Source organism: Bos taurus, chromosome 2 (genome assembly GCF_002263795.3).
Source record: "Bos taurus isolate L1 Dominette 01449 registration number 42190680 breed Hereford chromosome 2, ARS-UCD2.0, whole genome shotgun sequence".
Lineage (NCBI taxonomy): Eukaryota > Metazoa > Chordata > Mammalia > Artiodactyla > Bovidae > Bos > Bos taurus.
The window spans coordinates 5,544,979-5,617,067 of NC_037329.1; the positions used below are offsets into that span (position 1 = coordinate 5,544,979).

A 72,089-nucleotide genomic window follows, 5' to 3' on the forward strand; every position below is an offset into this window, starting at 1 on the left:
ATCACTTCATGGGAAATAGATGGGGAAACAGTGAAAACAGTGTCAGACTTTATTTTGGGGGGCTCCAAAATCACTGCAGATGGTGATTGCAGCCATGAAATTAAAAGACGCTTACTCCTTGGAAGGAAAGTTATGACCAACCTAGATAGCATATTGAAAAGCAGAGACATTACTTTGCCAACAAAGATTCGTCTAGTCAAGGCTATGGTTTTTCCAGTGGTCATGTATGGATGTGAGAGTTGGACTGTGAAGAAAACTGAGCGCTGAAGAATTGATGCTTTTGAACTGTGGCGTTGGAGAAGACTCTTGAGAGTCCCTTGGACTGCAAGGAGATCCAACCAGTCCATTCTAAAGGAGATCAGTCCTGGGTGTTCATTGGAAGGACTGATGCTGAGGCTGAAACTCCAATACTTTGGCCACCTGATGCAAAGAACTGACTAATTGGAAAAGACCCTGATGCTGGGAAAGATTGAAGGTGGGAGGAGAAGGGGACAACAGAAGATGGGATGGCTGGATGGCATCACTGACTCGATAGACATGAGTTTGAGTAAGCTCTGGGAGTTGGTGATGGACAGGGAAGCCTGGCGTGCTGCGATTCATGGGGTCGCAAAGAGTCAGACACAACTGAGCGACTGAACTGAACTGAACTGAACTGAAGTCTCTCGTCTCTGGAGTTATTCAAGTTTTCACTAGCTACATCAACTTGAGGTCAACTCTCAGAAGCAGATCCTGATATGAAGATCCAAATAAAGTAGCTTATCTGGCAGGTGATGTCAGGAAAGACTGTAAGAGAAGGGTAAGTAGAACGAGAAAGGATGCTGGAAATAAAAGGTACACTGTCACACAAGAGTCAACGGTCTTAAAGGGAACTCTAATCTCACTTGGAACTTCTGGTGGCCCGTGTAAAGTACTAACTTTAATTAATCCCCCAGCAAGCTGAGGTAGCTGGAATACTTATACTCAAATTTCCATCAGTGGTCATTGAAAGGGCATCAGTCTCTTGCCACTTCCTGCCTGCCTGGTGGGAGAAGGGCAAAGCCAGCATTAGGGCTTCAAGGAATCCTATAGCAATTAAATGCCATGCTGGCAATTGAAAGCCAGACTGGCACCTACTGAGCTGATAAGAGTGAAAGGGTGTAGGTCAGGGACTCAGGAGTATCCAGCATACGAGGCAAAAACTTGGGAAGGCTATTATAGAAGAGGTTGCAGTGTGACTACCCAAGGACTAAAGCAAGCCAAAATATATATACTTAATGTTTTTTCAAAGTGTTTGTTTTTCAAATTGAATTTGAATGGCCACGGGTACTACCAAACTCTCTCCGATTTGCCTCAGGCAAGTTGTCAGTGTCCCCTGGCTCGTTTCACACATTTACATCATTCATCTGTTCTTGGAGTTTGCCACCCCTGGAGGAAATTCAAATCTAAAATGATAGGCAGGTGTGGATAATCTTGAAAGTCATTGCCAAATGTGAAAATCTAGGATGCCCTAAAACCTTTTGCAGCAATAAAGTCTATGATTTAAGTATATGCGTACGTGCTAAGTCGCTTTAGTCATGTCAGACTCTTTGCAGCCCTGTGGACTATAGCCTGCTGGGCTCCTCTGTCCATGGGATTCTCCAGGCAAGAATACTAGGGTGGGTTGCTAGGCCCTCCTCCTCCTAGGGGATCTTCCCAACCCAGGATCGAATTTGTGTCTCTTATGTCTCCTGCATTGATGGGCAGGTTCTTTACCACTAGCACCACCTAGGAAGCCCTATTTAAGTATATGCTATCTTTTAAATTATTTTGCAAGGTCCTCAAGGGCAGTAGCATAGGCCTATAAATGCTCTTGATGATTAAAATGCAATTATGCATTTCTAAATGCTAATAAACAGAGATATACATGTATAAATTCACTATTCCACTATTAGTGTTTGCACAATAGAAGTGTAACTTGAGTCATCACATCAGAATAGATTACAAAGAGACACTGCTTTTGACTCAGCGGGTTTGATTTAGGGTCTACAGTTATATACTCCAGTGAATTTGTTAAGACAAGCATGAACACTGATCCTCACCCACTTAGCCTTGGTTCACAGGGAAAGATGACCTTGGCAGACAACAGTTTTTAAAAATTGGCCTTGCATGATGTTAAGTGCAAGAAGCCTGACACACAAGACTATATAGTGTATGAGTCGATTTACACGACATTCTGGAAAAGGCAAGATTATAGGGATAGAAACTGTCGGTAGTTTCCCAGGGGTGAGGGTGTTGACAACAAAAGGGCAGGGGCGGCTTTGCGGGGTGACGGGAGGGTCCTTTGCCTTTCTCAGGGAGTAGTTAGTGCTACTATATGTCATGGTCTGGGTGCGGGTTGGAAAAGAATTTCCAGACATGAGACAGAAGGAGAGGGAAATAAAGTCTATTAGAGTGGGAGACGCTGTTAGAAGAGCAGGCCAGCTCAAGGGAGAACCGAGTTGAACAGGAGTCCTTAGTCTACTTTTATACCCAGGGTACAAGGAGTGGGATAGGGGTCTTGCGGGTCATTTGCTGATTGGATGAGGCATGTATACTGGGTCAGGTGGTGGGGGGGGGGGGGTGGAGAATAAGGCAAATACCTTCTTCCTGTGGGGTAGGAGGGGAGACAGGTTATAGGTTCTACTGCTCAGGAGGGCCTGAAATCCATTAGTAGTTACAACATGGGGGAGGGAAGGACAATAAGAGTCTGGTTTTTCTGTTCCTGCATTCTAAGACCCTCCTGGGTTTTATCTGCTCTTTTGTCCTTGGGTCACCACACTATACACATTTGTCAAATCTCATCATCAAATTGTACACCTAAAAAGGGTGAATTTTACTGTATCCCACGTTTGAAAAGAGTGGGAAAAAACCTCCTAGGCCTCAGGCAAGCTCCCTACCTGATGCTACAAGGGGAGCTTCCCCAGCTTCCTGGGGAGACCAGGGGAGGCTGGGAAGGATGTCCTCTGAAGGAAGGACATGTAGCTTCTGCTCCCTAACTTACCTCTTTTTCTCTAGCATTCGAAACCCCTTTGCTCCTCAAATAGGAAAACACAGGTCAGTGGATGACATGAGATTGGATTCATTGCTGCCTTCAACTTCCTGCAACTGTCTCTGCCTTCGGTTCAGTTCAGTCTCTGCCTTAGGCTTTTTCATTTCCAGGGTTTTTCTCTAGTCCCTATTTCAGTATTTCCCATTTTATCATTGCGATGTATTTGTTCCTTGACTCATTTAAAGGAGATTTACAGAAGCTTTCTAATTTCCAAGTGAAATCCTAGGCTGTGAGAACCCTAAGTCACGAGGAGAGTTAATGTGCTCTGACGGAGCCTGAAGGCCCCTAGATTCTCCTTCAAAAAACTGAAGGGGTTGTCTCCTCTGTCAAATCCCTTTCTCTCTTCTTGGATTCCCTGTGCGCAGCACATTCCGGAAGTACCTTGACCTAGAGTCTTCCTTGGGAAAGCCGCTCTCTGCATGTGTTTACATCTGGGGCAGCTGCCGGAGCTGCCTGCATTTCCCTCAGCGATGCGAGAGCACTCGTCCTGGGAAAGGGAGTGGGGCGAGGCAGGACGCTCATCAGAGCCTGGGGCGGTACCTGGTGCTAGGTCTGTTTCTCTGTTGCTCACACATTCCTCAGCCTCACCTTACCGATTTTGGTGGTTGTCAATTATTTGACTGATTGACTTCCACTCTCTGTGCCAGGACTCCCCTCCTCTGCTATTCCTGAGTGACATGCTCTTCCTTCATAATTCTTTGCCTCATCCTAAAGCCTTGGATCCAGCTCCTCCCTCCTGACCAACCCTAAAGTCTACACTAGGTGTCTCTTCTTTGAGCTTCCCTAAGATCTTTTGTTTGGGCTTACCCCGAGGCTCGAGGCTTGTTGGTAAAGAATCCGCCTGCAGTGCAGGAGCAGCAGGAGATGCGGGTTTGATTCCTGGGTCGGGAAGATCCCCTGGAGGAGAGTATGGCAACCCACTCCAGTATTCTTGCCTGGAGAAGCCCATGGACAGAGGAGCCTGGTGGGCTATAGTCCATAGGGTCCACTAAGAGTTGGATATGACTGAAGACTCTTGAGAGTCCCTTGGACTGCAAGGAGATCCAACCAGTCCATTCTAAAGGAGATCAGCCCTGGGTGTTCTTTGGAAGGAATGATGCTAAGGCTGAAACTCCAGTACTTTGGCCACCTCATGCGAAGAGTTGACTCATTGGAAAAGACTGTGATGCTGGAAGGGACTGGGAGCAGGAGGAGAAGGGGACGACAGAGGATGAGATGGCTGGATGGCATCACCGACTCGATGGATGTGAGTTTGAGTGAACTCCGGGAGTTGGTGATGGACAGGGAGGCCTGGCGTGCTGCAATTCATGGGGTCGCAAAGAGTCGGACACGACTGAGCGACTGAACTGAACTGAACTGAAGTGACTTAGCATGCATGCAAGACCTTTTGCTTATACTTATCATAGCCTAGTCATTCTGTATTTTAATTGTATCCTGACTACCTTTCCTCACCTTTTCCCCCACCACCTCTCCCCCTACACTAGGCTACAAGCCTATAGAAGGCAAAATTTTTTTTAATTTCTGGTGCTTCTTTCTTTTACTATCTGTAACATTATAGATTCCTTATAAAAGTTTGCCAGTGAATAAATAATATACTCATGCTGGTTTTGGAAGTCTGTTTTATCAGTTGGAAATGATTTCGACTACAAGTAAAAGAAAAGCTTTCTAATTCGTATTGGCTTATATAAATAGACATTTCTTTTTCTGGTATAGAAGTTTTCTTGGAGAAAAGCAGCTGCTGATTGTGGCTTAGAGGTGCAAGAGGTCAGGGGCTCTGTGATTCACTTGGCTTTTCCTTTATGATCACAAGATGGTTTTCGTAAGTGCCCAGCTTTTGCGATTAAGTGGAAAGGGGTTGTTTCATTTTCTATTGCTTTATAACAAGGAGCTGCAAACATTGCAAGTTAACACAAGTTGATCCTGGAGCTCCGACGTGTCAGGAGTCTGGCCATGGTTCATTGAATTCTCTGCTTGAGAAGGCAGGCTGCTGCCAAGGTGTCAGCTGGGACTGCGCATCGTCTGAACCCTAGGGTCCCTTTCAAGCTCGCCAGCTGTTGGTAGAACGCAGTTGTTAGGGCTGAGCTCTTAGCGGCTTCTGGAGGCCGCCCCAAGGCAGTTTGCAACCGTTTGTTTTCCTGACAGGAAGCTGTGTCTCTTTTTAAAGGCTCATCTGATTATGTCAGGCCCACACAGAATAATCTCCCTTTGATTGACTCCAAGACAACTGATTAGTAACCTAATCGTGGGGGTGATAGCTCACGATTCTGCCCATACCCTAAGGCAGGAGATTATACAGGGCCATATATCATATATCAGGGGGCCATCTGAGAAGTCTGCCTGCCACAGGAGTCACGTCAGCTGTGCCTTTCTCTTCCATCTGGAAAGCAACGGCTTCCCAGAATTCCCTTTAGTAGAGTTCTGCTTCCATCTCATTGGTTAGAACTATATCACACGACCACTTCTAGCTGTAAGAAAAGCTGCCAAGAGGCTGTCTAGCTTTTCCAACTTCTATAGAGAAGGCAAGGAAAGGAAAAAGGCTGGCAACGGGTAGAATCAGTCTATCAGTAGGTGAAATCACCCCGTCAAATCCCCTAGAAAACTTAGTTATAGACTGTTAGATCTAGAGAACTAGAATCTTCAGAAGCTTAAGATCATTCAGTACAACTTTCTGTTTTCTAGATAGGGAAGCTGCTGCTGCTGCTAAGTCGCTTCAGTTGTGTCTGACTCTGTGCGACCCCATAGACGGCAGCCCACCAGGCTCCCCTGTCCCTGGGATTCTCCAGGCAAGAACACTGGAGTGGGCTGCCATTTCCTTCTCCAATGCATGAAAGTGAAAAGTGAAAGTGAAGTTGCTCAGTCATGTCCGACTCTTAGCGACCCCATGAACTGCAGCCTACCAGGCTCCTCCATCCATGGGATTTTCCAGGCAAGAGTACTGGAGTGGGGTGCCGTTGCCTTCTCCATAGGGAAGCTGAGGTCCCCAGAACTCATGTGACTTTTTAAAAGTTATGTAATATTTCCTTTGAAGCCCCAAACAGAATTTAGTAACCGTAGCATATTCAGCCGGAGAAGGCAATGGCACCCCACTCCAGTACTCTTGCCTGGAAAATCCCATGGATGGAGGAGCCTGGTGGGCTGCAGTCCATGGGGTCGCTAAGAGTCAGACACGACTGAGCGACTTCACTTTCACTTTTCACTTCCATGCATTGGAGAAGGAAATGGCAGCCCACTCCAGTGTTCTTGCCTGGAGAATCCCAGGGATGGGGGAGCCTGGTAGGCTGCCGTCTATGGGGTCACACAGAGTCAGACACGACTGAAGTGACTTAGCAGCAGCATATTCAGCTTCTTCAGGAATTGAGTTTATTAAATCTCCAGGGGAAAAAGGTACACAAATTAGCTGATGATAGAATAATCTCTCCTGAAGTTGATCATGGAGCCACTTTCCTATCACATAAAACTGGATTCCACCATCATTCTAATCATGATTTGTGAAGCAACTAGCTTGGGCAGGAGGGATGGCTGATAAAGCAGGGGTGAAGAGGGCAAATCTGATAAATTCAGGGAAAGAAGCCACACTCTTGGCCTGGGAAGTCAGGGAAAGCATCAGAGAGGACTGGCATTTGAGATGGGCCTTAAAGGACAGATACAGTATAGTATGAGGAGATGAGAGGAGGGAATTCCAGGAGGAGGGAAACCCAGAGACAGCAACAAATGTGTTACCGTACAAAGCGTGCAAGGAGGGCTTCGCTGGCGGCTCAGTGGCAGAGAATCCACATGCAGTGCAGGAGATGGGAGTTTGATCCCTGGGTCAAGAATATCCCCTGGAAAAGGAAATGGCAACCCACTCCAGTATCCTTGCCTGGGAAAATCCCACGGACAGAGGAGCCTGGTGGGATACAGCCCATGGGGTCACAAAAGAGTCGGACATGACTGAGCAACTGAACAACAACAACAGTTATAAAATGTGCGAGGAGAAAAGACATCAGCTCCGTTTGAACAGGCTGGCTTCAAACAAATCTCACAAAGCGCTGATTTATCAGTCTAGGAACGAGGCAATGCTGACTTGAACCTGGAGGGTGACAGTGTGAATGAAAAGTGGGATGGAAGGAAACCTGTGCAGGACTTTTCACTGAATCTGTAAGTTCAGTGTAGAGAGTGGGTCTTGTCAATGGCCTGTGCCCACACACACTAGGTACTCAGTGTTTTCAGTTAGATTTATGAATGATTTGGGAGAGAAGATAAAGGAAAGGATGGTATCAAGGATCATTTGACCTTGGTTTGGAGATTGGGAGGAGATGCAGACTTGAAAAGAGGTTGCGGAATTCAGCTTTAGACATGTTGAGCTCCAGGTGCCTCCTGAAACCCAGGCGTGACATCTAGGGAGGCACCCAAGAAGCAGATGTGCCTGGATGTGTGTATTTGTGGTTTGCAGCTATGAGTGCAGAAGGTAGTAGAGACCTTTGGTGGGATACCTCCACTGAAGAGGGAAGAGAACAACCCAGAACAAGAGAATGAATAGCTGTGGGACTGACCGGAGGAAAAAGACTGTGGCTCCAAGAAGACAAAGAATAAGGGTGTTTAAAGATGGTAGCCAACAGTTTCTGAAAATGACGTTTTCAGAGAGGATGAAGGGGGAAACAGCGAGAGCTTTGGGAATGAGTGGGAAGGAAAAGAGGCAGCTCGTGTAACATACTTCTAAGTTTGATAAGAGGAGAATCAGAGATTTAAACATTACTGCATGCCTCAGAGACCCCACTAGGGTAAATTCTGGAAAGCTACACGGCAAGGAAATCATTTGACTGTAAGAATCAGGGAAGGTGGTTTGGTTTATTTGCATTTTAGCATTCTAGAATGAGAGTGACTTACACAGAGCTTCTGTCTGGGGGAATTTGTCAGAAGGAAAGGGGAGGGTGAATTATAAAGAGGTCCTGCTAAGAGGGGAGTCATAGCATCTGGAGGGCGTTGCAGGCTGATTCAGAGAGGAGGCATTCGTTGTCTTTTCAAGCAGTAAGAAAAGAGGCGAGGGAAGGAAAGAAGGCTTTCTCCATTGGCCACTGTGTTACCTCCCTGAATCTCAGTCTTCTTGTCTGCAAAGCCAAGTCTTTGGCCTAGGTGGACACACAGTATGACAAATTCCTTCACTTTTTGCCCCAGATGCATTATTTGAGATTCTCTCCTCTCCCTCACTGCCCCCGACCAGTCAATTGCCAATAACAGTGATGGCAGCAATCACAGCCAGACACTGTTTACTGCATGCCTCAAAGATCAGACCCAGTGAGGATAAATTCTGAACAGCTACATAGTGAAGAAATCATTTGACTGTAACTTGGAGGATAACAGGCATATATATCAGTCAGTTCAGTTCAGTTGCTCAGTCGTGTCCTACTCTTTGTGAGAATCGCAGCATGCCAGGCCTCCCTGTCCATCACCAACTCCCGGAGTTCACTCAGACTCATGTCCATCGAGTCAGTGATGCCATCCAGCCATCTCATCCTCTGTCGGCCCCTTCTCCTCCTGCCCCCAATCCCTCCCAGCATCAGAGTCTTTTCCAATGAGTCAACTCTTCCCATGAGGTGGCCAAAGTACTGGAGTCTCAGCTTTAGCATCATTCCTTCCAAAGAAATCCCAGCACTGATCTCCTTCAGAATGGACTGGTTGGATCTCCTTGCAGTGCAAGGGACTCTCAAGAGTCTTCTCCAACACCACAGTTCAAAAGCATCAATTCTTCGGCGCTCAGCTTTCTTCACAGTCCAACTCTCACATCCATACATGACCACAGGAAAAACCATAGCCTGGACTAGACGAACCTTTGTTGGCAAAGTAATTTCTCTGCTTTTGAATATGCTATCTAGGTTGGTCATAACTTTCCTCCCAAGGAGTAAGAGTCTTTTAATTTCATGGCTGCAGTCACCATCTGCAATGATTTTGGAGCCCAGAAAAATAAAGTCTGACACTGTTTCCCCATCTATTTCCCAGGTATTTAAAATGTGGTAGTATGTATTACCTAAAATGTTACAGCCAATGCAGTACAATGTTTATTTTATTGTTTTTTTCTATTTTTTTTTCTGAATTCAATCAACTTTCATTTTATTTCTTCCTAGGTTTTTTTTTTTTTCCTTTCCGGTCCATTTCTCTACTTAGCTTTTAAATTTGTTATTCAAAGTGTTGAAGATATATGACTCAGTTTAGACAGTAGTGTTACTTAGTAGTGTTAGGGAGTTTTCTTCTACTTTGCCATTATTGGGGGTAGAAATTTTATTAATTGAATGGTTCTGGATTCTTTTCTGTTCTAGTTAATTGTGCTTAGATGGAGACGGGGCTGGAGAGGTAGGGGTTGCAGGATTCCTAGATCAAGAGCGCCCTCTTCTGTCAGTGTAGCCAAGTATGGCTTTGGAGGAAGAGAAGGTCTGGCAGATTTCAAAGTTCCCCCCAAGTTCCCCTTAACCCAGTCCCCACCCGCCTCCCCCGACTGAGTTTCAGAAGAACCCTCTGGACCCCTTTCCTTTGGACATTTTTCACTCAGAAGCTTTATCTTTCCAAGACCGCCTCCTCACCCCCTGCACACAGGTAAGTGCCTTCCATGTAGTAAGGGCTCCGCTTAGACGCAGGCGCAGACTTTATCTTTCTGGTAGTTTTAACTCAACCCTGAGTTCGCCATCATGGTTTTTCCCAAACTTTGTTTACCTGAAAGGCTTCATCCACAATGTGGGAGGCAGCTTTCTGGGATTTATAGTTTTCTATTTGCAGTTAATTTGAAATTTGGATTTCTGTTTTCTAGTTCTGGTGAGGACACGGGTTTTATGTAGTTTTACTTGATTTCTTGTTCTGTGTGTGTTTTACAGGGGAGGGCAGTATGTCAGGAAATTTAGATTTATGCCGCCACCATTATCTTGACTACCTAGAATCCTCCATAATGTTTAAGTTTCTCTAATTTGGCAACGAGATACAATAGGAGTCCACTGACTCAAATTATCTCATTCAGCTTTTTAAGCTCCAATATGAGTTAAGAATTAAATTGGGCTGCTAGTGAAGAGACCCAGAAAACAGTGGTTTAAACTGATCAGGGGTTTTTCTTGTGAAACAAGAGGTAGGTGGTAGTGGGCTGTGGTTGGGCAGCATGGTGATCTCAGTGTGGATATCTCTGTGACATCTTAACCTTTCCCTCATGGTTGCCATGGTTACGAGGGCTGCTACACCTTCATCATTACATCTAGAATCCAGCTGGGAAAAGGCAGAATGAGAAGGGCAAAAGGCATTTTTCAGCTATCAGTTCCATTTTAAAGATCTTTCCTGAAAACCCCATGCAAAAGCGTTATGCCTGATTGTCCAGAGCTAGGCTAATGACAACCTCTAGCTGCAAAGGAGAGTGAGAAATGCAGGGTGGTGGGTTTTGTTTTGTTTTTTTTTTACAATTTTTTTGTTTTGTTTTCCCTAAGTACATTCGTGCCCACAAGCAAATTGGAGGAGTTGGGAGAGTGAGGGGATATTGAGTAGGCAGTTCTCAATTCTCTTATTCAGCCTGCCAAATTCCAGAGTCAGAGAGTTGCTGATCTCTCACTGTTGACTCAGAGATGATTCCTAGACTGATGGTTCCTGGCCATCTTTGGGAGGCCCCGGGAGAAGCCTAGATCAGGAGAAAGAAGAGAATGGCCCGGGGACTGACCAGCTGTGGAACGGAGCCTGCATCAGGCAGCACTGAGCCTCTGTCCCGGCCGGCTGACCCTACTTCAGGAAAAAGCAAAACGTAAGAACAGCGAGTGATTGTTCTTGAAGCACACTACGGAATGTCTCAGCTTGTAAGCAAGGATACACTTCTGTTTTTCTCCACTCATTCTCTTAATGGAAGTAATTCTAAAATGAAACAAGTTCTTTAGGCAGTAAAGTCTAGTGAAGGGTCATCTGCTGTGAGTGAGGAAAGATCTGAAGGGCTAAATTTATTTCCACAATGACACTCAGCCATCTCATCTAACACAGATACACAGACACACACACACACTCCTAGAAACTTCCATTTATGATGCCCTCATAGATACATATCTCCAGATAGTCCATTTTAATAACCTTATTTGCTGAAGTATATACACTTTTGTGTTCACATTGGATACTTTTGTAAGTATACTAAATCTTTGTATAATCCTATGATTCATTTGAATCCTAAATGAACCCTAAGATTCATTTAAAAGTATAAGAAATCAGATTCTGAAAAAATTCCCACACCCAAAGAAAAGCATCCAAGTTTACAGACACATTCACTTATTCCAGCAGGCAGAATCTTGGCATATAATGACCACATTTTGATCCACAGAAAACTCTTAGTGATGTGAACTTCTGGTTCTGCTACTGGCTAAGTGCTGTTTGGAACAATTCACTTACCCAGTCTGAACACTCTCTTTGTTGTTGCTAAGTTGATGCTCTTGCAAGGCCATGGACTACAGCTTGCTAGACCTATCTGTCCACGGGACTTCCCAGACAAGAATACTGGCTGATGTTCCCTTCTCCAGGGGATCTTCCTGACCCAGGGATCAAACCCGCATCTCCTGTTGGCAAGTAGATTCCTTACCAGTGAACCACTAGGGAAGTCCCTGAACAACCTTACTTCATCCTTAGAAGAAAAGAATTGGTAGGAGTGTTTCCTCAAAGTTCTAAGATCCTATTATTTTGGAGATTCTTTTATTCAATTAGCATTTGTTCAGTGTCTGCTATGTGCCAAGCACTGTTCTGTGCACTATGGACACATTATTGTCTAGTAATTACAGTGGAAGGTTTCAAGTCAGTTAAAAAGAAAGGGTAAAAAAAAATACCTAGGAATAAATTTAACCAAAAAGATGAAAGACTTGTACACTGAAAGCTACAAAACATTGTTGAAAGAACTTAAAGACCTGAATAAGTGAAAAGACATGCCATGTTCGTGGGGAGTAAAACTTACCATTGTGAGCATGGTAATCATATCCAAAGCAATCTACAGATTCAACACAATCTCTAGCAAAACTCCAACATCCCTTTTTGCAGACCTGAAAAAGCCAATCTTAAATTTCATATAGGATTGCAAGGGGCTCTGAGTAGACAAAGCAGTCTTAAAAAGAAAACCAGAGAACCCACATGTCCTGATTTCAAAGCTTACGACAAGCCCATAGTAGTCAAAACAGCGTGGTTCATGCAAGTCAGCAAAATAAGATTGATAGTTCACAAACAAACAAACACTATGATCAGTGTTTGGCAAGGGTATTATGCTGGGCTTTGTCGCTCAGTTGTGTCTGACTCTTTGGTACCCTGTGGACTGTACCAGGCTTCTCTGTCCATGGGATTCTCCAGGCAAGAATACTGGAGTGGTTTGCCTCCTCCAGGGGATCTTCCCAACCTAGGAATTGAACCTGCGTCTCTTTCGTCTCCAGCATTGGCAGGTGGGTGCTTTACCACTAACACCACCTGGGAAGCATTTGACAAGGGTACCAAGTCCATTTAATTGGAAAAGAGCAGTCTCTTCTACAAATAGTTCTGGTAGAGGTGGGCCACTACCTCACACAATATACAACAATTAACTCAGAATGAGTCAGTAATCTAAATATAAGAGCTGAAATGATAAATATCTTGGGAGAAAACATAGTGGAAATCTTCATGACCTTAGATTTGGCAATAAATTCTTAGATATGACACCTAAAGCATGAGCAACAAAAGAAAAAATCGATAAATTGGATTTCATCGAAAGTAGAAACTTTTGTGCCTCAAAGGATATTATCAGGAAAGTGAGAAGTAAACCTACAGACTGGGAGAATATATTTGCAAATCATATATCTGATAAAGAATTGATGTCCAGAGTATATAAAGAATTCCAATGCAACAACAATGAGCAAACAACCCACTTAAAAACAGGGCAAGGACTTGAACAGACATTTCTCTAAAGATAGGTGGTGCTGGTGGTAAAGAACCCACCTGCCAATGCAGGAGACATGAGACTGGTTCGATCCCTGGGGTTGGGAAGATCCCCTGGAGGAGGGCATGGGGACCCACTCCAGTATTCTTGCCTGGAGAATCCCATGGACAGAGGAGCCTGGTGGGCTATGGTCCATAAGGTCTCAAAGAGTTGGACATGACTGAAGTGACTTAGCAGTAAAAGCAACAGGCACATTAAAAGATGCTTAACATCACTAATCATTAGAGAAATGCAAGTCAAAATCATTAGAGAAATGCAAGTCAAAATCACAGTTAGTTACCACTTCAAGCCCATTAGCAAGCTTATTATTTTTTAAAAAAGAAGAAAACAACAAATGCTGGCAAGGATGTAGAGAAATTGGAACCCTCATCCATTGCTCATGGTACTGGCCACTGCGGGAACAATCTGGAGGTTCCTCAAAAAGCTAGACATAAAATCACCGTATGACTCAGCCATTCATCTTGTAGGTATATACCCAAAAGGATTAAAAACAGGAACTTGAACAGGTACTCAGACGCATGTGCTAATTTCAGCATTATTCACAATGATGAAAAGGTAGAAACAATGCAAGTGTGTCCACAATGAATAAACAGAAATAAAATGTGGTGTATCCATGTAACAGAAGTTCCCATACATGCTCCAACAAGAATGAGCCTTGAAAACATTAGGCAAAATCATAGAGGTAGAGAGTAGATTAGAAGGTCCCAGGAGTTGAGAGAAGGGGAACTGGGAGTTACTGGTTACAGTTTCCTTTTGAGTGATGAAAAATCTGGGGACTGGACAGCGGTGACTGTGTGCCCAGCACTGTGAATGTGGTTAGTGCCACCGGATCATATACTCAAAATGGGTTAAAATGGTAAATTGTTTGTTACATATGTTTTACCACAGTAAAAATAAAGTTTAAAAAAAATCCAAGAGGATAGCTCTGCTAGATACTGAAATGTGGAAGCAAATGGCCATACTTTACAGGATGCTATTGACTGGGCCGTAAGACACGCATACAACTGTATACAGATGTGGACTCACACACACGTAAACACAGCACAGGTGCCTAAGCACAGGTACCCAGAGAGACGCAGGGGTTTATACCTCTCGGAACGTACAAATCTACAGACATGCAACGTGCACTTTATACGCACTGATGGTTGATTTAAACCGCCATCAGGATTTAAGCATCTGCTGATGGCTGAGATGCACACCCCTATGCATTATTATGTAACAGTACACAGGTTAACAGAGAACCTGTTCAACTAAGGAAAGTCGTGTTCTAGATGGGAAAGGAAGCAAAAGCCGACACATACAGAAGGGCATTCCACAGAGTTCCCTGGCGCCTGTGTAACAGTGAAAGGGTTCAAGGGCATGTAAATGGGTTCACTGCTGGGTCGGTGGGAGACGCAGGGTAGTCAAGTGTCGGAGGCTAAGTGTTATAAGGAAGGGAGGATGGCTGATACGTGTGAGTGGGAATTAGGAAAACATCACACAGCTTCTTTGTCAAAGAGATTTAACACAATACGCTTGAGTTGCCAAATTTTACTTTTTCTTATTATCTGATGCCTGGGTATCAGAGAACAAGCCACACACTTAGTTACCTTTATAATTTCACGGGTCCCTTCCACTGGTCCCAACACTATTTCAGGATAGTTCTCAGGTGAAGTAAGTGAGCTGCTTTATATTCTTCCTGCCCAATACAGTGAACCCTCCTCACACTGTCTGAGTTCAGCAGTGGAAAAGCGCCATGACCGCGTGGAGAGTGAGGAGGGATGACCCAGCCTGACTAAGGTCTTTTTAACAAGGCTCCAACTGAGGAGGTCAGAGGCTGGGAACAGTGTTCTCAGTCTCTGTCGTGACTGACGCTCTGCGACCCCATGTACTGTAGCCCGCCAGGCTCCTCTGTCCATGGGATTTCCCCAGCAAGAATACTGGCGTGGGTTGCCATTTCCTCCTCCAGGAGGGAATGGTGAGTCAGGAGCAAATGATCGGCATTTACGGCTGGTGCTCAATGGGAGTAGCCAATAAGGGAAGACAGACAAGGTCTCCAGAGGAGCAGTAACACTGAGGTATGAGTGTAAGTCCTCCTTCCAGAACACACCTTTTATGCTGGTTCATGTCCTTTGTGGTAGCAAAAGCTGTACCTTAGCAAGAGAGTTATTTATGGCAATTCTTAGCTGGATCCTTTCAGGAAATCTTGAAAGAGGCAAAGGGCCCTGCCAAAGTCTGTTTCCCTTGCCTTTTCAGCTCAGCACTGGCACTTTATTTCCTTACCCCTCAAGGACTAATTCCCTTCTTACTATTGTGCAGTTGCTAAGTCGTGTTCAACTTTTGTGACCTCATAGACTGTACAAGCCAGGTTCCTCTGTCCTCCATTATCTCCCGGAATTTGCTCAAACTCATGTCCATTGAGTCAATGATGCTATCCAACCTTCTCATCCTCTGTCATCCCCTTCTCCTCCTGCCCTCAATCTTTCCCAGCATCAAGGTCTTTTCTAATGAGTCGGCTCTTTGCATCAGGTGGCCAAGGTATTGGAGTTTCAGCTTCAGCATCAGTCTTTCCAATGAATATTCAGGGTTGATTTTTTTTTTTAGGATTGACTGGATTGATCTCCTTGCTGTTCAAGGGACTCTCAAGAGTCTTCTCCAGCCTATTAAAATCCTGAATGCTTATGAAAATTAACATCTTATCCTTCTCTGTTAGGAAAGAGAATTCTTAATTTACTGCTAATCAATAAAGGACAGAAATGGTATGGACCTAACAGAAACAGAAGATATTAAGAACAGGTGGCAAGAATACACAGAAGAACTATATTAAAAATATCTTCATGACCCAGAGAACCATGATGGTGTGATCACTCACCTAGAGCCAGATATCCTGGAATGCAAAGTCAAGTGGCCTTTAGGAAGCATCACTACGAACAAAGCTAGTGGAGGTGATGGAATTCCAGTTGAGCTCTTTCAAATCCTGAAAGATGATGCTGTGAAAGTGCTACACTCAATGTGCCAGGAAATTTGGAAAACTCAGTAGTGGCCACAGGACTGGAAAAGGTCAGTTTTCATTCCAATCCCAAAGAAAGGCAATGCCAAAGAATGCTCAAACTACCACACAATTGCATTCATCTCACATGCTAGTAAAGTAAAGCTCAAAATTCTCCAAGCCAGGCTTCAGCAGTATGTAAACCGAGAACTTCTAGATGTTCAAGCTGGATTTAGAAAACGCAGAGGAACCAGAGAACAAATTGCTAACATCTGTTGGATCATTGAGAAAGCAAGAGAGTTCCAGAAAAACATCTTTTCTGCTTTATTGATTACACCAAAGTCATTGACTGTGTGAATCACAACAAACTGTGGAAAATTCTTCAAGAGATGGAAATAGACCACTTTACCTGCCTCCTGAGAAACCTGTATGCAGGTCAGAAAGTAACAGAACTGGACATGGAACAACAGACTGGTTCCAAATCGTGAAAGGAGTACATCAAGTCTGTATATTGTCACCCTGCTTATTTAACTTATATGCAGAGTACATCATGAGAAATGCCAGGCTGGATGAAGCACAAGCTGGAATCAAGATTGTCAGGAGAAATATCAATAACCTCAGATATGCAGACGACACTACCCTTATGGCAGAAAGTGAAGAAGAACTAAAGAGCCTCTTGATGAAAGTGAAAGAGGAGAGTGAAAAAGCTTAAAACTCAACATTCAGAAAACTAAGATCATGGCATCCAGGCCCATCACTTGATGGCAAAGAAATGGGGAAACAATGGAAACAGTGAGACACTTTATTTTTGGGGGCTCCAAAATCACTGCAGATGGTGACTACAGCCATGAAATTAAAAGATGCTTGCTTCTTGGAAGAAAAGCTATGACTAACCTAGACAGCATGCTGAAAAGCAAAGACATTACTTTGCCAACAAAGGTCTGTCTAGTCAAAGCTATGGTTTTTCCAGTAGTCATATATGGATGTGAGAGCTGGACTATAAAGAAAGCTGAGCGCTGAAAAATTGATGCTTTTGAACTGTGGTGTTGGAGAAGAGTCTTGAGAGTCCCTTGGACTGCAAGGAGATTTAACCAGTCAATCCTAAAGGAAATTAGCCCTGATTATTCATTGGAAGGACTGATGCTGAAGCTGAAACTCCAATATTTTGGCCACCTGATGTGAAGAACTGACTCATTGGAAAAGACCCTGATGCTGGGAAAGATTGAAGGCAGGAGGAGAAAGGGAAACCAGAGGATGAGATGATTGGATGGCATCACTGACTCGATGGACATGAGTTTGAGCAATCTCCAGGAATTGATGATGGACAGGGAATCCTGGCGTGCTGCAGTCCATGGGGTAGAAAAGATTTGGGCACAACTGAGCAACTGAACTGCGCTGGGGTCCAGCCCCGTTGGATCCAGGGAATTCGAAGGGGAGATGGCTTCGGCAATCAGGTTACAATAGAATTAAAGATATAAAGAGTGGTTAAATAAGGATATCTCAGTGAGAAAATTCAGTGGAGAAAAGAGGCTGAATAACTTGGTTTACGTGGAAGGCTAATAAAATTCCAAAATAAGGAATTTACGTCACTTACGTAGGCTGCAGGTGTCCTCCCGTTCTCCCGAAGGAGAAGAGATACTAAGGCCTCCCCGGTCAGACCTTAGAAGCCCAGGCAAAATTAGTAGGCTTGACGAGCCTCCACGCTCATGATGGGAATTCAGCCAGAAGGTGAGAGAAAGAACGACATGGGGAGGCCAAGTTTTGGTGAACAAGGCCGGCACTTTATTTTCCAAAGTAGTTTTTATACCTTAAGTTGTGCATAGAGGAAAATGGAGGAAGGGGTAGAGTTAGCAGTAAGCCAGGCTTTCTTCCTGCAAACGTATCATATGCAAAAGTTTAGGTGAATTACATCATCTTCTGGCCAAGAGGCCTGTTAACATTTTAAGATCCTTTCTTCAGAAAACTTATTTTTCTCTAAAGGTGATTATTCTAAAGTCAGGCACCACCCTCCAAAAGTATTAGATAAAGTTGCATTCCTATAGGGCAAAGGTGTGGTGGGCTATAACAAGAACAGAATTAACTCAAGGGTCCAAGGTTACAAACATTAAAGGTACTACTTACATTCCTATACACCAATTATATTAATCAATACACTGCCAGGGACACAGTAGGTAAGGGATATGGAAACTTAGCAGCAAACATTGGCCCAACAAGTGAAAAACCCTTCACCAATACAATTTCTAATCAATCTTTTAACTGCTCAAAGGAATCTGTATTTAGACAGTTTAGAACATCTCATGCCTCTCACAGTTGGGAGGCTGTGAACAATCACATGTGGCCGGAATAACTTTCAGAGGAGTTTGTAGGTTAAAACACTCTTGTCACACCCAGGAACTTTATCAACTGGAGCTGTAAGTTAACTCTTTTTCAGAGAGAGATGGTGGGGGACAGCCCCCCATAAAGTCAGAGGTGTAGGTGAGAGCACAAAGCAGTAAAGTAGGCAGACTCTGGTTTTGGGGGTAGATGCTCGAAAATTTCCAGGGGGACTCCTGAGGCTCGATCCCGCCTTTGCGTATGCTGAGCCTCCTTCCTCATGACCTTTGCCACGGGCGGAATTCCTCACGCTGGCTCCCGGCATCTGGACTGAATCAGTAAAATCAGAATGAGTTACATATAATTATCAGTAGTTCTTTTTTTTCAACCTGCTTCCAAATACCAAAACAATGGCCTAGGCTAATATAGGCTAATTATAAATCAGCAAACAAAGTGTTTGGTGTTGTCTTTTTTTTTTTCCCTCAGTTTCATAATTTTCAGAAGAGAGTATACTGATTGAATAAAAGTGAGTCTTTAATATAAAAGCAAGATTGGCTTTGACTTTTAAGTGTAGGTGTTATCTTTTTAAAAAGTACACCTCTTTGAATTAATTTTGAATTGAATATAGCTGCTATAATTTTAACAGATAGTAATAAAATTTGGGATGTGTGTTTATATGTATAAATAAGAGATGTATGATTTTGCTGAGTGAAGTCTACGGTTCATAAAATCACTATTCTCAATACTGAAAGTAGTTAAAAATGTTTTCCTTTTTGGGCTGTTATAAATTCATATTACATTATTCGAACTGTAAAGGATGTTGATTCTTGGATAAAACTATTACGTTCTGGCTCTTCACTTTGAATTCAACTGTGGTAGAATTTCTTTGAAAATGGTTTAATGTTTATAAGCATGCATGCATGGATAACTTCAAAATGAATAGTGAACTGGAAAAGCCAAACCTCTCCTGACAGTGGCTTGATTTATTCTGGAAGAAATTAAGAGAAATATCAGAAGTATGTGCTCTCTTTTAGGTGTAACACAAACTCAAGGCAAATATTCTTGACTTGCGCCATCTGAGAAACGATTCTTAGTGTCTGGGCATGTGATTTACATATAACTCACATGCCTACACAAAATATCCCAAGCCAGCTGCCTCTGCAGGTTTCCTACTCAGAGGAAAGAAAGCAGACCATTGTCAGAGTGAGGGAGGTAAGGAATGAAGAGCAGCAGCTATGTATGGGCTCCGCAGTTAGCTCAAGCCGGGCACTGAGACAAGGGCCTACCAAGAACTTGGCTCCCCACCCCCTCCACCCACCCATCCGCACCACGATGGCTGGGGCTCCATCAAGGTGCTCCGGCAGGGGCTGTCCGGAAGATAGAGCCAGTGTGGGTAACCAGGTGGTATTCTGTTTTTTCTTTGAGATGTCTATGGATTAAAACTCTTGAGTTTTTGTTTTAAACATCAGGCGTTTTCTTTTTTTGCTTTAAAATAAAAAATAAATTTCTTTTTTTTTAAGAAAAACATCACTTTAAGCAAAAATTATATATATACAAACCTTCTATGTCTAGAATATTCTCATTTTATTTGATATATATATTGTGTGTATGCGTATATACATGTATTTATTGTTGCTGTTGTTTTAATTCGCTAAGTTGTATCCAACTCTTTTCAACCCCGTGAACTCTAGCCCATCAGACTCCTCTGTCCATGGGATTTTGCAGATAAGAATACTGTAGTGGGTTGCCATTTCCTTCTTTGGGGATCTTCCTGACCCAGGGATTGAACCTGCATCTTCTGCATTGGCAGGCGGGTTCTTTACCACTGAGCCACCAGGGAAGCAAAAATACAAATGAGAATATTCTAGACATAGAGATTTATAAACAGGTATTTTTACTTAAGGGCTTCCTGGTGACTCAGCTGGTAAAGAATCTGCCTGCAATGCAGGAGATCTGGGTTCACCCCCTGGGTTGGGAAGATCCCTTGGAGGGGGAATTGGCAATCCACTCCAGTATTTTTGCCTGGAGAATTCCATGGACAGAGGAGCCTGATGGGCTACACTGCAGGGGTCACAAAGAGTTGGAGGCAACTGATTAATTTTACTTTCACTTTTCATTTTAACTTAATGTATAACGAACATTGTTCATCATTACTGAAGACATCTATGGCATCATTCATGATATTTTATTAGAATTACCATTATTAATTTACCTTCAATTGCTGGAGGTATGAAGTGTCATGAAAGTGTTTCCCCTTATTAACAATGTGTGTGTTAGTCGAGTCGTGTCCAACTCATTGTGATCCCATGGACTATATAGCCCCCCAGGCTCCTCTGTCCGTGGATTTCTCCAGGCAAGAATACTGGAGTGGGTTGTCAATCCCTTCTCCAGAGAATCTTCCTGACCCAGAGATTGAACCGGGTCTCCTGCATTGCAGGCAGATTCTTTACTGTCTGAGCCACCTTGGAAGCCCCATACTATAATAAATACACTTGTGCATGCATTTGTTTATATTCAGTTCAGTTCAGTTCAGTTGCTCAGTCGTGTCCGACTCTTTGCGACCCCATGGATCGCAGCATGCCAGGCCTCCCTGTCCATCACCAACTCCCAGAGTTCACTCAGACTCATGTCCATCAAGTCAGTGATGCCATCCAACCATCTCATCCTCTGTCGTCCCCTTCTCCTTCTGCCCCCAATCCCACCCAGCATCAGAGTCTTTTCCAATGAGTCAACTCTTCGCATGAGGTGGCCAAATGTTTATATTAGCTGTTTATTTTCCCAGGATAAAATTCTAGAAATAGAATCACTGGAAGGCCACTCATCAAACACCTACACAGAACTGTCACATATGCAATAATAAATTCCGTTGTCTTAACCAGGGAAATTATAGGAAAATTAAAAAATTCAGATACACAAAAGAAAAAAAATTTCCGGAATTCCAAAGATCAGAGATAACTAATTGTTGCAGAAATCAGTCCACCCTTACGAATCCAAGCTTGCTGCTGCTTTCAGTTAACCCAAATTGGAATTAGTGGCTAAAAATGAGGGTTTGGCAATGGTTTTCTCTTTCACAATCATCATCTTCCTTCTCGAATACCTGTTATAGAAAATAAAATGCTATTATGTATACAGTAATTATCTTATATATATAAAAAACTGTTTATGTGTACAATATATTCTTCTTTACCTTCTTCTCACTCTCAAATATTCATGTCAAAAGGAGTAGAAAACTGACATAAGTAGATATCACTTACTTGATTTTGGATAATGTCAGCCTGTGTCAAAAACGTACACTTAGGTTTAAGTGTGGGACAGTTTAGGTGAGAGACAGTTTTAGCTAATCATTTCATCTGTTCTCCAAATTCCTCAGCTCCTTTGAAGTTTGGAAGACCATGTGATTAGCTATGGCCAATGAAATGTGAGCAGAAGCCACAGGCAGTCCTTCTGGGCAGAGGCAGTGGAAAGCCCACTGAGAATCCCTTCTCTCTCTTTCTACAGGGACCAAGGAGCTGTTGCAGCCACAAGATGGCAGAAACTCCATCATCCTGGTCTTTGAATAAGACGGCCTTCCCATCTGCAATGGGTATGTAACAAGAGCAAGAATTAAATCTTTCTTGGGTTAAGCCACTGGGATTTCAGATTAATTGGGTAACTGCAATGTTAGCCTGTCTTGTCCTGACATACAGGAGGCTCACACATTCTGTATCTGTTCACCCTCTGCATTAAAGGTTCTGAACGTCAAGGAGACTCAAAGCCACCACTCATCATTCTCAGACTGCTTACGTGGAATTTGACTTCCTAGCTCGGCTCTAAGGGTAAAGAATCAGGACTTTAGAGCAGAGAGAGGTGAGTGCTCCCTTCTTGTGAGTGCAGGAGTGATATTAATGCGAATAAGAGGCAGATATAGTTTTGGATGTTTCCAGGCCTGAAGTACAGTATGAAATAAATGTGTATTATGCTTCCATTATGTGAGAAACAATAATAGTATATAGACAGATTGCCCTGCTAGGCAAGTATGTTGTATCACTTGCTCTCCATTAATTAATCATGAAAAGTGATGCGTGGCAAGGAGTGGAGAAGTGAGTTTACAAAGAAGGAGTATGAGATGAAGCACAGACCCTTTATACTCCTTTGGTATCTAATGACTTTAAATGAATTCTCCAAAACTCATTGAATGCTGCTTTTCTCTTCTACCTGAATTTGTTAATAATGATCATGCATTATTTTTATAATTAGGAAAAGGTTTTTGTTTTGAAAAAAAGTCACTGTTGATGAATGAAGAATTAGTTATGGTTTCCTCCATTGACCTGGCACAAACAGTGCCTATGAGCTAGTGCCTTGAGGGCAGATGCAGGGTGTCATTCTACAGGCAAGCACCACAGGGAGGCACATCACAGAGGCTCTGATATGGGAGCTGTGTACCGAGTGGCTACCTATCCTGTGCCTGTTGATCCATCATCTCTGTCATTCTGGGATTATTTCCTTTAGTCTCCAGTGATGTTCTTTGCAGCTTTTGTGAGTTGTGGACTTGCCCATAGATTCACACTTGCCAGGATCTAGAAACGTCATCATGGAATTGCCCCAAACAGTGAACATCTGTGAATTTTTTGTTAAATGAAGTCTCTGTGCATAGATTTCACTTCACCATTATTATTATTCTCCAGTAAAAGCAGGCAAGAAATCACATTGCCTATTCCATGTCTTTTTACTTCTTGTATCACCTGTTTATTTCATGCAGATAAGTATATCAGAAACCATCTTGTCACAGCTGTAAATAAATAAAATCCTTCTTCTTTAGCTCCTATTTCTGTGGAAGTTATTTGCTATCATTTCTTGGTCTGTGAACAGCTGAAGGTCACTTTCTAGATAAGAAATGCAGCCCAACTATCTCAATTTTCCCGTTTTTAAATGGTTTGGACTACTAGCAATGTAAGTTAGGGTAATTTGTGATAATCACCAAATTTCAAGTAAGTGGTAAATGAAAATTGTCTGGTATTGTGTAAGGAGGGAGTAATTTAAAGTCTTTGTGGGAAGCAATTGGTATTTTAAATAAGCCTGTCTGTAGACATCATGTGTCTAAAACTATTTTAAAGGGCTCCGTGGAGCTCTATGCTTTTAAATTTATCTTACTATTATAGTCATTTTACTAGCTAGGGAACTGCAGCCATCTATCCGTGGCTGTCTCTTTCTGACACCCACAGATGTATCCACCCACATGCTCACCCACTCAAACCTACACTCTGACTCACATTCAAAACGATTGTCAAAAAATCCCCACTCCTTGTCTAACTAAAGTGTTCCTTTCAAACACATGCTACTTGTTTGATCTATTTCCACGTATCTGTGAGTCAGCTGAGTCTTGTCTGATCTACCCAGTAGACGAGAACCTACATGTATGTTTTTTCATATGGATTTGGCAAACCTGATACATATTCTAGCTTACTGAAATCATAAAAGCACAGTGAACTGTTTTTTGCTAACAATACTTCTGACACCAAATCTGTGGGTTTTTTCCCTCACACTAGCCAATTTTCCAACCCTCCAGATATCAACGAGGTGCCCCACAGTTTAGTTCTGACAGTAGCGACCGGTCAGTGCAGACCCCACAGGTTAAGGACTCATTCCTACAAGACTACACCCTCTTTAGACAACCGTCTCAAGTCCCAGGGCATCTATACTTCTGACTGACAGGCTATAAATCGAGCATTCCCATTGCCTCCCCCTCAGGTTTCATAATTTGTTTGAACAGCTTACAGAAATCATAAATGGTTGACTTGCTACGACCAGTTTATGAAAAAGGAGACAACTCAGGAACAACCAATTGGAAGAAGTGTACCAGACAAGGTCTAGGATTGTCTCAGGGGGCTGATGGCACAGAGCCCTCTAGGAATACCACCCTCCCAGCACCTCAATGTGCTCACGCTTCAGGGAGCTCCCTGAGCTTTATCATTTAGGGAATTTAATGGGTTCACTCATCAGGGAGCTCCCTGAACTTTATCATTTAGGGAATTTGATGGCGGTTCCATACATGGTTATGACTGATTAAATCATGCCTACCAAGAGTCACCTTATTAACATATACAACACAGGTATAATTGAAAGGAGTTGTTATTGATTTCTTGGATACAAGACAAAGTGGTTTTTTTTTTTCACTTTAATACTACAGCTTTATTTATTTATTCCTTCTCCGATATACTTCCTTTTGTTATATAGACTGAGTTTTTGACCCATAAACAAGACAAAATTCTAAAAAAAGTGCTGCTGCTAACTTCAGTGGGCTTCCCTTGTGGCTCAGCTGGTAAGGAATCCGCCTGCAATGTGGGAGATCTGGGTTTGCTCCCTGGGTTGGGATGGTCCCCTGGAGAAGGGAAAGGCTACCCACTCCAGTATTCAGGCCTGGAGAATTCCATGGACTGTAGAGTCCATGGGGTCGCAAACAGCTGGACACGACTGAGGGACTTTCACTTCACTAAGTTCAGTGAGTTCAACTGTCACAGCTGGCTGACTCAATGTCCTTTTTGAAATGTGCCAACAGACCTAGGAACCCTAGTAGGGGCCTTGGGAAAGGGCAGGTAGTTGGGCTTTGCAGGAGGACTGGCCTCTTGGCCTGATCGCCTCTTCATTCCTTGGTTCCTTTTCAAGTCAGGACTAGACAGAAAAGCACCACGCTTCCACCACTTCCATCGCCTTCTCTTCAGAGCTTTTCTAACAGGAGCTGACTTCCCACGGACCCAGGTCGTCTGAGTCATGGGTTCTAGGGCCTAAGTGTAACAGGAAACTGGTATGTACCAAAAATATCTATCAGAATAAAAACAATTTTTTTAATTTGTTTGAGAGGGTGGACAAGGGCATTTAATACAACAGTCAACATCATGGTGTAGAATTTAAATATACAATTTGAGGTAAATATTTGCTCAACAAGAAATACGTTTCCATTTTTAATCACTCCTTTCTTGCGACCCCTGGGTAGATTGCAACTGAGAGACCTATCTATAGGAAACTGAACATTTTCACAAGTAGCATATGAATTTTTCAACGCATTCAAAATACAGATTGGGCTGAGGTTATCAAAATAGAATCATATTTCAAAATAAGAAGTACTGTGAGTCAGGACAGTCACACCAATTATAGCAACCTTGTGTCTGAAAGGCGTAAGGCTTGGGCCAGCCTCCATTGTAGCAAAGCAGTGTTTTATCAAAATGGTGTAATTAGGAATGTGTGGCAATATTTTAACCCCTCCTCCCAAGGGTTCCACAATGCTTTTGTAACATGTTTATAAATATTTGCTTTCATGCCATTTTAGGGGGAGCTTTCCATATGAACATTTGGCTTCCAGTGAGTCATCCCCAGTCTGGTTCACACCCAAAAGCTGCTGCTTGGCTATCAGTGAATATTGGGCTCAGTGACTCCTTTATCTTTAAAATTGATTTAAATGAAAATGGAAAAAGTGATAGAAGGAGAAAGACATATTCAGATAGATATAAGAACACTCTTGTTTCCTTACAAGAGTTTGACACCTATGCACCATAATCTAATTACTATTTAAGCTTAGCTAAATGTCCGTATTATGATAGATTTGTGTTTGGCCTTTTAATAAAACATCTAAATAATTTTACCTGATGTTGTTACATTTTTCTAGTCATCATACATATTTTCTAGCTAAAAACATCTCAGAATTCAAACTATTAACCTGAAATTTAATTTTATTGTTGCAATTACGGTTATTGGATCCTAAAACCATCAACTAAAAAGCAACTAGAAAGATAAATCCCTTCCTACCTGCCCCCCATCTGAGCCACCAGGCAAGCTGTCTTGAGAAACCTGCATGCAGATCAGGAAGCAACAGTTAGAACTGGACATGGAACAAGGAACTGGTTCCAGATAGGAAAAGGAGTACATCAAGGCTGTATATTGTCACCCTGTTTATTTAACTTATACGCAGAGTACATCATGAGAAACGCTGGGCTGGAGGAAGCACAAGCTGGAATTAAGATTGCCAGGAGAAATATCAATAATCTCAGATATGCAGATGACACCACCCTTATGGCAGAAAGTGAAGAAGAACTAAAGAGCCTCTTGATGAAGGTGAAAGAGGAGAGTGAAAAAGTTGGCTGAAAGCTCAACATTCAGAAAAGTAAGATCATGGCATCCGGTCCCATCACTTCATGGCAAATAGATGGGGAAACAGTAGAAACAGTGGCTGACTTTATTTTTCTGGGCTCCAAAATCACTGCAGTTGGTGATTGCAGCCATGAAATTAAAAGACACTTACTCCTTGGAAGGAAAGTTATGACCAACCTAGATAGCATATTAAAAAGCAGAGACATTACTTTGTCAACAAAGGTCTGTCTAGTCAAGGCTATGGTTTTTCCAGTGGTCATGTATGGATGTGAGAGCTGGACTGTGAAGAAAGCTGAGCGCCGAAGAATTGATGCTTTTGAACTGTGGTGTTGGAGAAGACTCTTGAGAGTCCCTTGACCTGCAAGGAGATCCAACCAGTCCATTCTAAAGGAGATCAGTCCTAAGTGTTCATTGGTAGGACTGATGTTGAAGCTGAAGTTCCCAATACTTTGGCCACCTGATGCAAAGAGTTGACTCATTGGAAAAGACTGTGATGCTGGGAGGGATTGGGGGCAGGAGGAGAAGGGGATGACAGAGGATGAGATGGTTGGATGGCATCACCGACTCGATGGACATGGGTTTGCGTGGACTCCGGGAGTTGGTGATGGACAGGGAGGCCTGTTGTGCTGCGATTCATGGGTCGCAAAGAGTTGCAAAGACACGACTGAGCAACTGAACTGAACCCGCCCCCCCCCCCATATTAGAATTGAAGAAAATAAAGGTCCTTGGGTGAGATTAACTCTCTTTTGAACTAGAATAGCAAAACTTTTCTTTATGTAAATAAGGAAGCTACCGTTATTAAGCATATGAACTAGCACTGAATTCCCTCTGTAGTTCCATTTCCAAAGGGCAAAATTTGGGAGTTGGAGTGAGACAGTACAGATCTTGGGGGGTTGATATCGACATGGAAAGAAAAGAAATTAAAAATTGCTGTGCATAATAATCGGAGAAGGCAATGGCACCCCACTCCAGTACTCTTGCCTGGAAAATCCCATGGATGGAAGAGCCTGGTGGGCTGCAGTCCATGGGGTTGCTAAGAGTCCACTTTCACTTTTCACTTTCATGCATTGGAGAAGGAAATGGCAACCCACTCCAGTGTTCTTGCCTGGAGAAGCCCAGGGACGGGGGAGCCTGGTGGGCTGCCGTCTATGTGGTCGCACAGAGTCGGACACAACTGAAGAGACTTAGCAGCAGTGCATAATAATGGGAATTATAGGTTTTCTTTTAAAAACAATGAAATACCTTACAAATTAAGTAGAATATACTATTTATTCTCTCTTATTGGACTAAGAAGGAGTGCAGACACTAGCCCCTTGTACCTTGAATTGCATGCTGTGTTCCCACCTGTTTGCATGTTATGTAGTAAATGCTCAGGAATGATCTTTGTGCTCTCTTACCTCCTACAAACATCCTTCCATTTTTCTTGAAATGTATACTTCTCCTTGTCTACATTTCATTTTCCCCAGTTTTTATATGGACTTGGATATAAGACTATATCACTTTCTTCTTTAAGAAAAATGATCCTATTCATATATTGATGAATGACAACAGTCATTTAACCTTAGTATCAAAGAGACAAAAGGAGTGATGAGAACTGTGATAAAATACAAAAGTATATGCCCCATCTGAAATGAGTCTCTAATTCTAAACATCAGAAAAAATGGCAATAGGCAGATCTTCCAAGTTTTCAAAAGAAAGCCTGAAAGTATTTAAAATTCTTTAAAAACAAGAAATTCCATTTTAAGAGGCTCAAAACACCAATAATTACCATGGGAAAACATGGGACATTAAATATGTATACTTCAACCCACACTAGGGGAAGAGAGATATAGAAGGTCCTGAGAACCTTGGTGTCCTTCACGGCCCGTCTTCCACCTTTCAGTTCATCACCAACACATACGCTGTTCCAAGGGACCGTTGAGGGGCCAGTGGTCATCTCTGGTCCTCCTGTAGGAGCCTTTCCCTAATTTGCTCCAAAGTGAACACTTCACATTTGAATTCATTCTTACTGGAAGAGATGGGAAAATCTTAGGAGCAATTATAAGAATAGCAAAAAATAAACTCATATTGAGAGTCACTATTCTTTCACCCAGCAAATATTTACAGACTGTCTGCTACGTGCTAGAACTATAAAGTTTCTGTGACATATTAGGCACGATGTAGGCACTGGAAATGTATCAGTTTTTAAAAAAGCAAAAGAGCCTTCCCTTGCAGAAATTATATCCATTGGGAAGATAGACGATAAATAAAAATGAGTAAGTGTGATATGTGCTAGGTTAGATGGTGATAAATGCCATGGAAGAGTTCATTTCTCTGGGTCCCGCATGTGTAGTTGGAATGGACGTGCTTGGTAACTGGCAGAACCTCCAGTACAAGATCCCTTGTACTATGGGATAAAAGCTGTATTAGTTGGGAAGACCAAGTGAAATATCTAACATTTGCTCCCTCACTGAGATAGTAAATTAAAAACGGTATCACATCTTGGGGAAAGTGGCAAAGATTAGTGCTACCCTTTAAGATCTGAAGAATATAGGATGATATTCCCCATTTATCCCCATTTAATTCACCAGTCTTGCCCTGACAAAACTGTCTGATCCTGGAGAACACTAAACTCAACTGAATAGTTGCCCTAGTTACAGTTGCTATGCCAGATGTAATATCTCTGCTGGAACACATTAATATGGCCTCGTGTACCTCGTGTTGACTTGCAAATGCCTTCATTTCATTTCCACCCCCCAAGAAAAGGGGGGCTTCCCTGGAAGCTCAGCTGGTAAAGGATCTGGCTGCAATACAGGACACCCCACTTCAATTCCTGGGTTGGGAAGACTCCCTGGAGAAAGAATAGACTACCCACTCCAGTATTCTTGGGCTTCCCTGGTGGCTCAGACGGTAAAGAATCTGCTTGCAATGTGGGAGACCTGGGTCTGATCCCTGGATTGGCAAGATACCCTGGAGGAGGGCATGGCAACCCACTTCAGTATTCTTGCCTAGAGAATCCCCATGGACAGAGGAGCCTGGTGGACTACAGTATACAGGGTCACAAAGAGTCGGACACAACTGAGCAGGACTAAGGACAGCAGAGCACAAGAAAAGGTAACAGATGCCCATTAATAATGCAGGCGTTTTCTTTTTCCTTCCGTCATGAGAGAGCCCTAAGAAACCTGGACCACCTGGATATCCTGCATATCATCACAGAGATCCACTATAGTAGAGATACCACGCGTGGTGGTTTGCAAGTATGCCCACACATCCTTTGGTGTCTCTTCCTTCAAGAGGTGGAGCTTAATTTCTCTTCCCTTGAGTGTGGACTGGACTTAGTGACTAACAAATAAAGTGGTGCAGCGTGATGATGTGTGACTTCTGAGACATCCAGCTCCGTTCCTTGCTCTCTCTCTTGGGTCACCTGCTATGAGAGAAGTCAGGTTCCGTGTGATAAGGACTCTGAAGTAGCCCTACAGAGAGATTCATGTGCAAAGGAACTAAGTCCTGCTGCCAAATGCCGTTTAAGTGAGCCATTGTATTAAATAAAAGCATATCCTCTAGCCCAGTCAAGCCTTCAGATGACTCAGCATCTTGCCTGTAACCTCATGGGAGACCTTGAGCCAGAATCACTCAAGTATACCACTCCTGAATTCCTGACCTACAAAAACTGCGAGATAATAAACATTTACTGTTTTAACCTGATGTGTAATTTCAAAGAGAGCAACAGATAACTACTCCATCAGGTTAATCAGAACAAGTGATTAAGCTGTGGTGAGAATGTTAGAGGCCTTGTCAAGAAGCATGTGCTCTAGAGGGTAAAAGATACATCAGATTCAGCGGTTCTCCTTATCACTGTTCAGGGGACAGGGACACGCCAGACACCCCAGCACTGAGAAGAAGCGTCGTACCCAGTGGGCTCTTGGGGTTCTGGAGTTGGCGTCTTCAACACTTGGAAATACTGCATTGAACCATTTCCTGAGTGGGGTCCAGGATAGGAAAAAGCTCCGAAGAAGTCTCAGGTTATGGTGCGAGGAGTCCTGCTCCTTGAATCTTACAGCCTAGCAGAACTATGCTATTAGAGATATCTGTGATGGGGAAAGAAATTTTGTGGCCCTAGTAAGAGAATACCACATAGACTGTAGAGTTCTGCAACAATGTTATGCCATCTGCAGCAGAGACCATTCAGAAAGTAGTCCCTAATGTGCTACCATGCCCTGGTAGAGACAGAGAACGGATCTTGGAATATCCAGTGACGATGACACCAGAATTGTTCATCATAAGGTGTGTTCTGTCAGCTCCACTGAATCATAATGTCATGTGGGCCCCGGCAGAATTCTAGCAGGACAGAAGGGATACACGTAGGATCGGTCCTGGGCAGGGCCAGAGGACAAGGAAGCTGCATGAGCAGATGGCTCAGATGCCTGTGCCACCCGCCACCATGGCACTGTTGCCCCTTCCTCCGTTTACACGTATGCTCGTTTTAGGGGTGGGAGGCAGGGAGGTTCCCTGCCTTCCCTTATGACAAGCTCTTGGAAAAGGAAAAACCTGTGCTTGGTATACAGATGGGTCTGCCTGGTATGTGTAAAGTCAGAAATGGACTGCTACCTTATAACCCCATTCAAACATGGCCCTAGAAGACAGTAGTGAAAGAAAGACATCTGTGGTATACCTGGTCATCTACCTTGTGTGGAAAGAAAAGCAGCTGAAATAAAAATATATATGGGACACATGTCAGTGATGAAGACTGTGGCTGCTTACTTTGGAGTTTGGAAAGAGAAAGATTAGGAAATTGAAAATAATTGATTCTAGGGACGAGGCATGTGGATGAACCTGGAGGAAGGAGTCCATTTCTCCAGCTTCTGGAAGTATTGAAAGATTCCCATCTAGAAGATATTTTTTAAAACCTTCATATCTCAATTATAAGAATCGAATTTTTAGTGGATTTGAACATACTATCGAAAAAAGATACATGAATGACAAGTTCGTGTAAAGATGTTCATCATCATTAGTCATTAGGGAATTGCAAATTAGAACAAAAATGAAACACTATTTCACAGTTATGAGGACAGCTGAAATTAAAAGACTGAGCACACTGTATATGTAAAATGAATACAATGTTATCTGTCAATTATATCTCAATTAAAAAAACTTTTTTAAAAGACTGAGCACATCAAGTGTTTGTGATGATATAGAGGAACTGGAACTCTCATACACTTCTGGTGAGAATGTAAAATACTTTGGAAAATAATTTGGCCATTCCGTTAAAAGTTAAACCATCACCTACTATACATAATCCAGCCCTTTCCACCTCTAGTTATTTACCCAAGAGAAAAGGAAGCATATATCTACATAAAGACATACATGTATAGTGATTTCACGCAAGTTTTATTTGTAGCAGCCCCAAACTGGAAACAACCCAAATGTTCATCAATGGGTAAATAAATTAGCAAATTTTGGTATACCAATACAATGGAATATCACTCAGCAGTGAAAATAAATGAATTCTATAGTTACACAATAGCATCTATGAATCTCAAATTAAATATGCTGAGTGAAAGTAGCCAGATTTTAAAAAAGAAAACATACTGCGTGATTTATCTAAAATTCTAGAAAGTGTAACTGAACCTATAGTGACAGAAACCAGATTAGTAGTTGCCTGGTGAAAAGGTGGTGGTTGAGAGGGACAAAAGAAGGCATTACAAAGGGACAGAAGGAATCTTTTGGGAATATGCTCATTTACCAAATTTTACGCTTGAAACATGTGTAGTTACTGTATGTCATTATACTTCAATTAAACTTTTAAAAGAAGAAAAGATTAAATCTCAAGTCAATGATGTCCAGTACCTCATCGGTGGTTTAATCAAAGACCGTGATCTGGGAATACTGTTCCCAATACAACTCACAGGGCAATGGCCTAAATCAAGTCAGAGAGCATAGATTCCCTGGAGTCAGGTCAGTGTTGCAGGCTGTTGAGGGCTTTAAGTCAAAAGATAAATAAAAAGTGGTATTCACTCATTCATCTAAAAAAGTTGTGTGTGTGTGTGTGTGTAAAATCTGTGTGGTGCCAGGTACCGTGCTAGGGTCTGGAGGCACATTGTTAAATCAGATATAAATCCTGTCCTTAAGGACGTCAAGGTGTTATGAACCAGGTAAGTAGAGCTGCTTGAGTCTGAGACCTTCCAGAAGTATGTGAGGGTCTGGCAGGATGAGCTATGAGTGTGCAAGTGTCAGACCCAGGTTAGGAAGAACCAGGATTGGGCACCAAAGCAGAGCTACTTTGACCCAGGAGGACCTCTAAGGATTCGGTTTCTGGCCTTCTGACATCCAATCTTGAGCCATGCAGCGGGGGTTTTGGGCAGGGGCAGATCCCCTGACAAAGAGTAGGTAAAGTAACTGCCCCCAAGTATGTCTGTACAATGAGCCAAAGAATGCAAGGAAGCATGCTCAGTAATGGCCAAAGGAAAAAGCACTGAGGAAACTGGCTGGCCTATAGTAGAAAGTCCAAAATAGAGGAAAAAGAAAAAGAATGCTCCAGGAAACCGTTTGGGGATTGGAGGTGATTGTTGATCAGTCCCTCTGTCATGTTCCACTCTTTGTGACCCCATGACCTGCAGCACACCAGACTTCCCTGTCCTTCACTATCTCCCAGAGCTTGCTAAAATTCATATTCATTGATTCCGTGATGCCATCCAACCATCTCATCATCCCCTTCTCCTTCTGCCTTCAATCTTTCCCAGTATCAGGGCCTTTTCCAATGAGTTGGCTCTTCTCCAATACTCTGGAGCTTCATCTTCAGCATCAGTCTTTCCAACTAATATTCTAGGTTGAGGGTTGAAGGGATTGGAGGAGTGGACTCAAATTGGAATCTGAGAGCTCTTAAAATCCAGTCTGAATAAGTGGAGCTCAGTGAGTATCAGACAAGAATCAGCGCAGATAGAGAGCAGAGAGGCAGTGTTCCTCAGTGTGGTTAGTGATGCGGCCAGATCAGAGAGTGAGTGGGAAACCTCACTTATGGCTATGAACTCAGAAAGCACAGCTAAACATTCACAGCCAATCAGAGGAATGCATTCAAGAGTCAGGACCACTATGAACTCAGAAAAGTGAAAAGTGAAAGTGAAGTCGCTCAGTCGTGTCCAACTCTTTGAGACCCCGTGGACTGTAGCCCGCCAGGCTCCTCTGTCCATGGGATTCTCCAGGCAAGAATACTGAAGTGGGTTGCCATTTCCTTTTCCAGGGGATCTTCTCAACCCAGTGATCGAACCCGGGTCTCCTGCATTGCAGGCAGACGCTTTATCCTCTGAGCCACCAACTCAGAAAGCACAGCTAAACATTCACAGCCAATCAGAGGGATACATTCAAGAGTCAGGACCACCATTTGACTAAATGCTAGAGGAGGAGCCAGTGCTTGCTTGCCAGCCAGGGTGTGCATAGATGACCTTTGAGGAAGGAAGTCAAGGGGCATTTGACAGGAGAAGAAGGTATTCAGATCAGGGCAGAAGTAGGTGCCTGCAGGTTACTGATGGGAGATGCTCAGGTGTGTGTGGGAGCCAAAGCAAGAGGCCTAAAAGCCTGTGATTTCAGGAGATGAGGACAATGTGACATGAGGAGAGGATGACAGGGGGGTAGGGCCAGTGTGACACGAGGGCAAAGGTCCTCACATGACAAGGATCAGTGTGACATGTGAGAGGGCTCGGCGGGCTAGGTGAAGGGGGCCTGCACCTCACAGAGGAGGGAGTTTATTTTTAAGTTAAGTGCTGGTAAATGTCACACAGAGAGGAAGCGATCAGCCACGCTGACTGAGGACCGGTGAGTAAACCTAAGGGCAACAGAGAGCTGAAGTATCACCAGTAGATGAGGGCAGACAGGACTGGCCAGCTGAGATTTCTCTTTTCCAATAAAGGAGAGCAAAGTTCTTGGCTTACAGCACCTCCCCCTGGGGGTCAGACATCTCACCTTGGATAAATTGCCCATACTGCAGTGGAGTATGGGCAATGTCTCTCTAGAGAGACAGGGACTGTCTTTCTTCCCTCTGATGCCATCCTCTCTTAGTTCAGAGTCACTTGCTCCCTTGAACCTCCCCACCCCTTTGTGTTATTTCTCCCCTTGCAAAGCTTCCTGAGCCTCAGGCTGGTTGGTAATTCACTCCCTTCCCAGGTCTTCTTGCTGGAAGAGGGTATGGAGACAGCAGACATGAACGGCTTCCTTCTAGTCTTCACTATTCTGACAGTGGCTGGTGAGTGCAGATTCCTATTTTGGCTTAAAATTTTGAAAAGTTCATATTGGAAGAAAGAGTAGGAAATGGGTATAGATAACAGGGGTAGCTCAGCTGGGAAAGAATCCACCTGCAATGCAGGAGACCTGAGTTCAATCCCTGGGTTGGGAAGACACCCTGGAGAAGGGAAAGGCTACCCACTCCAGTATTCTGGCCTGGAGAATTCCATGGACTGTATAGTCCATGGGGTTGCAAAGAGTTGGACACAACTGAGCGACTTTCACAAGTGATCATCAGAAGGTTAAGAGCTCAGGACCCCAGGGATTGGTAGTTTCCTAGAACTCTCAGAGGTAACTGGATTCCACTGACTTTTCCCCTGGCTCCATGACCACAAGAGAAGATTCAGACTGAGATGAGACTTTATGCAATAGAGGGTGGATATTGGCATCAAAAAAAATGTGATTTTGCTATATAGCTAAGAAGGATGTTTGAGGAGAAGAAGGAAGAAAGGAAGGGAGAGGAAGTGTGAGTGAGAGGGAGGACACAAACACAGAGGGGGGTCCAGGGGGAAATTAACAGAAGGGCTCTGAAATAGTTTAACAGTCCCTGATACACCAAAAACAGACGGACCATTTCAAAGCACTTCCACACAAAACATTCCAGACTCCCATCCTCTGGAAAGTCTGCCCCTGCCTCTAAGATTCTGCCTTCCTGTCCCCATCCGACAGCAGCAACAACACCCGGAACACCACCAGCAGAACAGGCAGACTCAGTCGAGCAATTCTATCAGGAGAACGTCCAAAATGAATCAACCTGTTTGGTCTTCCTGAACTCAGAAAAGGACACCTGTCTGGGGACCCTGATCCACAAACAGTGGGTTCTCACCGCAGCACACTGCTTCTTACCGTGAGTGATGGGGTCCTAGAGTGAGAGGCATGCCCCGCTCTTAGTCGCTGGGGTGGCTCAACCCTGAAGAGACTTGCATGGGGGAACTCTCAAACCTAAGAAGTGGTTGGAAGGAGGCAGGAAATAGATCCTGGTGGTTATGAGTTAGATTCCCCAGTAGGATGATGCAAGATGAACAATAGAATAACATCTATTTCCTCTGCTCATCCTTCATGGCCTGTTCCAGATTTCTTGAGATGGACATTGCTATTTCAGATGAGCGTTTCCAAAAAAGGATGGAGGGCTTAAGACCCATGCTTATTATCCCACATCCAAGTTTCAAACAGGATTCTGCCGAGCATGACATAGTGCTCATCAAGCTGACACGCCCCCTAAAGCTCAACGACCAGGTAAAACTGGCAGCTCTGCCCAGCCCCACGACCAACAGGATGGACAACTGCGCTGTTTTTGGCTGGGGCTGGTCATGGCAGAATTCTGGTGAGTGACCCTCAAGACGGACTCTTAGTGCTCCTTGACTGCCCACTCTGTGAGGGTTGTCGTATCATTGAATTATTAGAGATCAAGAGAGCTGATAGGGTCCTGAGAACTTATACATCTTAACTTCTAATTTTATGAATGTGGAAATTGAGGCCAAAATTGGTCATAGGATAGACCTTGTCTTATAAGGGGTAACATGGCTATGGATGGCTGGAGGTCTCTGGAATCCTGTATTCTTGACTCATTTATCATTCAGATGCAGGTGAAGGGTGGGGGCGTGTATGGGTGAGGAAGGGGTTGAGGGTCATCCTGCTGGTGACGCTGAATGTGGCTCCTCCTTTAGAAACTGACAGAATTCACAAGTAAAGCCGTGCACACCCAAGTCCAAGGCACGCAGTGTCCAGCACCGGAACCAGATGCTGGCTTTCTCGTTTCATCTGTTTTCTTCTCTGGTTCCCTTTCAATTTATTTTTTCTTTCGTTGAATGACAGAGAGGTTAATTACAGATAAGAGGGAGGGGAGGAGAGAAGAGAGGGAGATGAATGTGTGAAGGACCAAAGAAAAATAAACCCTGTCTCTCTCTCCACCCCGCCCTCACCCTGCATGTGCACGTGCTCAGAGCCAAAGCCTGATGTCAAGATAAACCAGACTGTCTCTTGCTTCCCTAATGAACATTGTGAAGCTTCCCCTATAGGAAAAATGCCTGTTAAGATCACAGAGAACATGTTCTGTGCAGGATTGTCTCTGGAGAGCAAACACACGTGTAAGGTAATTCTTTCCCCTTGGGCCCTCCCAAGTTTGTTCTGGGACACTGTTCGGGGGTCCACATAGCTCCTTCAACACAATCCAGTTTCCTGTTTACATCCAAGAAGAGATCAAGGTAAATGCGGTCCAGGAAGAACCAATCCTGAATGAACATGAATGTGAGTGTGGAGACACCTGAGTGTTTCCTTTCTCTATGGCTTCCGCTGATGTAGCCTCGGGTGAGTGATGGCTTGGGTCCCAGATGGCCACCAGACATTTCTCCCAACCCTCATCACCTGAATCTTTCTGTCTGGGCTCCTCAGATGGGCACTGGGTACGAGGTTATCTTTGTTCTGGCTACTGTGCCTGACCCATCTCTCCTCTTTCTAACAGGAAGTACTTGCTGCCCCAATCCTGTGCCAAAATCAGCTCCAGGGGATCTTATCCTGGTCAGAAGGGTGTGTTCTGAGAGGTGACGTTGGCTACTACACCAAGGTTTCTCGCTATACAGACTGGATCCACAGAGTCATCAGCGCTTACTGAACTCTCCCTGTTCCCTCTCCCAGCAGCCTCAGACCTGGGTCTACCATCCGTGACCCTGTTTCCCTCTAGCCCCAGAAAAAGACGGGAATAGAGTCTTTGGTTGTAAGAAGGTTTCTCTTCCTTCTGTTCCTTCTTGAATGCTCTTCTCCTTTCTCAGTCCCAACCTGAATGATCATTGAAGGATTTGAGCTGGATAATGTGGCTCAGATGGTAAAGAATCCACCTACAATGTGGGAGACCTGGGTTTGATCCCTGGATCGGGAAGATCCCCTGGAGGAGGGCATGGCCACCCACTCCAGTATTCTTGCCTGGAGCATCCCCATGGACAGAGGAGCCTGGCGGGCTGCAGTCCATGGGGTCACAGAGTTGGACACGACCGTAGGGACTAAGCACACCATGCTGTCATAAATGGGATGACTTCTCACCACTCCTTGCCTTTCTTCCAACTCTCTACTTACCTGCTGTGGCTCCTCAGACCTTCCTGGAGTCATGCTCCCCAGCCTTCCAAAGCACATGTGACAGTAAGACTGAGCACCTCTGGCTGCCTCCTCTGTCTGACATCACTTACTGCTGAGTCAGCCTTCAGTGTGTGCTGTCTCACTCTCTCATATCTAATCAAGTGGCAGTAATGCTGGGATGTTAAACAGGCTGCCGGCAGTATTACTGTTAGAAATGGAGGCTAGAATTTTATGGGGACAAGAATTATAAAGATGTCAGGGACTTCCCTGGTGGTCCAGTGGTTAGAACTCCACTCCCTGCTTTTACTGCAGAGGTCCTGTGCTTGATCTTCAGTCAGGGAACTAAGATTCCCACAAGCTGCAAGGCACAGCCAATTTTTTTTTTTTTTTTAATTATAGACCTTAAAAAGGTTAGGAGATGAGGGAGGAGTTAAATGGGTCAGATCACCAACAGGAAAAGAGGGACAATCTCCGGAGAGATCTTTCCTAATGCTAAGCAAGAAAACTCCTAGGTGGCTGCAAAGAGAATACTAGAAGCAACGGAGAAATACTGAAATCTGAGTGGCTGTAAGTGTGTCTCTGTGTGTGTGTGTGTGTGTGCATGCGCACACGCATATGCACATAAGCCTGTGTAGATTGGAGGGGGTGTGCCCAGAATGATCTCACTGATCCAAAATCTTTCTTACACCAACTTCCAGTTCAGCTGATTTTCTTCAACCTTGCTTTCCTACCTATAAAGGTAGGAGGCTACCTTTATAAATTATTAAATTGTTTAAAAACTAAAATATGTCCTATATTGTCATTCTAACAATTTATTTTGGAAATGTTTAAGACAAGCAGTTGCAGAAAATATTGCAAAGAGTTTCTGGGTAACTAATATCACCCCAGTGATAGTATCTCCTATAACCATAGTAACATGTCAAATCCAGAAAATTCACAGTGGCTCAATGCTGTTTACTTACATACAGACCTTATTTGGTTTTACCAGTCTTTATTCACATACACTCTTTTTAGGGGGTAAAATTTGAAGTGTTACCACATTTGTGGATTTCTATAACCGTTGCCACAATCAGAATCTAGAACTGTCCCGATAACAAGGAAGAAACTTCTTCGTGTTACACTTGAAAAACCACCTCAATAATCACACCCTCTTCCAGTCCTAAGGCTTTGAAACCACTGATCAATCCTCCAATCACTGCAGTTTTGTCACGTTGAGAGTGTCGTCCAAAATGCAATCCATGTGACCCCACTGCGTGTTTTCGATAGGTGATGTTCCGGGGGTCCTCTCACTGCCGTCTCCTTTCTGTCTGAAGTTCATTTAGCCATTCTCGTGGAGCAGGTGTGCTGCTAATAGATTCTCTTACCGTTCCTTCACCTTCCTTCCTGAGGGATACATTTTACTTGGTAAAGAATTCTGGGTTGACAGTGCTTTTCTTTCAGGACTTGAAAAATCTTTACCTCTTCCTTCGACTGTCCTTCAAGTTTCTGAGGAGAAATCTGCTGTCGTTTGAATCATTATTTCTCAGTAATCCATTGTTTCTCTCTAGCTGTGGCAGCTTTACAAGAGTTTTCCTTTGTCCTACGTTTTCAGAAGTTTGATTATGATGTATCTGGGTGTGAAGGCCTTAAAATGTATTCTATTTAGGGTTCACTCAGTTTTCTGAATCTGGAAGCTTATGTCTTTCACCAAATTTGAGCCACTGTTTTTTCAAATGTTTTTCTGCTCAGTATCCTGTTTCTTCTTTGGAAACTTTGATAATGTGAATGTCAGATCTTCTGTTACTATCCCACAAGTCCGGGGGATCTATTCATTTTACTAAAAATCTCTTTTCTTTCTGGTGCTCATATTTATCATTTCTATTGCTCTAAGTTCACTGATACTTCTGGCACCCCATTTCACTATTGAGCCATTGTTTTAATTATGTTTTTTATTTTTTATACTTTACATTGCTTTCACATCTTGGGGCCCTTGCTGACCAGAGAGAGACTGGCCCTCCCAGAGCTAACTAATTCCTTCAGAGAGCAAATGACACTCCTTCACGTGCTTTTCATATTGCAAACCAACCACTCCAGGGCCCATATCCCAACAACCTTTCTCACCTAACATTCACACATCAAGCCAGTATTTCCCCTGCCCTAAATCAGCACCCCTGGGCCAAGTACTAGACAAGCAGAGACCACCACTGTGACCCAGTGGCTATGAAAACTCTCCAGTCCTTACAGCCACTATGGAGAACAGTGTGGAGATTCCTTAAAAAGCTGGGAATAGAACTGCCGTACGACCCAGCAATCCCACCGGCTGGGCATACACACCAAGGAAACCAGAACTGAAAGAGACACAAGTATCCCAATGTTCCACTATTTACAATAGCTAGGACATGGAGCAACATAGATGTCCACTGGCAGATGAATGGATAAGTTGTGGTACATATACACAATGGAATATTACTCAGCTATAAAAAAGAATGCATTTGGCTCAGCTCTAATGAGGTGGATGAAACTGGAGCCTGTTATATGGAGTGAAGTAAGCCAGAAAGAGAAACACCAATACAGTATGTTAATGCATATATATGGAATTTAGAAAGATGGTAACGATGACCCTATATGTGAGACAGCAAAATGGATACAGATGTAAAGAACAGACTTTTGGAGTCTGTGGGAAAAGGCAAGGGTGGGATGATTTGAGAGAATAGCATTGAAACATGTATATTACTGTATGTGAAACAGATGACCTGTTTTACAATAAAATAAATTTTATTTATTAAAATAAATAAATTAAAACACACACACACACAACTATCCAGTCTTAAGATTGCTCAAACTTGCCTGCTCCTTCCTTCTTTTGGAAGCCAAAATGGCTTGTGTCCATGCTGGCACTTTTTCATCTAGCCCTGCATGGCACGACATGTCCCTTAAATAAACTCTTCTTTCAATAGCACTGACTTCTCCATATCCTCACTCAGTTACCTTGGTAAATTAAACCCTGGGTACTATCAAAACACCCACCAATGTGTTTTTATTTCAGTTTTTATATTTTTAAATTATAAAATTCCCAGTTGGTTCTTCTTTATATCTTATATAAATATTTTCTAAGGTTTTCTGTTTTTTTTCCCCCACTTGATTCAGGAGCATGCGTGATAGCTTATTAGAACATTTAATAACTGCTTTAAAATTCCTGTCCAATAATTCCAACATCTGTGTCATCTTGGTGTTGGTAACTCTTGATCGTCTTTTCTTACTTGAGTTGAAATGTTCCTAATATGATGAGTAAGTTTGGACTATATCCTGAGCATTTTTTATTAGGGTGGCCAAAAAATTCATTTGAAATTTTTGTAAGATGGTATTGAACAACCTGAAGGAATTTTTGGCCAACCCAGTATTATAAGACTCCGGTTCTTATGTACATTTCCTAGTTTAGTATTTAGTTAACCTGTTTATATTCAGAATGCATATCCTAGCCTATGTTTGTGAACTGTGGTTCAAATTCAGTTTATGTGGCTTCTACAGAACCATTGCTCATTCTAATCCTCAGACCCTGTGAACATGTTCCCTTATTCTTATATGGAATATCTTTTTATATGGAAAATATATTCTTATTACATTCTAATATATTCTTATATGTTCCCATGGTAAAAGAGACTGCAAGTGTGATTAAGGATCTTGATTATATTGGATTTTCAGGTAGGCCCAATGTAACCACATGTGTCTTTATAAGAGTAAGATAAAAGGGTCAAAAAAAGGAGGGGAGATGTGATCACAGGGTTGGAGTGCTTTGCTTTAAAGATGGAGGAAAGGGCAATGAGCCAAACCATGTAGGAAACCTAAAAACTGGGGAGGAAAAACAAGGAAACAGACTCTGCAGACAGAATGCAGCTCGGTGGACACCTTGGTTTTAGATGCATTCGGCTTTCTGATCTCCAAAACTGTAAGATAATACATTTGTGTTTTCTTAAGCCACCAAAATTGTCGTGATTTGTTATAGCAGCAACAGGAAGCTAATATAGTCAGCATTTTGCCACCCAGCTCCATCACTGCAGCACCACTGGGGCATGGCTTTTTCATAGTGTTCTGTCTCAAGAACAGGCAAGTTACCAATAACTTAGTGGTTTAAAAGAGCATACATTTATTATTTCGTAGTTTCTCTGAATCAAGAGTCCTGTAGGTCAGAAGGCTAAAATCAAGATGTGGGCAAGTTATATCTCCACTTACTTAGAGGTTCAAGTACCGAAAGACCTGCTCCCAACTCCTTCCCATTGCTGACAGAATTCATTTCTTTGCAGTTCTAAGACTGTGATCCCCATCGCCTTGCTAGCCGTCACTGGGGACCAGGCTAAGCTCCTAGAGGCCATTCTCATGTCCTTGCCAAGTCTTAGGACCCCTGTCGGAGCAAAAGAGATCCTCCCTCGTGTTGGATCCCTCTGACTTTCTCTTCTACCACGACCCAGAAAAAATTCATGACTTTTAAAAGACGCATCAGGATCACCTGTATAATCTCCATGTCTTAAGATCAACCATAGCATAGAACAGAGCCTAATCATAGAGGTAAAGTGATATTCCTAGTTCCAGGTCAGAGCATCACTGGTAGGAAATCTGGGGTGATATCTTGGAATTCTGCCTACAGCATACAGCTAAAAGATTTCTGTTTTATAGCTGCCCAGAGTAGGATTTTCTTGGGGATTTTTTTGTTCCTTCCCACTGGTATTTCCATGTTGCAAACTTCTCTCACACACAAACCTAGATATATACAGGGCAAGTAAAATCTCAGGAAAAGAAGAGAAGCTAAGGTAAAGGAGAAAAGCAAAGATATACCCTTTGGAATGCAGAGTTCCAAAGAATAGCAAGGAGAGATAAGAAAGTCTTCTTAAGTGATCAGTGCAAAGAAACAGAGGAAAACAATAGAATGGGAAAGACTAGAGATCTCTTCAAGAAAATTAGAGACACCAAGTGGACATTTCATGCAAAGTTGGGCACAATAAAGAACAGAAACAGTATGGACCTGACATAACTAGAAGATATTAAGAAGAGGTGGCAAGAATACACAGAACTATACAAAAAAGATCTTCATGATCCAGATAACCACAATAGTGTGATCACTCACCTAGAGCCAGACATCCTGGAATGCAAAGTCAAGCAGGCCTTAAGAAGCATCACTACCAACAAAGCTAGTGGAGGTGATGGAATTCCAGTTGAGCTCTTTCAAATCCTAAAACATGATGCTTTGAAAGTGCTGCACTCAATATGCCATTTGGAAATTTGGCAAATATGGCAAATTTGGAAAACTCAGCAGTGGCCACAGGACTGGAAAAGGTCAGTTTTCATTCCAATCCCAAAGAAAGGCAATGCTAAAGAATGCTCAAACTACCATATAATTCCACTCACCTCACACAGTAGTAAAGAAATGCTCAAAATTCTCCAAGCCAGGCTTCAGCAGTACATGAACCGTGAACTTCCAGATGTTCAAGCTGGATTTAGAAAAAGCAGAGGAACCAGAGATCAAATCGCCAACATCCATTGGATCGTAAAAAAGGCAAGAGAGTTCCAGAAAAACATCGACTTCTGCTTTACTAACTACGCCAAAGCCTTTGACTGTGTGGATCATGACAAACTGTGGAAAATTCTTCAAGATCTGGAGATACCAGACCACTTTACCTGCCTCCTGAGAAGCCTGTACGCAGGTCAAGAAGCAACAGTTAAAACCGGACGTGGAACAATGAACGGACTGGTTCCAAATTGGGAAAGGAGTACATCAAGGCTATATTTTGTCACCCTGCTTATTTAACTTTTTGCAGATTACACCATGGGAAATGCTAGGCTGGATGAAGCACAAGCTGGAATCAAGATTGCCAGGAGAAATAACAATAACCTCAGATATGCAGATGACACTACCCTTATGTCAGAAAGTGAAGAACTAAAGAGCCTTTTGATGAAAGTGAAAGAGGAGAGTGAAAGAGTGGCTTAAAATTCAACATTCAGAAAACTAAGATCATGGCATCCTGTCTCATCACTTCATGGCAAAGAAATGGGGAAACAATGGAAAGAGTGAGAGACTGTATTTTGGGAGGCACCAAAATCACTGCAGATTGTGACTGCAGCCATGAAATTAAAAGACGCCTGCTCCTTGCAAGAAAGCTATGACCAACATAGACAGCATATTAAAAAGCAGGGACATTACTTTGCCAACAAAGGTCCATCTAGTCAAAGCTACGGCTTTTCCAGTGGTCATGTATGGATGTGAGAGTTGAACCATAAAGAAAGCTGAGCGCCCAAGAATTGATGCTTTTGAACTGTGGTGTTGGAGAAGACTCTTGAGAGTCCCTTGGACTGCAAGGAGATCCAACCAGTCCATTCTAAAGGAAATTAGCCCTGAGTATTCATTGGAAGGACTGATGCTGAAGCTGAAACTCCAATGCTTTGGCCACCTGATGCGAAGAACTGACTCATTGGAAAAGACCCTGATGTTAGGAAAGATTAAAGGCAGGAGGAGAAGGGGACGACAGAGGATGAGATGGTTGGATGGCATCACCGACTCGATGGACATGAGTTTGAGCAAGCTCCCGGAGCTGGTGATGGACAGGGAAGCCTGGTGTGCTGTAGTCCATGAGGTCGCAAAGAGTCGGAAACAACTGAGCAACTGAACTGAACTGACTGAAAAAACGGAGGAAAGCTATTCCTCAGATCTCACATATTCTCACTAATTCATTTTTTTGTGTGTACTTTTCAGATCTTCCGGTAGGTGTCTTGTTAAGGGTTTGTTTATTATTTCTTTTATTGTTGTTAAGTGTATTCAGTTTACAATACTGTGTTAGTTTCATGTGTACAGCAAAGTGATTCAGTTATGAACACACGCACACAAATTCTTTTTCAGATTCTTTCCCATTGTAGTTACTGCAAAATATTAAGTATATTCCCTGTGCTATACAGTAGGTCCTTGTTGTTTACCTATTTTACATATAGTAATGTGTATATGTTAATCCCAAGCTCCTAACTTATCTCTCCCCCCTTATTCAGGGTTTTTTTTGTTATTATTGTTGTAGTTATTAGTAGGAGGTAGGCCCTTTTCCCATCTTGTCTGGAACAAAAGCCTTTCTTACATTTTAGTTCTGCTAGATATTAGAAAGATGAAAAGCATTAAATTAAGAGGAAACACCTCTGAGCTGAAGTCAGGAAACTTGAGTTCTGGTCCAGATTCTCCTATTGACTGGTACAGTGGTTTAATGTGTGTGTATGAGCCCCAGGAGAATGTGAGAAGTGAACATTAGAAATTTTATTTACAATCATTTTACTTTATCCATTAGATTATTATATTCTGGTGTGTGTTTTGAGATATGACATGCCAGTTCATATATATGTTGTTGGTGGTGGTGGTTTAGTCGTTAAGCCGTGTTCAACTCTTGTGACCCCATGGACTGTAGCCTGCCAGGCTCCTCTGTCTGTGGGATTCTCCAGGCAAGAATACTGGAGTAGGCTGCCATTTCCTTCTCCAATATATGTATATTTATTTAACTATATATGTACTTATATATATGTTAGTATATACATATATAGATGGTGGATGCTCTAATTGTCTTAAGTATGCTTTGATTTAGGGTGAATCCCCTCAACATGGAACAGATTTTAACTATATTCGTCAATTAACAGTCTTTTATGTCTCTTTAGTTGAGAATATAATTCTTAGCTCAAATAATGCTTCCTACATTTCTTAGAACCTTCATATGGAAAATGATCAAATGACTGTGAATTATTCCTAGAAAATAACTCTTTAAGAATAAAACCCAAGTTCATAAGAGGGTAATATAAGAGCATCAAGATGGTGGTTTAAGGGACTTCCTTGGTGATCCAGTGGTTAAGAATTTCGCCTTCCAATTCAGATTCGATCCCTGACTGAGAACTAAGATCCTGCTTGCTGTGGGGTAACTAAGCCTGTGCGCTGTGACTACTGAGCCCAAGAGCCACAACTAGAGAGAAACCTGAGCACCACAACTGAAGATCCCACGTGGTGCAACGAAGACCTGAAACTAAGATCTGATGCAGCCTAAATAAATAAACGTTTGAAAAGAGATTATTTTTTTTTAAGTAAATTTAAAAAAACATGGTGGTTCAAGATGGTGATATAGAAATACCTGAACTCACCTCCTCCCATGAACACATCAATCTAAAGCTATATTTGGAAAAACTTCCTCCGAAAAAAAAAAGAAACAAACCCTGAAAACTAGCAAATGAGAGAAGACCTACATCTCAGTTAGGGACACAATCTCACTTTAAGCCCCACCCTCAGCACAGCTATCCAGAGTATGGAGGGACCTCAAACCCAGAGCTTGAGAAGCAACTCTGAGAAGCAGAAAGTTTGTATTGCTCATCAGCACCCCAACTTTTAAGATCTGTGCTCAAGAGACAGCCTCAAAGCTTCTAGCTTTAAAAACCAACAGGGCTTGCATTCACAAGACCCACCGGCTATAGTGATCTGAAGAATGGCTCTTAAAGGGCTCACTTGTCCCCATGACCCAGGGCAGCAGTCATCCACTTTGTGAGGGAGAAGCTCATTAGCTTGTCTGGGAAAATTGACTTGGGGCTTTCCAGTTGGTGCTAGTGGTAAAGAACCCCACTGCCAATGCAGGAGACAAAAGAAACACAAGTTTGATCCCTGGGTCGGGAAGATCCCCTGGAGGAGGGCATGGCAGCCCACTCCAATATCCTTGTGTGGAGAATCCCATGGGCAGAGGAGTCTGGTGGGCTATGGTCCATAGGTCACAGAGTTAGACACGACTGAAGTGACTTAGCACACATGCACAGGCATTGATCCGAGGGGCAGGCATCTGATTTAACACAGGTTTGGGACCCACAGAGGTGCTCTCCAGGAAAGGAGTGTCATCTTTGCACTTACTCTTGGGCTCTCTCCCATCGGTGGACGCCATCTTTGTTGTTGTTTTATTTTGTAATTTAAGGTTTTTTCCCCTTTCCTTTAGCCAGTGGGTGCCATCTCTACCCTGCCTACCTCACTTGAGCGAGTGGGTGCCAACTTTGCACCTTCCCTTTTTGGTCTCCATAGCGCCAGTATCTCCCAAAGGGGAGCTTTGATACATGTCTTGTGTCCTGGGTTTACATCAGTTTTTCCTTCTGCCTGGTGGCTCAGCTGGGAAAGAATCCTCCTGCAATGCGGGAGACCTGGGTTTGATCCTTGGGTTGGGAAGATCCCCTGGAGAAGGGAAAGGCTACCCACTCCAGTATTCTGGCCTGGAGAATCCCATGGACTGTACAGTCTGCCTGGTCGCAGAGTCGGACACAACTAAGCAACTTTCACTTTACTTGTGCCACCAGGGGTTACCTCTGCATAACTTGGCTCTGTTGGCTAGTGGGACTCACAATAGAAGAAGAATTTTTGTGTGTTTTTTTAAGTTTTTTAGAAATTTTAATCTATTACGTTTACTGTAATCACTGGACTACTTGATTTTTTTCACTGACACATTCTTTCAATTTATTTTCATTCTTATTTTCAAAAATCTTTCATTTTTAATTGGAAAGTGAAAGTTGCTCAGTTTTGTCCAGCTCTTTGCCACCCTATGGACTATACGGTCCATGGAATTCTCCAGGTCAGAATACTGGAGTCGGTAGCCTTTCCCTTCTCCAGGGGATCTACCCAACCCAGGTCTCCCGACTTGCAGGAGGATTCTTTACCAGTTGAGCTACCATGGAAGCAGAGGATAATTGCTTTACAATGTCGTGTTGGTTTCTGCCACACATCAACACAAGTCAGCCATAGGTATACATACATCCAGGACTTCCTCAGCGGCTCAGCGCTAAAGAATCTGCCTGCAAAGCAGGAGATGCAGGAGACACAGGTTCCATCCCTGGATCAGGAAGATCCCCTGGAGGAGGGTGTGGCAACCCACTCCAGTACTGCCTGAGAAATTCTGTTGACAGAGAAGCCTGGAGGGCTGCAGTCCATGGGGTTGCAAAAGAGTAGGACATAACTTCACAAATAAACAACACAATATATACATATTTCAAAGCTACTCTCTCAATTTGTCCTATTCTCTCTTTCCCCTGCTGTGTCTATAAGTCCATTCTTTATGTCTGCACCTCTATTGCTGCATCTCTATTTGCTCTGCAAATAGGTTCATCAGAATCATTTTTTTAGATTCCATTTATAGGCATTAATATATTTGTTTTTGTCTTTTTGACCTACTTCACTCTGTGTAACAGGCTCTAGGTTCATCCACCTCATGAGAACCGACTCAAATTTGTTCCTTTTTGTGGCTGAGTAATATTCTATCTAGAAATGGTATGGACCTAACAGAAGCAGAAGATATTAAGAAGAGGTGGCAAGTATACACAGAAGAACTACACAAAAACGATCTTCACAACCCAGATAACCATGATGGTATGATCACCCACCTAAAGCCAGACATCCTGGAATGCAAAGTCAAGTGGCCCTTAGGAAGCATCACTACGAACAAAGCCAAAGGAGGTGATGGAATTCCAGTTGAGCTATTTCAAACCCTAAAACATGATGCTGTGAAAGTGCTGCACTCAATGTGCCAGCAAATTTGGAAAACTCAGCAGTAGCCACAGGACTGGAAAAGGTCAGTTTTCATTCCAATCCCAAAGAAAGGCAATGCTAAAAAATGCTCAAACTACCGCATGATTGCACTCATTTCACACACTAGTAAAGAAATGCTCAAAATTCTCCAAGCCAGGCTTCAATAGTATGTGAACTGTGAAATTCCAGATGTTCAAGCTGGATTTAGAAAAAGTAGAGGAAGTGAACTGAAGTGAAGTCACTCAGTCGTGTCCGACTCTTTGCCACCCCATAGACAGTAGCCTACCAGGCTCCGCTGTCCATGGGATTTTCCAGGCAAGAATACTGGAGTGGGCTGCTGGATTTAGAAAAAGTAGAGGAACTAGAGATCAAATTGCCAACATCCATTGGATCATAAAAAAAGCAAGAGAGTCCCAGAAAAACATCTACTTCTGCTTTATTGACTATGCCAAAGCCTTTGACTGTGTGGATCACAGCAAACTGTGGAAAATTCTTCAACAGATGGGAATACCAGACCACCTTACCTGCTTCCTGAGAAATCTGTATGCAGGTCAGGAAGCAACAATTAGAACTGGACATGGAACAACAGACTGGTTTCAAATTGGGTAAGGAGCATATCAAGGCTATATTTTGTCACCCTGCTTATTTAACTTATATGCAGAGTACATCATGCGAAATGCTGGGCTGGATGAAGCACAAGCTGGAATCAAGATTGCCAGGAGGAATATCAATAACCTCAGATACGCAGATGACACCACCCTTATGGCAGAAAGTGAAGAAGAACTAAAGAGCCTCTTGATGAAAGTGAAAGAGGAGAGTGAAAAAGCTGGCTTCAACCTCAACATTCAGAAAACTAAGATCATGGCATCCAGGCCCATCATTTCACGGGAAATAGATGGGGAAGCAATGGAAACAGTGAGAAACCTCATTTTCTTGGGCTCCAAAATCACCTCAGATGGTGACTGCAGCCATGAAATTAAAAGAAGCTTGCTCTTTGGAAGAAAAGCTATGACCAACTTAGACAGCATATTAAAAAGCAGAGACATTACTTTGCCAACAAAGGTCCATCTCGTCAAGGCTATGGTTTTTCCAGTAGTCATGTATGGATGTGAGAGTTGGACTATAAAGAAAGCTGAGCACCGAAGAATTGATGCTTTTGAACTGTGGTGTTGGAGAAGACTCTCAAGAGTGCCTTGTACTGCAAGGACATCCAACCAGTCCATCCTAAAGGAGATCAGTCCTGAATATTCATTGGAAGGACTGATGCTGACGCTGAAACTCTAATACTTTGGCCACCTGATGGGAAAAACTGACTCATTGGAAAAGACCCTGATGCTGGGAAAGATTGAAGGTGGGAGGAGAAGGAGATGACAGAGGATGAGATGGTTGGATGGCATCACCAACTCGATAGACAGGAGTTTGAGTAAGTTCTGGGAGTTGGTGATGGACAGGGAGGTCTGGCGTGCTGCAGTCCATGGGGTTACAAAGAGTAGGACACAACTGAGCGACTAAACTGACGGCCCCATTTGAGATTTCTGCCTATTATAGATTACTCCCATGAATGTGTGTTTTGTATTCCAGAATCCATTTACTCTCCATCTGTCAGAAAACAGCTCCCACTTTTCATATTGAGATTTACTTTTTCTCCCCCACTTTGGTCCACGTGCTTGACTAAGACTCCACCTTTGTCTTCACTCAGATGTAAAACAGACTTCGTAGGCCTCAGCCAGTTAGTACATCACATCCTCAGCCATGGCGACTGGCTCAGGAATGACCACAAGACTCAAGTTAGCAACTGAGCTCCCGAGGAAGCTGGCCTCCTCTGGCTTTTTGGTCTTGAACGTGAGAGGATGGTCGATCCAGAGCACATCTGTGTGGACCGTGACACTGCAGTCACACGGGAGGCAGTCAGAGGCGAGCAACCAAGCACTTGTGAATTGTTCGGCTGACTCAGGCTGTGCTTGAAGTGCGGAAGCTACATTTGGATCTCTCCGTTATAGGAGACAATGAACTTCCTTTTAAGCCAGTCTGAGTCAGGTTTTCTGCCACCTGTAACCCAAAGAAGTCCATTTATTCATAGAATCTTAACCCGCCCTGAAGGTGAGCTATTTTTACTCATTAGGGGAGGAAATGTGCGCCTTTCTTTCCTGTTTTTCATAATTTTATTGATTTTCAGAACCTTTAAGATTCTTGATAAATAAAAATTTGACCCGTAAAATTAAGGTGGTTTGTCTACAATAGTAATGTATAGTCAATGGCCACCACTTTTAGAGAGACTTTATAACATTCGTGTTCTTTGATAGTTTTGAATTTTCCACAGCTTGTGTATTTTTAGCAACAGTATTGTTGATTTTCCACATTTGTGTGCATTAAAATCTGGTGTTTGACCCAACTGTATCCTCCTAAACCGAAATGTAGTGCAGAAGCAGAGAAACTAAAGGTTTCAAGGCAAGACCCCTAAAACATTAAATGTAGCCTTCCTGTACCAACTTAAAAAGATAAAACTATTTTCTTTAGAGATAATTGAATGGTACTATTTTAAACCCCTTTCTCAGGAAACCATCAATTTATTATATTTGTTCAGATATATTGTTATAAAAATGGATTAAACTGAATCACAATCTTCCCATTTGATCTCACAAATTTTGTCTGGAGGGGCTAGCTATTTTCATTAATTCTACTGAAAATTAATTTTTCTGGAATAAATTGGTTTATTTCACTGCAAGCTGTTTTCCAGAGGCTTTGTGTAGTACACACGTTTATACATTATGCACCTGTGCTCGAGACTTTCATTTCTCCTTCAGCTATTTCCCATAGATGAGGAAGGTGGAACAAAAGTATCAGAACCGTGTGTGAGGGGCGGATGAGAGCTGAGAGTGTAGGTGTGAGCACGGGGGCACGTATTTTTGACCACGTTGGTTGGTGTGTGGGAGCAAAGGTCAAAGAACAAGGATACGTGTTAAACTTCAGTGGCTACTCAAAGCTGTGCATAATGGTTTTATTTTTCATATCAATTTTTAAATTAAAACTCTGCTGTTCTGGTTTTGAGTGTGTGAGTGTATGTGTGCAGCTATAGATCTCAAATTAACATAAAGCAGATTTCTAATAGAATCCATGAAATTTTATGAAAGGGCTACGTGGACCTTGATGTAGAGTGTCATCTGTCACCCTGAAAATATAACTGACATTTTACAACTCTATATTACTGTTCTCTAATATGTTTATTTCCAAATTATTTATATCTTTTCCCCACATTCTAGAACTAGAAAATACCCTTAACACTATCATACACTCACCTCAAAAACCCCTGTTCCTGTAGCAGTTTTTTCTTAACCTGAATTTTGATGCTATCATTTTTGGAACGACTGATTTTTATATACATAATGGAGTATATTTTTACTGTGATTCTTTTTTTCACACACAAAAGCAATACATCAAGGGCATCTGTACAAAAATCAATATTCTTGGATTTTACTTCTAGTACTGATACTAACATGGCACACTGTCCTGAGATCCAGGACTCAGACTTCTCATCTAAACTGAGGTGGTTTAATTTCATAACCTCCAGGGTCCTTTCAAGGTCCATGACTTCCTAAAAGAGATGTAACTTATAAATTACAGACATTACCTTGGTGATTTATAGGAAAGAATGTGAAGTACTTTAGAAGACTCACCCAATTATTTAATCTTAATTCTAGATAATAGATTCATACATTTAGTTGGGAATAAAAATGTTTGAAGTTATCTATGAATCTTGCCCTTCTTGTCTTAATTTGAGACAGCCTTAGAGTAAAAAAGGATATTAAATAATTATGATGCATTGAGCTTTGCAAAGGAAAGGGTTTTATTGCAGTCACTGCTAACTCCCCAGTTCCCAGAACAATGCCTGGCACAGGGAAGGACTTAAAACTTGCTAAATGAGTAAACGAAAAAGTGCCAAGATGGAGGGACTTACCTGAAACATAGTGGGAAAAAAGAGTGAAGGCTTTGCAGGAAGAATGATAATTGAGTTAAGTCTATAGGGGGTGAAATGGGCTTCCCTGATGGCTCAGCAGGTAAAGAATCTGCCTACAATGACAGGAGATGCTGGTTCAATCCCTGGGTTGGGAAAATCCCCTGGAGGAGGAAAATGGCAATCCACTCCAGTATTCTTGCCTAAAAAATCGCGTGGATAGAAGAGCCTGGAGGGCTGCAGTCCAAAGGGTCAAAAAGAGTTGGTCAGGACTGAGCGATTAAGCATGCACTGGGGTGAATTAGAGCTTGACAAGCAGAGAAGTTCACTTCAGTTCAGTTCAGTCGCTCAGTCATGTCCGACTCTTTGCGACCCCATGGACTGCGCACTCCAGGCTTCCCTATCTATCACCAACTCCTGGAGCCTACTCAAACTCATGTCCATCGTATCAATGACGTCATCCAACCGTCTCATCGTCTGTCATCTAGGAAGAGGCAAATGTGTTGTGGCAGAAGGTGTGAATTGTCTTTAAATTCCTCCTTCTTCCTATCCCAGGAACAGAATTCCTATGCCCATGACCACTGGAATGAAGACTGTATTTCCCTCCTCCCTGACTGGGTTTTAGCCCCTGGGGTTAGAGCATCCCTTTGAGGTAGCATCCTTAAATGGAGGAGGATGAGCTTTTCTTCCTTTCCTTCCTCCTTCTTACTGGCTGGACTGCAGACATGATGGATTATGGTGACGTAAGATGCGTCAATTAAACCAGCCGGAACTACTTTCCACAGAATTCCCTTTCCCATATGTTTCCATCTAGGGCAGGCCACAGGGAAATTTATGTGGGAGATCTAGAGAGCTTCAGGCATTTTATAGCTCTCACACCTTGTTGCTAATCTGCTGACTTACCTCCTTGCTGTAACGTGGCATTCCATCTTCCCCAGGATTCTCCTTCAGCGGCTAACTCTTGGGCCAGATGTAAGCATTTATCTCTGTGACAACGAGCCTTGGCATGTGCAGGATATTCACACTACCAGGGTCTAGAAGCAATAATAATTGGTAGCAGTTTCAGTCTATCCTCATGAGGCTCAAACTTCATGCTTTTGGGTTTGGCTAGCTCTTGATCTCAGTCATTCCTTCCAGACTGCCTGACTGGTGAACCAGGCTTAAGAGACTTCTTAATAGCTCACACAATTCAGGATGATCAAATTCCTGTGTGTGTGTGTGTCTCTGTGTGTGTGTGTGTCTGCATGAGTATATCTATCCTTCCCTGGTGGGATATCAGGCTTCCCTGGTGGCTCAGATGGTAAAGCGTCTGCCTACAATGTGGGAAACCCGGGTTCAATCCCTGAGTCTGTAAGATCTCCTGGAGAAGGAAATGGCAACCCACTCCAGTATTGTTGCCTGGAAAATCCCATGGACGGAGGAGCCTGGCAGGCTACAGTCCATGGGGGCGCAAAGAGTCGGACACGACTGAGCGACTTCACTCACTCATATCTATCCTAGTGATTCTTCTTCTCTAATTGAACCCTGTACTGAGAGTGGCAGGCTACCATTCTTGTTGTTGTTTAGTCACTCAGTTGTGTTTGACTCTTGGCGACCCCATGGACTACAGCATACCAGGCTTCCCTGTCCTTCATTATCTCCCAGAGCTTGCTCAAACTCATGTACATTGAGTCGGTGATGCCATCCAACCATCTCATCCTCTGTCACCTCCTTCTCCTCCTGCCTTCAATCTTTCCCAGCATCAGGGTATTTTCTAATGAGTCGGCTCTTTGCATCAGGTGGGTGAAGTATTGGAGTTTCAGCTTTAGTATCAGTCCTTCCAATAAATATTCAGGGTTGATATTCTTTAGGATTGATTGGTTTGATCTTCTTGCTATCCAAAGGACTCTCAAGAGTCTTCCCCAACACCACAGTTCAAAAGCATAAATTCTTCAGCACTCAGCCTTCTTTACGGTCCAACTCTCACATCCATACAGGACTACTGGAAAAGCCATAGCTTTGACTAGAAGGACCTTTGTTGGCAAAGTAATGTCTGTGCTCTTTAATATCCTAGGTCGGTCATAGCTTTTCTTTCAAGGAGCAAATGTCTTTCAATTTCATGGCTGCAGTCACCATCTGCAGTGATTTTGGAGCCCAAGAAAATAAAGTCTGTCACTGTTTCCATTTTTTCTCCATCTATTTGCCATGAAGTTATGGGACCAGATGCCATGATCTTAGTTTTTTGAATGGGAATAGCTTTGAAACCAAGCAGTAGGTGGAAGCTAGAAGGATTTTGAGAAGCTTTGCAGAGACTGTTAGTAGAAATCTGAACTTTGAGAAAGGGAAATGAAGAACAGCGGAGGAAGGGCGATCCTTGCTACGCTGTGGCAGAAATCTTAGCAACGCTATCCTCTTCAGTTATGTGGAAAGCAGAGAATATGCCTAAAGAACTTGATGATCTAGCTAAGAAGCTTTCTAAGTAAAGTGTTGAAAAGACAGCCTGCTTATAGTAAGATGTGAAAGGAAAGAGATAAATTGAGGGAAGGACTGTTAAACTGATGATTTTAAAAATCCTTAGTCTCTTCAGACAGCAGTGGTTGATAAAATCAAGAAATGGTTTTGAGTAATGTTCAGATCCAAGGCACTGCTAGGAGAAGAAGTCTAAAGATAAAGCCTCAAGTTTGCCTATAAATTTTAACCTTTTGTTAAGAGTTGGGACTTCCCTCGTGGTCCAGTGGCTAAGATCCCATGCTCCCAGTGCAGGAGGCTCAGGTTCAGTCCCTGGTCGGGGCACTGGATCCTGCGTGCCACAGCCAAGACCGGCATGGCCAAATAAATAAATGAAAATAAATATTCAAAAACTATATTTTCAAAGATCTAAAGTGGATTCTCAGAGTACAATTCAGCGAACCTTCAAAAAGATGAGGGGCGTGCCTCAGAGAACCCCTTAATCAAACACCACAGTCTCCAAGAAGTTTAAGAACTTGTTCCTCAGCAGTCTCTGCAGGACAAAAGTTAGAGGAGGGATTTTGTAGGTGTGGCTTTTGTCTAACTGATGAGTTATAGTGAGATTCACAAGAGTCCCACAGAGTTTGTGCGAGAATTTTATCTACTAAAACACTGCCAGCTTGGGCTTAAAGGGACTAAAACAGTACAAAACGATGTTATCTTTATAGTACAGTATTGGATGGTATGTTACCCCAAGTATCCGTAACCAAACTAGCTCATTATAAAGGTCAAAACCTAACAAACAAAAGCCCACTTTAGTAACTTCATAATTTATTTTTTAAAATTAGTTTAATAAATGTACTTATTCAACTTAATTTTTTTAAAAGGGGAATTGCTATGGTAATTAAGTAAAAGCACTAGTCCAATATAAAACATTTCTATGCAAATAATAGTCACTCAAGTCCCAAACTCCTCTATCTGCCTCCTCTTGAATTTTCTACACAATTTAATGTACATTTGCCTACACGCAAGCAAGCTTTGCTGCACAAGAATAGCACAATTCAGCAGACTCAAACTGCAGCCTGCTGGCTCTGCATGTACTTCACAGTGCCCTGGAGTGGCTGTTAGAGAAGGTTTTCTCCACTTCCTCATTGCTTCAGCCTCCCCTGCAGCCATGTGAGAATGGAACAGTGTTCAAGGCGAAGGCTCATTCCTGGAGAACCTGGGTAGGCATAGAATATACCAGCAATGGCTGAGAAGAAGAAAGCGATTAATTATATATCCTTTCTGCCCTATTTGTTTTGACTTTCACTGAAGTGAAATTTCTGCAGGGAAAAGTCCATTTTGCTTTAAACCCCAAACTGTCCATTCCCAGTAGTGGGCTGGTGATTGGATAGGAAACATTATACTCAGAGCTAGTGTGTGAACTGTAGCCTTTCTTTACCCCTGTTGTGTGTGGTGTGTGGGATGTGTGTGAAATGGCAATGATGCTCAGCTTGCCTTTTGGAGTCATTGTGGTATCTACATATTTTTAATGACTTTTGATGTAGTGATTTCCAGTAAGGCTTGTTTGCAAAAGTAGAAAGAGAGTCCATTTGTAAATTCAAAGGTCTCAACTGATATTAATCTTAATCAATCATATTAAATTTGTGCAGCTTAACTTTGCAGAATTATTATTATTTATTATACAAAGATTCCTTGTATAATAGCAGAACCCTGTCTTCCTGGGGTCTCTTTAACAATTCAAGTTCAAAGATCTTATTTAATCCAAAATTTTATAAATGTCCTTTTGCAATATGTTTTCTTTCTGAGACTTACTCTGTATCAGATTCTTAAGTTTATGCTTGATGCTAATGTGCATTTGACCATATTTCCCGAAAATCTTCCTATAGTTATTTTTATACCACCACCCACCACCTTCCTTTATGTATTTCTTGTACTTCTGTTTTTCTGCTTGGATTGCTCAAGAGTCTGTTGTGACAGCAGCAGTGAGCTGAGAACTTCACATACTCAAGGTCACTGCCACCAGAAGCTCTGCATTATCGCATGGTATCTGTCATCACTAGGGGAAAATATCGTACTTCAACCTGCCTGCAGCCCAGCCCAACTCTGAAATGTCTTTCTAATCATATAGGATCTCAGAAGGTGTGGTTTGCCTGTACAACCATCAGATAATAACAACAAAAGTCCTCAGGGTCTATGTGAATATACCGCCTTCTTTAATAAAAAATAAGACGACTCTCTTTGGAGAGTCTGGCAAAAGAGGCAGCTAAACTACCAGGACTTTGCAGCGCTCAGGAAATTCACCTTTCCCTGAAGATGACGTCTTTGCATTCTGATCACAAAGAAGTTAGTATTTCCTAGTGCAACTGAAACAAAGTCTTCTGATTCAAGGTAGGCAGGTCACAAGGGGAAACGAAGCACAGAGCCCCGGGAACAGGAAGCAGGGTTCTCCAGAGAGGTGCTCACACAGCTCAGAATAAGGGGACTCACTGGGGCATAGGCTGAAAATACTAGGGGGTTCTATGTCTGTTTCTCACGCCATCCTTTGAAACTTCATGTGTATGTTCTGTGATGTACAGAGAATGTTAGTGTAATGTACATGGGCTCCCCAAGTGTCTCTGGGGTAAATAATCTGCCTGCCAATGTAGGAGATGCAGGAGACGTGGGCTGGATCCCTGGGTAGGGAAGATTCCCCTGGAGAAGGAAATGGTAGCTCATTCCTGTATTCCTGCCTGGGAAATCCCAAGGACAGAGAAGCCTGGTGGACTACAGTCCACAGGGTGGCAGAAGAGCTGGACACGACTTAGTGACTAAACAACCACAGTGTACTGTGTGCAACGTGTACATTTGTACACATGGAGTTGAAAATACATGTTCCAGTTTGTTTTGGGGTACACAATCCAGAACATTTGGTAACTACTGGTTCAAGTGTTATATATATGTATACAGCTTATAAACGATGGATGGTTTTCTGTCTCATAAAAAATAAAAATTCTGGTTTAACAATTTGCTCTTGCTTAGTCAAATATTAAGGTCAAAGGAAAAGGAGAGAAAGACTTGTTATTATTTTTAGAGACACACATCAAGGGAGGTGGAAGACACAGTAATCTATTTTTGCTGTAGAAGCTCAGAGGACAAAATGTCAATTCTGCCTTGACAGATTGGGAAGGGTTTATGAAAACGGATCTCAAAAGAAGTTTGGCATAAAAAATGGTAATAGAATCTCGACAAGAAGAGGTGAGTAAGGGACCTTCTGAGAGGGAATTGACAAAGGAAAAAGAAAGTGAAAATATCAGGATTCTTCAGAAAGTAGTGTGAGGTTCTGTATGGCTAAAAGTACAGTACAAAAAGTGAGAGAGAATCAGACGTGGTGGCTGAGGCCAGTTCATGGAGGCCTTGAATGCCTTGCTAAGCAGTTGAATATTATTCTGAAATCAATGAGAAAAAAAACCGAAGTTGTCTTGATTTTAAAGCTAGACATTTATTCCACAGTTTACATTAGAAAGATGAACTTGGCAGCATTGGGTATCGGTGTGACTGGGGAAAGAACAATTAGAGGAACAATTGTCAAGAGGAGAGCATGATGGCCTAAATTACAAATATGATGGTGGTGAGAATGCAGAGCACATTCAAGGAAGCATTATAGAGATACATTTGGAAGGACTATCAGCCAGCTGGATGGGAGTGTTTTGATTCTGAAGTGATCAGATTAGGGAACCGGAAGCATGGTGGTGCCATTATCTGAAATCAAGCTTCAAGGAAGAGTAGGTCTTGGGTTAACAGTGAGGGGAGGGTGACTTCAGTCAGGTTTACTTAGATGATGGAAATTTGTATGCAGGAATTTGGGGGAGTTTGATAATTTGCTAGGAGGAATATCCGGGGTTGGTATATGGTTGTACTCACAGATATAATTAATCACAGTAAAAGGATATAAAGAAAAATTAGCAAAAGGCAAAAGGTACCTGGGACAAAGCCAGGAGGAAATTGGGCACGAGCTTCCACGCGTCTTCTTCCAGTGGTCACCCAGAACCTGTGAGGCAACACGCATGCAGCGTGCCTGCCAGGAAGCTCAGCAGAGACTTAGTGCCCAGGGTTTTATTGGCGGCTGCTCATGCAGGTATCATTGACTCAGCACACACCAGAATTCCGGACTCCCTGCAGGAAAACGGGTGTCTAGCATAGACCACATTGCTTCCGCAACCAGTTTGGGCACTGTGAGCTGCTCCTGTCAGTTCTGGGAATGGAATAAACCCAAGTTCCCAGATACCAGCCAAGGGCCATACTTCCAAACTGGTGTTTGGAGGATAGCCCCTCAGACCACTATGCCAGCTCTTTTCTGCACAGGGAGAACAGCACCTGTGCAGAAGAAAGGGAAGCAGAACTGAGAAGAGAGAAAATGTAAGCCGTGAAGCAGCTGCATGAAAGGCCTCAATCAATCCCACAGGAAGCTCTGAAGCTGGATGGCCCTTCAAATCTATCTGAAATCCAGCCCTAGGGGCCAGATTTTCCTACCCCAATGTTGACCACTGGGAGCTCCCTTCAGCTGAGAGAAGGAATTCTTCAGGGAAGGAATGAAGGAAGGGAGGGAAAAAGGAGAGGGGAGGAAGGAAAACAGTCAAGCCGTCTGTAGGCAGCCCTCCAGAAAGCTGGATCAGGGAGTGTTCTGTCCCATGGGCAGCACACCCCAGCATCCACCTCAGAGGGCACAATGAACTGAGTGCTGATGCTGGGACCATTCCTTTTTTGCTAATAAGATCCAACCACTTTGAAGATGTCAGAATTCTAAAGCAGAAAACTGAGTTCCAGGGGTCTAAATCCAAGCAATATAATGGTGCATAGATATACAAGACAAGCTACAAGCGTGTGTAGAACAGAAGGTTTCTAAAGCATCTTGGCACCTGAGGGCTCTCAGAACAGCCTCGACTTTTCTCCAGAGAACTGTCTGAGCAGCTTTACCCATCGGGTACTGGCATATGCCTAAATCCTATCTCCACCACCACCCCCATTCCCAACGTTAGCCACTTGGAGGAATTCTACATTGGAATGCTTTGCCCAGGACAAAGGAATCTGTGGCGCTGGCAGACAGAAGTAGCCTTCTATCCTTTAGTTGACCAAAAAAACCCAATTTCCAAGTAATTATGCTCACAATGATAATCAGACATCATTTTACTTGATGTCTTGTTTCACGTCTCTTTTACAGATATTAGGCCTTCTGATTCTGTGTGAATGTCAGCAGGCAGTGTTATAGTTCTTAACACTGAGGAAATTGAGACTTAGGGGTTATGGGGTGAGCCCACCATTCCACCACCAGTATGTAACAGATACAGGCCTGAGATCTGATGAATCTGATCGCCAGCATTCTTTCCACTACTGCACACATCTCTGCCTTACCATCAGATCTCCCTCCTAGAAGACAGAACCAGGGTACCAGATGTGCTTTTAAAGAAACAGGGAAATTAATTTATTTTTAAAAATTAACATTAAAAATTCTACTTTGTTTTATTTGGACCCAAATTGCCAGACTTACTAGCAAATGAGAAACTAACAGACATAAACTTAATGAACAAAGAGGTTGGAGAGGTCTGCAAAGAGCAATTCCTGCTTTGGGAATTCAAATATTCTGCTATATGAGAGAGATTGTGTTCGTTTTGGAAAGACCATGAATCATTTCCCGAAAGAGAAAATAATGGAAGTGTTTCATTCCAAGTTTCCAAGAAATGTTGTCTAAAAGCAGAAGAGACTTGGGAACACCAGGTCACGTGTAGAGAGGCCTTACCTGTGTCCTGGTCAGCAGTGGACCCTTCCTCTTAAACCCTGGGCTAACAGTTGAGAAGCACCTAGTCACCGGCAGGGTCTTCTTCCTCCCATTTGATCATATGGTTAAGGGAGAAGATTCATTTCTTTCTGTTCTCACAGGTTACATTGGTGGGGAATACATTACTCGGATAGTCAGTGGCTGGTATCAGAGTCTGGAGATCTAATTTTCAAAATGTTGGTAAGGGTCTTTTTACCAGGGAATTTCCAGTGAAGTCAGCATGTCTGCTGTCTTCCTCATAACCCCACAAGAAACCCAGAAGTGCAAGATCTGTGTTTGCATCTGTGAGATTTAAGTGCAGTAGATGCTTGTCAGCATCAATAAATCAGAACACAGTCAGCATTTCCATTACAAGCTTCTCGTGTTCCCCTCAGTCTTTAGACATTTGTAAGTCAACCATAAAAATTCACCACATGCTGGAACTTGAGAACTTTCTTTTTAGGCTGGCAATGTTTTTTTTCTCAAATGATAGAGTGGAGATGGCTCTGACATTTCCCAGTGAGCTCCGGGGAAGGAGAATGGCTGGGAGATGTACAGTACAATAAAGAGTTTTTTCTCCAGGACTGAACTTGGGTATGAATTGTGTCCTACAGGAATCATCTTTTTGAGTTTCACCCAGCAGATAGAGAAAATGATGGGGATTCTGTAGGTTCCAGAACAATCTTTTCCCCAGAGGCTCTGGAGCTGTGTTGACAAAGACAGTCTCTGATTTAGTCGTGAAGGACAATCTCCAATTTCTGTCACACTGCCTTTGCTGATGATCAAAATTAGCTTTCTCAGTTTGACTCAAATGATCTATTTGTATTTCTGTGCTATCTTCTTACTGAGGAGAAGCAAAAACTCAAGCTATATTGATTACATTTGGCAAGTTAACTGAGTTTCTCAGACATTGTTGAAATCTTTGTTGCTTTTTTGAACAAAAGAATAGCAAGATGTAATAGCTGATCACATGACCGTAGGGTCAGTTCAAACATAAAAGCATAGAGGAAAGCACTCAGATGTGCTCTCTGTAACCAGGTTCAGCTGTGTCTTTTTATACTGATAGCTGTCTCCTATGCCTCACAAAGCAGGAAGGTGTCTAAGGAGAGGATGGGTGGGATTCGGGGAAGCCTCTCATGATTTCTATACCAAATATGCCTTTAGCAGCTGGTGAGGCTTTAAGAACCTTCTGGCTAAACTGCTTGCCTATATCCTCAAAGCTAGGTAGACCATTTGTTTCTTAAGGTGATACATAATATAACAGCTCGATCAGTGACCTGCAAACCAATGAAGGGGACCTGTATGTTTTCATTGCACCAGGTTTGGGGGCATTAGAGTCAAAATAAACGTTCTGTCCGTGCATCACAAAACTGAAATGGTTAATTGAACATGATTACAAAAATCACAGGCTTCGATTGTAACACTCTGGCAGTGTATTTGTGAACGTTGAGTAAAATAGCAACTTATAACCAGGCAACCAGCTTTTGTATAACGACACTAAAGCATTTTACAAATTCATTCATTTCAAGAAAAGTTTGGTACTTAATAAATGGTCTATTCTTAGAGTTGTAAGGAATCTCTTTAGCTTAAACATGTTGGAGTGTTCTTCAAACCCTAATGACTTGCACCACCTGTTCATTCCTGCCAACGTAATCAGGGTGACCTTAGGCATTGTCCCATCACCTGGAAGTGCTCCAGCTCAGAAATGGAGTCCAAATCTCCCCAAAAACAGCCTTCAAACACTTCCGCTGGCCCACAGCTGCTTTTTCTTTGTGTGTATGTGTTATCATTTGGCTCACGGCCTTCTGTGTTTTCTGCTACCTTACTAGCGCTCTCTGCCTTGCTCTTTGCATTCCACGCTGACATGCTGTTCCCACCTTTCGGTCCTCCCAAAGCAATGTTGCGTCTTGACTAGGTGACTTGCTCATGTGGTCATTCAGCTACTCAACAGGTATTTGTTGAACTACCTTTCTGTGAGAATCGCTTTGTTGACCCCTCTGTCTAGAATGTCAGCCTCCTCTCCCACACGGTGCTTCTTCTCTGTAATTCTTACACATTGCATAAGAAACAGTCCTGGAGGCACATTCTGTAAGAAGCCTCTTCAGACTGTCCCTTCCATTCTTCTCCTTCCATTACACTAAGTCACGAGGCCCGTAACAATTTGTGCATATCTGCATCAATGAATCAGTCTGGAATTGTTTGTTTCCACATCCCCCACTAGACCAGCATACTCACTTTTGGGGGTGAGTACAAGGCAGTGGTTAGAGTCAGACAACCTAATGTCACACACTATCCGTACTGCTTATTAGCTGTTAAGATCTTAAGCAATTTCTAAACCTCAGTTTCCCCATCGATAAACTTCCCAGGTGGCACTAGTGGTAAGGAATCCACCTGCCAATGCAAGAGACACGAGGGATGTGGGTTCGATCCCTGGGTTGGGAAGATCCCCTGGAGTAGAAAATGACGCCCCACTCTAGTGTTTCTGCCTGGGAAATTCCATGGGCAGAAGAGCCTGGTGTGTTACAGTCCATGGGGCCGTGAAGACTTGGACATGACTGAGTGAACATAATGGAGATTGTCTGTAGAGTGTTTAGCACAACACTTGTATACAATAATGGGTATAAATGCACGTTGAATGAATAAACATCACAGGAGCACCCTTAGAAGACTCCCTAAAAGGAGAATATTTATCCTTTTAAGCAAAGGACATTATAGTGACAAGGAGCTTGTTCCACTGCTGGGCAACTCTAATTACAGAGTAACTCAAACTATGTGGCTTGACTCACACTGGTCTCATTGACATAAATTAGCCCCTCCCCTCAACCGTCCCCTGCTATGCCTAGGAATTTTGAGACTCTCTGTCATGTGTTTCCTCAAACAGTCCCTTCAGTCCTCCCATTCTGGCCACTATCTCTGGTATAACCGGCTGTAGTGAGATGATCTTTCCTGCGTAAAGTCCTTAGCTGGTGCCCAAGGCTCGCCACCAGGGCCACGGCCTCGGAACAGGAGTCTCCCCACTCCTTTGTACAACTTTGCTCCGTGTGTTGTTGTGAACTTTTCTCCATAATTCTTCCCAGGACATCAGAAGTCAAAATAAATGAGATGCTTACGAAATCTTAGGAAGTTCAGGGACAATGAATGGAAATGGGGAACACAGAGTTGATTCTGGAGCATAGGCTCCATCACCCCCAGGAGGAAGCATGTCATTCCTGGGGGCCCACGTGCTCCAGGGAGCACCTCAGGGCCTCATGAGGTGCCCTTCCTGGGACACCTGCTCAGGCTGACTCCAGATCCCAGAGTTCTAATTGCCTGCCCCACTGCTGACCTCTTCTGAGGACAGCTGGCTGTGAGCAGTTCCAGTCCTTCGGGGGAAACCCCACCCGCATACTCACAGGGTGACTCATCACCAGTGCATTTCCCCAAAGCTGCACCATTCAGTCTTGCGTGTTGCCACTGTGTTGGTAATGAAAATAGTAGCTACCGCATCTGGTGTATCAAGCAATCCTCGTTCACAGGGGAGTCAAACATGAAATGATTTTATTTTCCCACAGCCACTGCCTTCAGCTCTGCAGTGTTCATAGATGCTGTGCCATCCCCACCCCCCAATCCCATCCCCCGAGAACAACTCAGGCAGATCTTAAGGTTCCCATCACTTTCAGAAATAAAAAGCCCAGTCCAGTCTAATGGGGTTTAAAACTTCAATCTTGCTTCAGTACAATGACCATATCCTTTTCCCCAGCCCTAGACAGTACCCCCGCCAGAGAGACTTAGCACACAGAGGTGTTTTCCAGCTCCTGGGCCCTCCTCTTCTCTGTAAGGAGACAAGGAAGAGGGACAGGAGAGACAAGTGTTTCTTCACTGCCTGGGGTGTTGGAGCCCTCTTGGGCAGTGCTGCTGGCTGCCCTGTCTGTGGCAGACATCCAGATCTGACTCCCTTGCTGCTGCTTACATGAATTTTCCAGAGGCCTCACAGAAGGCCTCCCACTTCACCATCTTCACCATCTGCTCCTGCCCTTGGTGATTCACCCTGCTGTTTCTTGTTACTGGGTCCACTTTCCTGGCAGCCAGTTCTCTTTGGTGGTATACTGGTGAGACAGCCTCAAACCTGGCTGCCTTCCACAGCATCCCTTTGGTCCACCATAAAATCCCATATTCATCACCAAATGCTAAGTGCTGGGCATGGAAGCTACTACGCTTTACTCCTTGCTGCTCCACTTTCTTCTTCCAGTTCTCTATTCCACTTACTAAACTGGGCAGAGGCGAACCAGCCCATCTTTGGTACGAGCAGACAGCCAATTGTCGAATGAGCAGGGAGCCGGAAAAGCGTCCCATCACAATGCAGCCAGACCCGCCGCACCACCCCGATACCCCCCACCCCCGCCACAGGGATGCAGACGTCCTCCCGGAAGTCTCTCCTCCTGATTCCTGTCTGCTTACGTGGGCTGGAAGCAGGTGGCAGTCTTTACTGGGAAAGCAAAGTAAGTTCAACTACTTCTTGATAAGCCCTGAAAAGGATGTCTGATTCTTAGTCATTTATTATTTATTTTTTGGTCCTTGATACTTACTTTGCTCTCAGTTTTGAATTCCAGTTGTTAATTCTGGAGCAACAGGAAACCTTTCGGTGAACATTCTAGACATCATATTAGGGCCTTTATATATACATATGATCTCATATGAGCCTCAAAACTCTACATTGTTACCTATACTTTATTGGTGAGGAAATAGTAATTCAGAGTTTAAGTACGTTTTTCGAGCTCACACAGCTACTAGTGGTAGATCCAGAACTTAGACCCAGTGCATCTGACTCTAAAGCCCTGGTTCTTCTTCCTTTAGGCCAGTGGCCCACACTCACCTGGGAAGATTTCAAACTAAAACACCTGGGCTCACTCCCAGTGTATACTGATTTAATTTGTCTCTGTCCCCAGGCAGAGATGGGGTTGTATAAAGCTCCCCAGGTGAATCTAAGAGGTACGCAGTGTCGAGAACTACTGCTTTGGTGAAGTTCAACTTCTTAGACGCGTCCTGCCCACAAATGTGTTGCATGGTGATAGTTCTTTATTCTGTAAGCTTATCTGCTCTTATAAATCACTACAGTGGATCTCAGGCATTTTCTGTTTCAGCCCCCTCTTGAACTGCCCACTCTTTTCCATTTGGAGAGCGATCCTTGTTCTCTATTAATTTTTAGGGCATTTGTGATTGGTTAACTCTGAGTCCATGGCATAATCAAGTTCTTCCTGACTAGGCCACCAGCTTTGTTTACTCTCTCAGACTCCCTCTGGTGATCCTTTCAGGCAACTTTCCCCTACTGCCTCTGCTTCTCTGGAAGAATCTCTCTCAGTGTCTTCATTAGTAATAAAACTAACATGTCCCAAGCCCAGAAAAGGCCAATTGGCAGTATTCGCACCTCCAGGCTTCCTTTCCACAATCATTCTAGACAGTGCTAATCAATCAGGCGATGAATTTCCCCTAAGCACTGGCTTTGACAGTCTCCTCATTGAAGTGCCACTCAATGCAGTTCAGTTCAGTTCAGTTGCTCAGTCGTGCCCAACTCTTTGGGATCCCATGAACCGCAGCACGCCAGGCCTCCCTGTCCATCACCAACTCCTGGAGTCCACCCAAACCCATGTCCATTGAGTCGGTGATGCCATCCAACCATCTCATCCTCTGTCGTCCCCTTCTCCTCCTGCCCCCATACTTTCCCAGCATCAGGGTCTTTTCCAATGAGTCAGCTCTTCGCATCAGGTGGCCAAAATATTGGAGTTTCAGCTTCAGCATCAGTTCTTCCAATGAACACCCAGGACTGATCTCCTTTAGGATGGACTTGTTGGATCTTCTTGCAGTCCAAGGGACTCTCAAGAGTCTTCTCCAACACCACATTTCAAAGCATCAATTCTTCAGCACTCAGCTTTCTTTATCGTCCAACTCTCTCATCCATACATTCAATGCAGTTCAGTTCAGTTCAGTTCAGTTGCTCAGTCATGTCTAACTCTTTACGACCCCATGAATCGCAGCACTCCAGGCCTCCCTGTCCATCACCAGCTCCTGGAGTTCACCCAGACTCACGTCCATCGAGTCAGTGATGCCATCCAACCATCTCATCCTCTGTCATCCCCTTCTCCTCCTGCCCCCAATCCCTCCCAGCATCACAGTCTTTTCCAATGAGTCAATGAGGTGGCCAAAGTACTGGAGTTTCAGCTTTAGCATCATTCCCTCCAAAGAAATCCCAGGACTGATCTCCTTTAGGATGGACTGGTTGGATCTCCTTGCAGTCCAAGGGACTCTCAAGAGTCTTCTCCAACACCACAGTTCAAAAGCATCAATTCTTTGGCGCTCAGCTGTATTCACAGTCCATCTCTCACATCCATACATGACCACTGGAAAAACCATAGCCTTGACTAGACGAACCTTTGTTGGCAAAGTAATGTCTCTGCTTTTCAATATGCTATCTAGGTTGGTCATAACTTTCCTTCCAAGGAGTAAGCGTTTTTTAATTTCATGGCTGCAATCACCATCTGCAGTGATTTTGGAGCCCCCAAAAATAAAGTCTGACACTGTTTCCACTGTTTCCCCATCTATTTTCCATGAAGTGATGGGACCAGATGCCATGATCTTTGTTTTCTGAATGTTGAGCTTTAAGCCAACTTTTTCACTTTCCTCTTTCACTTTCATCAAGAGGCTTTTTAGTTCCTCTTCACTTTCTGCCATAAGGGTGGTGTCATCTGCATATCTGAGGTTATTGATATTTCTCCTGGCAATCTTGATTCCAGCTTGTCCTTCTTCCAGCCCAACGTTTCTCATCAATGCAGTTAGCCACTACTAAACAATTGGAACTGCCATTGAAAACAAAGCTGACAGCCTTAAACTCACAGTAAAAATGGCTCTAGTAATATTCAGGGAGGGAAGATGAAGGGCATCATCCTTAAAGTTCAGAGCCTCTTTATTTTTATACCTTCTCTGTAAGGGTGCTCTCAAAACAGAGACATAACATGTCTTGTGACAACTCAGGCTTGGATGTGATGGAACCAGTGATAGTTTCCCATCACCCAGGTCATTCACTAACCGCAATAACACTGATCCTCATAGGACTTGATTGAGGTTTTTGAATTTTGCTTATAGCATAATAGTGGGGTTTTGCTCAGTGTTAAGCTGTGGTTTGCCTGTTGTTTTTGACTGAATGCTTATGTCCCCCACAAAATTCATATGTTGAGCCCCTAACATCCAAGCAATGGAATTTGGAAATGGGGTCTTTGAGAGGTAATTAGGTTTAGATGAGGCCATAAGGGTGGGGCATCCATGATGAGCTTCAGTTCAGTTCAGTTCAGTCACTCAGTCGTGTCCGATTCTTTGCGACCCCATGGACTGCAGCACGCCAGGCCTCCCTGTCCATCACCAATTCCCGGAGCTTACTCAAACTCATGTCCACTGAGTCAGTGATGCCATCCAACCATCTCAGCCTCTGTCGTCCCCTGCATCTCCCGCCTTCAATCTTTCAGTGCCCTTAAAGGAAGAGAAGGACGGAGCTTTCTCTCTGTACACATGAAAAAGGCCTTGTGAGCACACAGGGAGACAATTGGAGGTTTACAACCCAGGAAGTAGGCTTTCGGTAGACACAGAATCTGCTGACAGCATGATCTTGGGTTTCTAGCCTCCAGAACTGTGAGAAATAAATGTCCACCATTTCAGCCCCTCAGTCTGTGGTATTTGTTATAGCTGCCCAAGCTAACTAAGATATTTATGCCCAGTTACACAATGCTTGAGAGCGGGATAAGACCCCAAAGTAAAATTTAACAAATTAAAGGTTGAAGAAAGCTTTTATCCATCCTTTTTCTTCTTTCTCTTTCTCCCCATCTTTTCTAGTTTTATTTTCTTCAACAGAAGAATCAAGATTAAATTCTCAATTCTTACTATATTAAGGTTAAGAGGTAAAAAGGGATAGTCTCTGTTAATGATATATTCAGCTTTAAAAATACGTGTAAGGAAAAAACTATGAAATTCGAAAGTCATGCCAACATGCAAGCAGTTTCCTTTTAGGTTGGTGGGGTTAGAATTGATTTCTTTCTTCTTTAGTTCCTACTTTAAAAAAATATAATATGGATCTATTATTTAATAATAAAAAATTGATTCATGCTTTGAAATATCAGAAGTTTAAATTGATAAAATTAGTTATCTTTTAAAAAGAACAAAAAGTGTTTTTTTTAAAATATGTTCTCTCTTTGTAGGGTTTAATACTAAATATTCTCTGTGTGATAATCAAACAACAGGAATACTGAATTTCAATTTACAAGTGATGATTAGTTTACCAGGGTTTCATTTTGAGGATCCTGAAGACACCTCCAAAGAGCTTAAAAAATAAGTAAATAAGATTTTCTTTTGAAATAACATGAGTATGAAAGCTGAAGAAACAACTGTTTCTCCCACAGTTTTTTTCTTGACTTTACATTAGCTCTGATCTGGTTTAAATCTTTGCTTGGCCAACATCTGCTATATTTTACCAAAGGAAGGTTATACCTATTCTGGACTTCTATGTCTTCATGGCTAAAATAATCTTTATCTTGCAAAACTGTTGCACAGTGGAAAAAGTATATATTTAAAAGCATTATATTTAAAGTCTCATATAAAAACATGCCTGAATATAATTCATTACAGTTGCGATTCTGAGATCAAAATCTAAATTTCTTCCAATTTTCTAGCACTGTTCAGTTCACTGATGAAAAATCCTTTTTTAAAAATTAATTAATTTATTTTAATTGGAGGATAATTATTTTACAATATTGTGGTAGGTTTTGCCATACATCTACGTGAATCAGCCATGGGTGCATATGTGTCCCCCCATCCTGAAATCCCCTCCCTACTCCCTCCCCAGCCCATCCTTCTGGGTCATGAAAAATCCTTTTAGCATGTATTATGCTTGTCTGCTGTATTTCCTCATCATATTTTTAAGTCATCAGAACTATACTGACACATGTCTCAAAGGAATATGCAAAATTTAGGTTGCAAAAAACACATCACTGAAGGAAATGGCATTTCCACATGAAGTTGGTGACCGTATTTTTTCTAGGAATCGTAACTCTAGCATGATTAAATCTTTGGTGTAGTAAACACTGGCTTCTCTATAACTGGATGAAACAAACAAGGGAGCTCATCCCCATTCTGAGTCCACCTGAAATGCCCTGGAGCACCTCCTTGCCCAATTCTCACCCAATATTGCAGTTCCTGCCCAAGCTCTCAGTGGCCCTCAGCATTCCCTTTACTCGTGATTTACTATATGTCATACATTGGTTTGTCCTGGGTTGTTATTATTATTCTAAAGGTACCTAAGAGGACAGCTGAAGCCAGATGTCTGGGTGGCTAAGACTTCTTGAGGAAAGTGTGATTGATTGGATAGCTGGTGAAATGGGCGGGTCTCATCTAAGCTGGATTATAAATCCTTGGGGATGTGTTATCCTACATATACTTCTTGTCATTTTCTGTATTTGAAAGGAACAGTATTAAGTTTAAAGCAAAGAAATGTAAATGAAAATGTCTATTCTGCCATAGTGAAAAAATTATATTCCTATGGAAAGCTTGTGCTATCAAAAATGTTGTTATAAACTTAATTTCCATGGGAGATGGGGTTAGGATCTAGAGAATCTTATACACAATTCTTATCACTTTGATTGTTATTATGAACAAGACAAAATTGGTGTGAGAGATTAACAAAAGAAAAAAAGTAGTTAAATGAGCAGCCAGCTACACAAAGCAGGCATGTATTCCTAGCCTGTGTGAGTCACAGAATTTTCATTTTTCTTATTTTGATGCCAGTTTTTGATTGCAATTGTTATAATCAAAGGAAATCTGTGTTACACAAAACATATTCCCTAATCAGTCGATTGTGTCTTAAGTAATTAGTGTTAAACAAAACTTGCTCTGAGGAAGAAGTGTCTGTACTTAATATCCATGAATGGAAGTATTGTCTGTCCACCTCATCCCAATCTTTTAAAACAGCCTGGCCCATTCATTGAAGCCATTCAGAATTCCTGTTTTTGACTCTTTGTCCTATTTTGGTTTCATGCCTTCATCCTAGCTTCCCTTCAGGCCCCGAGACTGGTATCCCAACTTTGGATTTAGAATGTCAGAAGCCTCTTTAGGACAGAGTTCCCAGGTATCACCACCTGGTCTCAATCATCCTGACCATGGATAAGAAGAGATGCCCTGCTCCTGAGCATGTGAGATATGCCACAGCATGTGAGATCCGCCAGGTTTTGTCCAGTTCTAACCTCTTATGGGATGGATGCTGTATAGGGGTGATCAATAAGTAAGGTTCTTGAGAGTCCCTTGGACAGCAAGGAGATCAATCCAGTCAATCCTAAAAGAAATCACCCTGAATATTCACTGGAAGGACTGATGCTGAAGCTCCAATACTTTGGCCACCTGATGCAAAGAGACAACTCATTGAAAAAGACCCTGATGCTGGGAAAAATTGAGAGCAGGGGGAGAGAAGGGGGCAACAGAGGATGAGATGGTTGGATGGCATCACTGACTCAGTGGACATGAGTTTGAGCAACTTCAGGAGATGGTGAAGGACAGGGAAGCCTGGAGTGCTGCAGTTCATGGGGTCACAAAGAGTCAGACACAACTTAGTGACTGAACAACAGTAAGTGAGGAACACACTGCTGCTGCTGCTAAGTCGCTTCAGTCGTGTCCGACTCTGTGCGACCCCATGGACAGCAGCCAAGCCTCCTCAATTCTTTTTCAGTCTATTCTGTGGATACTTCCTGATATGGATGAGCAGAGCAAGACAGATTCTTATACCTCTGGGAGGTTTGATATAATCTAGTTTAGAAGAAAAGGTTTGCACTAGACTAGAATTTCTTCCCATCTGGTGATTCCATAACCTATTCTTATCAGTGCTTGCAACTACAGAACAGAGTTATTTTGAGCAAGGATTTGTAGTTTACAGCTCAATTCCTTCAGTGTGAACACGCAGTGCTATTTATAGGGAACTCATTTTATTGCTTTAATTTATGTCTCTGAAAGAATCTGCTCTAATTATGGGCAATTTTCAGTAGGGAATGTGCTCTCATGCACCTCAGGAGATTCGTTTGTGGCCTCTGGTTTTAAATAGCCCATTTATTCCCCAGTGGGTAGAAAATCAATTTTATGGATCTTCAAACATACATAATAACCATCATGAATAATACTGTTACATATTAAAGTGGCATTAGCACATTATACATTTGCTTTAATGGGTTTTCTTTTTTTAATCTACAAACAAGTTGCCTATGTTTCTACTATGTATGTACTTCCAAGGGTATTTCTCATACAATACAAAGACGAGCTTTGAGTTACTCTATGGATTACTAGTAATCAAGACTGGTTAATGGCGCTGACAGGAGACACAGGCCTCAAGCAACAGACAAGACCCTCTAAGGCATAAGAAATGGTAGAAGTGAATTTCCTCTGACTGCAGATGACCTTAAGGAAACATGATATGTCTAAGCAAAGCTGGCCCTCCCTATCAAGTATTTGATATATACCTTTCCAACCCAGCTTTCTCACTGACACAGAGTTATATTTCTCAACCAAAAGTTGAATGAGAATATTCATCTCCTCAAAAACTGGAAGTGCATTTTTGTTGCTTATAGAATAGTTTGAATCCCTAGCTGACTTCTTTACCCATTTGTTCCCCCAGCAAT

At 42.9% G+C, this 72,089-nt stretch overlaps 1 protein-coding gene across 4 annotated transcripts; it reads left to right on the forward strand.

Annotated features, from left to right (window-relative positions):
• Positions 1–10,250: 10,250 nt before the first annotated feature.
• LOC112442302 (serine protease 58) lies at positions 10,251–38,410 on the forward strand. Of its 4 annotated transcripts, XM_059877707.1 has the most exons (8): positions 10,251–10,790; positions 21,757–21,841; positions 21,987–22,104; positions 34,516–34,594; positions 35,302–35,479; positions 35,706–35,956; positions 36,576–36,724; positions 37,094–38,410. In XM_059877707.1, exons 4-8 carry the CDS (start codon positions 34,537–34,539, stop codon positions 37,241–37,243), a joined length of 786 nt encoding a protein of 261 aa, XP_059733690.1. In that variant the 5' UTR covers positions 10,251–10,790; positions 21,757–21,841; positions 21,987–22,104; positions 34,516–34,536; the 3' UTR covers positions 37,244–38,410. The 4 variants fall into 4 exon arrangements, with proteins under 4 accessions (XP_059733690.1, XP_059733693.1, XP_059733696.1 ...); XM_059877710.1 differs by lacking the exon at positions 10,251–10,790 and having other exon boundaries at positions 21,728–21,841; XM_059877713.1 differs by lacking the exons at positions 10,251–10,790; positions 21,757–21,841; positions 21,987–22,104 and adding an exon at positions 33,716–34,167 and having other exon boundaries at positions 35,305–35,479.
• Positions 38,411–72,089: the final 33,679 nt, after the last annotated feature.

Bases quoted from the DNA above. Each gene is read 5' to 3' on its own strand.
- LOC112442302 (XM_059877707.1), top strand. From the start codon at position 34,537: ATGGAGACAGCAGACATGAACGGCTTCCTTCTAGTCTTCACTATTCTG. The intron at 34,595-35,301 runs GTGAGTGCAGAT...CCCATCCGACAG, and splicing joins CACTATTCTGACAGTGGCTG to CAGCAACAACACCCGGAACA. The intron at 35,957-36,575 runs GTGAGTGACCCT...GCACGTGCTCAG, and splicing joins CTGGTCATGGCAGAATTCTG to AGCCAAAGCCTGATGTCAAG.